Raw genomic sequence first — 65870 nt, 5'->3', positions numbered from 1 at the left:
GATCTTTTCCGGGTTTTAGTATCGGGATCACTTTTGCCAACTTCCAACTCGAGGGGAAGTAGCCAAGTGATAGACATCTGTTGAAGACAGAAGTCATAATTTCATATAAGTTGTTACTAAGATGTTTCAACTCAATGTTAAATATACTGTCGAAGCCGGGGGCCTTCATATTCTTCAACGAGCGTATAACCGAGATAACCTCTGCAGTCGAGATGATTTCACTCTCTTGAGGTACAGAATGGATATTGTCAATAGCCCTTACAGTATCATTCGCCGAAGCTTCAAATGGACTTGTAATGTTCTGGCCAAGATTGTGTGAACTAGCGAAATGGTTGCCAATTGCATTAGCCTTTTCGGCAGGTGTTATCGATCGTTCTGAATTGTCAGGTTGAAGAAGAGGAGGAATAGGATTAGACTTGGTCTTGAGAATTTTAGCGAGCCTCCAAAAAGGCTTGCAGTTATTCGGAAGTTTACTAATATCTTTTGCGAATTTTTTGTTACGGAGATCAATCATTCTGGCCTGGATAACCTTGGTTAACTGATTATACTGTCGTTTCCTCTCTCGAATACCCGTACGTTGGTACTGCCTTCGATAGAGGTTCCGAAGCCTAATCAAATGTTTAGTAATGGAATCAATTTGAACAGTCACTCACCTGAATCGTTTCTGGGATGTGGTTTTGGCGAGCCTGAATAACTGCAGTTTGAATAGAGCTGACTGTTGCTTCGATATCTTCGGGAGATTCAAGAGGCTGATTGAGATCAATGTTGTTGTCAATAAGCTGCTGGAATTCCACCCAATTCGCACGATGATGGTCCCGTCTACATTGTGGCCTCCTGACTACGACATTCACTCCCAATTCAACCATCACTGGTAAGTGATCCGAACTCAACTCGTTAAGGGCAATAGGATCACCGATGTGGCGATCCATGTTGGTAATGAAGAAATCAATTATGGAATGTACTCCAGAACGAGAAATGCGAGTGGGGGTCGCTGGACTAAGAATCCTGTAGCGCCCACACTGTAGATCATCATTTAGAGTCACTCCATATTGATTCCTCCTTTGGTTTCCCCAGGACTGATGTCGAGCATTAATGTCCCCGCCGATGACGTATTTCGACTGCCTTCGTGTTAGCTTGATGATATCGTTTTTAAGAAGCAACGCTGAGCCATCTCTGATTGACGTCTGTTTGGGATAGTAGACCGCAATCACGATAATAGACCCAATCGATGTTGTGATTTCCGCCCCAATAGCCCCAATAGCCCCAATAGACACGGCAAAAGTCGATATCTGATGTTATTTCTGATGGCTAAGGCAACACCTCCTCCACCAGAACCAGCACGATCCATTCTCAATAGACGATAATTCGGGACTCGAATATTAATATTCGGTTTAAGATGCGTCTCAGTAACGATAGCTACGTCGATGCTGTTTGTTACCAGGAAGTCAGTGAACTCGATAAGCTTACTCTTAATGTGAGCAGGCATGAGGCAGGCATGAGAGCAGGCATTCCAATTAATTAGCCTTAGAGATGACCGATCCATGGTTATAATAAAAATGTAGCATAACTTGTACTTGTTCCTGTTGGTTGCGACAACTTCTAGTCTGTCGATCTAGTTCAAGAACAGGGTTGCAAGTTCTTGCATGCTATAAAGCTCCTCAGTAGAAGAGGAATGAGGTGAAGGTTTTGGTGTAGGTGATAAACCAATAGCTGCAACCTTACTATAGCTCGGTTGCTCCTTTTTTGGCTTTTCGCTAGAAGAGGCCGTTTGGGGGCGACCTGTAGGAAGTGGAAGAGGAAGAAGAACAGGAATCGTGCGAGAAACCATTGGAGGGAACTCTTTGTCAGTAAATTCTGGAACCTTCTTCCTATTCTGTGTTTTATCAGTAGCTTGCTTCCAGATACGTTTAAAATCCGCACGTTTTGTGCAGCTACGGCTGGTGGCTTGGTGACTTTCGCCACAGTTAACGCATTTGCGAGGTTCTTTTTCTGGAAGGCTGCAAGTGTTTGTTAGGTGGTCAGCAGCACACTTGCCACAACGAGTTTTCATGTGACAGTTTCTTGTTCCGTGTCCGAAACCAAGGCAATTTGAACATTGCGTTACATCCCGATGTTGAGGTTTGTATCGGTCCCATTGTACCGAGATGTTGAAGATCTCACTGATTTCTCTTATGCGAGTTATGTTGGCTGATCCTTTCTTGAAGTGGATCAGGTACAAAACATTGGAATACCCATTGTCTGGCATTTTATGCCTAGTCATCCGATATACAGCTAACGGCTGAATATTGTATGATTGTTCCAGATCTTTTTTAATATCCTCCAACTCAATAGCAGGAAGACCTCGCAACACCACCTTAAATGGTTTTTCAGACGGCGTATCGTGAGTGTAAAACTCATGATTTTTTGATTTCAGGTATGATCCAATTATTTTATATTGCTCCAGGTTGGGACTGGTGATTTTAATCCCGATGCTGCATATTTTAAAAACTGGCTGCAATTTCAGCGCCAGCAGTTCAGACCTCAAAGTTCCTATATCTCTCGATGTTGTAAAATAAGGTGGTACTTTCACCTTTTTCTCTACATTTACTTTCTCGGTAGTTGGTTCCTCCTCGGTATGGCCATCCAATAAAGCATAGCGGTTTCTTTCTAATATTGGCTCCTTGCCGGTGTCCGATCGATGTCGTTTGTTGGTGCCATGTGGTATGCCTGGGTCGGTTGGCCGGGTTTTCCCCATTGTTGTAGTCCTCAAGGGCAGACAGGTAGTTGATGAATCGCAGGTAGGTAATCTGAAAAGAGAAATAAATAGCTTTTTAAAAATCAGGTAATGAATGGAGCTCCAAACACGTCCGTCTCTGTCGACGGTCGGAGTGGAATGATAAAAGTTTGCCTCAGCGAGATCCACTGTTTATACTCTAGGCAAGTGTTCCCCTTCAATCTTCTTCTTTTCCTCTGTTCGCGGAGACTTTAAATCCTACGATTTCCCCTTCAATGCTCGTTATTGACAGCTCTGTTCTGGAAAGCACGCAAATGGACAGAACAAATGTAAGGAAAAATGAAAACGCTTAAAGTTTTAATGAATTTTAACCATTTACAAACCAGGAGATTCCAATGTATAGCATATTAAACAAATCTTAGGGAATTTCCGATTCGTTTAGTATGTAAATCGCCAAAATCTGTTCGCGGCAAAAATAGTTATTAACATTAACTTTATTTCATAAAAACGTGACCTGTTTTCTGATTTGGCACCCTTAATGAAAGACGTAGTTCTACGTCAAAACGGCATGTAACGCTTTAGATAATTAATTTTTAAATGCTGATAAAAAATATCAGCCAAATCGGTCGAGTAGATCCTGATATATTGATACCACCAATTGAAAAACATGGTTTTGAGAAAAACGCGTTTGAAAATTCGTACAGCAATACTCTGTAACTCCTTCTATTCTCCTTCCTCCTTCTATAAGACCAGGTGATGACCTTGCAGCTTTATGTCATTGTAAACAAACAATGCTTCAATTTATATTCTACTGTGTAGATATTGGTGACTAGTGATCCCCGATACAGAAATCAATTATTAATCGAACGAATACGGTGCAACTATCGCAATAAACGAAGCCTGAGACGAGACATGACAATAGGGGGCCGATTCCGGACCACCACTTCTGTCAAACTCGGACCACTTGCAACTCGCCTTCTGATTGGCTAATGAGTAAAATAATTAACAAAGATAAATATGTTGCCAAATATATTCAAAATTGAATAATTGTTGCATTCACATTTCAATTTAGCGATAATTTCTATAATGGATTTTTTTTTGTATATTTTCGTTTCTATTACGTCCGGTGTTCCCGAAGAGAAGGAAACATTGCATCGGAATTTCCACCCTACATCTTTTCGGGATTATTTTGCCATCTAGCATAGCATAATAGCAGCGACCTAACAGAGAAGAGCATTCAATTATTTTCCAACCGTAAAGCAGTTAGCAATATAATTATAATCTAATAACAAATAACAACCAACGCAGCAGAAAAGTATTTAAAATCATATTGGAACTTGAATAAACCATACATACCTACAGAAAAAAAACCTGAATAAACGCTATGTTATTATTTGGGAATGTATGATTTTATCAATATTTCAGTACTGTTAGTATTTGAACGATATCAAAGTTAAATTATAAGGCCTTATTTCCGTATACACTCCACGGTAAAAACGAATTGAAGTTTATCCGCGATGACAGAGATACGGTATCGATATCTGGAAACGAAATAAGCTTTTAACAAGTCTTACTACTCGGCCCGAAGGCACTTTTAAATTGTTAAAACCTGAATGAAAATTTTTACTTGGCGTTATTTATTTACTTGAAGAACGTCTTTCTTACCCTAACTTGACCTGTTTTCTATACACTTTGCGATATTCTCACTAAAACTACTCATTATAATATAAAATTATCTTCAGATACAATTTTTGTACGAGATTATTTTACCAAATGAAGAAAGCAAAGTTTTCCATTCACAATCAACACTAATATGATACGGAGAAGTTAATTTTCATTCATAATTTCTATTTGAAGAGTGTTCATTCTACCTGAAAACCCATCATTTTCTCTAACTCGTAAAACGAAATTTCATGGCGTGTCGTCCATTCCGTTTTCATCTTGAAGTGTAAACGGTAAGGCCCGTAATCTCTTGATAAATAAAATGAACTTTGAATTTAATTCATATATGTCAACATATCATACACCTACTATCAAATCTACGTTTTCTAGTTTTCTTTATCTCTTCACATTTTATTTTTTGGATACCAAAATAACAGGAAAATACTTATTGTTTAAAATATGTGATATTCGGTCGGAAGATTGATACAAAAAAAATTATGCAACTCAGAAAATACATGATACGAAGAACACATGTTTTTCATGGGAAAATAATCTTCCGAAATTTTATAACATTTGGCAACCTTCACATCTCGCTTCCCTGTTATCTAGCACTTGGTCGAAGAAAATGCAGAAAGAAGAGTAAGAAGCCAGTTGTCACGTCTTGTCTTAGGTGATTACATCGTGTTGGCTCAACCGATCCCGCTTCCGTTGCTACCTTCAAAATTTTTGTGTGCAGTCAGCCGATTGCAAAATTCCAGCCGTAAATTGCACTCAACCGAGGGCTGTGTGTTTTTGAAGTTATCCTTTGGCTTGTGTAGAGAAAAAGACTATACCTAAAAGTGTGTTTTTGTTTCCCGAGAATTCGCGTGAAGAAAAAATTGTGTCCGATCGGAAGTTCCCGTGTGTCCTTAGATTGACGACGCAGTTTGTGTGAGCATAACTCTGCAACGTGTCCGAAAAAGTTGTAGAAGTAAAACAAAACGTGTATGATTCTGTACGAAACCGACGGTGTGTAAACTAAATGTATGAGTACAAACAAACTGAAGTGTTTTGTCCAATCAATTTGCATTGTAATAGGTTATTGATAACAACTGTGATTAAATTATCTTAACTTTTTTTAATTAAATGAAGTAATTTTCCGGCTATGACTTTCATTAAATACTTTTTTACCCTCATGTATATTTTCAGGTGATTGCATCCACAAATCTTTAGACGATATCGCACAAAATTCAGCCATTCGAAATGACGTTCCTTCACAACAAACAGGCTCAAAACAAAAGAATTCTGATACTGGAAATACGTTGTCTAGCAATGAAAGCATGTCTGTTGTCGATGAATGAAAGGTATGTACAATAGAACAATCAATTTTTTTATTCTTCTAATTTGTTGATTCGTATGTTGTAATTTAAAAACCAAAGATTGTTTAAAGCACTGGTTGGAAAACTTATGAAGCGATCGCCGTTGACGTATTCTATGACCAAAACCGCGTTCTCTCGACCTCTCCGTCATTGGTTCCGATCTAAAATTGATTGGATAACAACTCGACAAATATTTGGATTTTTGAAATATTTTGAGCGTATCAGTGGTGCAATGAGTTTGTTCTCTATGATCGGAAAAATTACCGACTGGACCATTTTTGGATCCAAATGCTATTGGATTACATCACGGGAACACCAAGCCAAACTGATGCTATTGGATTACATCACGGGAACACCAAGCCAAACTGATGCTATTGGATTACATCACGGGAACACCAAGCCGAATGCGTAAATGGGTGCGAATATTACTTCGCTCGGACGCATTCATACGAAAACAATTTTTCATGACTGTTCCATGCGAAAGCAGAACAGAAACCGATGCGAGTGAAAGTACTCACGCCTTGCGTATGTCTGCTTTTCGCGTTGACGGTGGAATGGTGTCATCTGGATACGACATTAGTTTGTATGAGACCAGCTATTCTCTATCAGTCGCCCTTAAAGCAGTTTTAAATTGCTAAAATTTGTATGAAATTTTTTTCTTGGTGTTATTTACCTATTAGACGAACGTCGTTATGACCCTAATTTTAACGATTTTCAGATTTTTCAGATATTCTCACCAGAACATAACATTATAATATAAAATTATCTAGAGACACAATTTTTGCATGATATTTTTTCACTACTTGCAAGCAAAAGTGATTTTCATTTACATAGAGTACTAATTTGGTTTGGGAAAATTAATTCTCATTCATAATTTTGATTTTAAAAGTGTGTTCATTTCTACTGCAACCCCATATTGTCATGCCTACTCCTCCATTCCGTAATACGAAGCTCAATGCCCAAACACTCATGCAAGCGAGCAAAACAAATCACGGTTTCTTCATTTGCCTATATTTTGTGACCGTGTTCGGGAACACATTGCGATCACCAATCATCATCAATGAGCAAGATTGTTATGATTTCAATAGCTTGCTTTCAAAGCAATTTTTAAGCTTTTGAACCGATAAGTGACAATCATATAATTCGTTGACATTTTATCTCTTGGATGAAGTGATTATTATACCACTCCATCCAGCCGGTAAAGAGGTATTAACGTTCAAAACCTTGCAGTCCAGCGTCACTCTCTCGTTTTAGAAACTTTGAACTAACACCCCGGTACAGAAATGAAAGACGTAGTCAAAACCAACATCTTCTATACAATTTTCGACTCTTTTGAGTTGTGTTGGAGAAGTTCTAGAAAGGATAGTAAATCGACGCCTAAAGACCTTTTTAGAGTCTAATAAGCTGCTCGATCCAAGACAGTTCGCTTTTCGTGCGGGAAAATGCACAGAAGATCACCTCGAAGATCTACAGGCTATTGTACATGACGTTATTGAGAAAGATCACCACGCAGATGTGGCATCACTTTATCTAAGTAAAGCATTTGATCAGCATGGAGATATCCAGTATTGAAGAGTCTCTTCGACTGGGTGATCCGTGGAAGACTAGGTTTCTATGTGAAAAGTTTCCTAGAAAATAGAACTCAGAGCCATAGTCAACAACACAAAATCTTCATTGAAAATCCAAGAAAGGGGAATTCCCCAAGGCTCGGTTGTATCGCCAACCCTCTTCATAATTATTATGCAGTCCCTTTTTGCAAAAAATCCGGAAAATGTAAAAATTCTTGTCTATGCGACATTGTGCTAGTACTAGCGACATTGTGCTAGTTTCAGTTAGCGTCACTGCATCAGCAACAAGAAAAACAGGAAGTGGGTTATATCTATGGTATAACCGCAAGGGTGACGTAGGACTATCGTTGATTTAGAGATCATTTGTTTGAATTTGAATCTGAATTCATTCTGAATGAATGAATATTTGGGGGACTTCGAAAACGAGAGTGTTACGTTGGATGCACAAGGTTTTATGCATCCAATATTGGATACGGAAATATTCTACTGATAGGGAAGAATAATCTTCAGAAGCTATTCTGTTAATTGCGATTGATTGAAAAATCACAAAACCAAATGTATTTGGTCACAGTGTTACATGGATAGAAAACATTAAAATAAACTCTTTCACTTGAATGTAATTTTAAATTCCCAGAGGAACTGGCAGATTATTTTCAGTAACGATTAGATATTACCACATTTTTTTTATAGAACAGAGAAGAGATAGTTTTTTTTTTGTTTCGGACTCTGTTGCTTCAAACTGGCTCTACATTAAAAAGTACGCTAAGGAAGACAATTTTGATGATTTCATTTGCAAGATGAGAAAAATTAGTACAGGATTAGTAGTGGAACAACTCAATTAGTGGATGTTAATAACATTTTGGAAGTGAAAAACTTCAAAGTTAATAATTTTTAATGTGTTATTATTAATTTTATCCTAAAATTTTAAATTGAACTACATTGTTTTGCAACAATTAAATTGAAGTTCTTTAACCACTCTACAATTCGTTCTTTTACGCCCAACTTCTATCTTTCATTATTTGGCTGCAATATCGATCTAAACAATTCCTGGTGAAAATTCAAGCAATATCTTAAAAAATCCCGATTTTTACCCCACTGCACATGTAATAGCCACTTAAACATCACCTTAACGCTGAAAGGCTCTCCTTTCCTTCTTGAAATAAGCTAGAAAATTTTTGTTTTTCCAAGCTGTATATAATCGAGTCCAAAATTGTATATAATCGAATCACATATAATCGAGTCCGACCTGTATATCTATACTCGTCTCCGGCAAGATGCTTAACGGTTGTTTTCGTAGGAGTGTTGCTCTATCTATATCAACTCGGCTGTTTCCGCAACAATAACACCGATCGGTTGGAAAAAGCTCGCAGAATTGTCGTTCAGCAGATCAACAATGCTTACGGAGTGAGACCAAATATCATTCCTCGGGCACGAATGGTTCCTCCCAGGCCGGTTGCTGCGGATGTGGCAGTTAATTATCTTTAAGCGGCACAAAACCCGGTTCCAGCACCTCCAGCTGAGTAACCTCCTGTGGCCGCTTACCTCTTTAAAAATCAATGAGAAAAATTATAAATTGAAATCTATATAATTTTACAAGGTTTTACCTTTAATTCGAATGTAGACGAATGCACAATAAATAATTTGCTGCAGAAACTATAACTTTTAAAACCATTTGCCGTTTTGACGTGGGACTACGTATAACCGGAATATATGGAGGGTAAAATGAAAACCTAAACACAGAACATGCAGGAAAAAATGAAAGATTTCGAATGCTTATAGCTCGAACATTTCTTACTGGATAGGAGAGATGTTTGCATCACTTGATAGGGAATATTTCTACGCATCTATCGCAACTAACAAAATGTTGTTTTTCATTAGATAAACAATTGAATAACTGTAAAATATTAGGCGTTATCTAAACGCCCTAACTGCATCGTTCTGATTGGCCCGATTTACGGTTTCCCTAACACAGCCATCAAAACCAAGCAGCTTTGGGGAAATCGGCATTGCAAATACATGAAAGTAGGGGGACTTTTGTTCTCATCGAAAAATGTTCCCTAACACAGACTTTAAAACCAAGCATGAAGTGTAGATATTGAAAAGAATTGGTCCCAAGATGGATCCTTGAGGAACACCTGCATTCACAATGAATTTCTCTGATGAAATATTGTTTATAGAAACATTGAACGCTCTATCAGAAAGATAATTTTTTATAATTTTTATCAAGTATGTAGGAAAACCAAAGTTCTGAAGCTTGTAAATGAGACCATTATGCCAAACATTATCAAATGCTTCTTCAACATCAAGAAGTGCCATGGCAGATGATTTTGAAACTGACTTGTTTCGTCTGATTATATTGTATACTCTACGAAGCTGGTGAATTGTAGAGTGACCTTTTCGGAATCCAAACTGCTCATCCAAAAATATATTGTGCTCATCTGCAAAAGCAAGAATGCGCGTTAATATAATTTTTTCGAATACTTTCGAAAATGCTGGGAGAAGGCTAATTGGTCGATAGCTCTTTGAAGAAGAAGGATCTTTTCCGGGTTTTAGTATCGGGATCACTTTTGCCAACTTCCAACTCGAGGGGAAGTAGCCAAGTGATAGACATCTGTTGAAGACAGAAGTCATAATTTCATATAAGTTGTTACTAAGATGTTTCAACTCAATGTTAAATATACTGTCGAAGCCGGGGGCCTTCATATTCTTCAACGAGCGTATAACCGAGATAACCTCTGCAGTCGAGATGATTTCACTCTCTTGAGGTACAGAATGGATATTGTCAATAGCCCTTACAGTATCATTCGCCGAAGCTTCAAATGGACTTGTAATGTTCTGGCCAAGATTGTGTGAACTAGCGAAATGGTTGCCAATTGCATTAGCCTTTTCGGCAGGTGTTATCGATCGTTCTGAATTGTCAGGTTGAAGAAGAGGAGGAATAGGATTAGACTTGGTCTTGAGAATTTTAGCGAGCCTCCAAAAAGGCTTGGAGTTATTCGGAAGTTTACTAATATCTTTTGCGAATTTTTTGTTACGGAGATCAATCATTCTGGCCTGGATAACCTTGGTTAACTGATTATACTGTCGTTTCCTCTCTCGAATACCAGTACGTTGGTACTGCCTTCGATAGAGGTTCCGAAGCCTAATCAAATGTTTAGTAATGGAATCAATTTGAACAGTCACTCACCTGAATCGTTTCTGGGATGTGGTTTTGGCGAGCCTGAATAACTGCAGTTTGAATAGAGCTGACTGTTGCTTCGATATCTTCGGGAGATTCAAGAGGCTGATTGAGATCAATGTTGTTGTCAATAAGCTGCTGGAATTCCACCCAATTCGCACGATGATGGTCCCGTCTACATTGTGGCCTCCTGACTACGACATTCACTCCCAATTCAACCATCACTGGTAAGTGATCCGAACTCAACTCGTTAAGGGCAATAGGATCACCGATGTGGCGATCCATGTTGGCAACGAAGAAATCAATTATGGAATGTACTCCAGAACGAGAAATGCGAGTGGGGGTCGCTGGACTAAGAATCCTGTAGCGCCCACACTGTAGATCATCATTTAGAGTCACTCCATATTGATTCCTCCTTTGGTTTCCCCAGGACTGATGTCGAGCATTAATGTCCCCGCCGATGACGTATTTCGACTGCCTTCGTGTTAGCTTGATGATATCGTTTTTAAGAAGCAACGCTGAGCCATCTCTGATTGACGTCTGTTTGGGATAGTAGACCGCAATCACGATAATAGACCCAATCGATGTTGTGATTTCCGCCCCAATAGCTTCTATGATGTTGAGTTTCAGACACGGCAAAAGTCGATATCTGATGTTATTTCTGATGGCTAAGGCAACACCTCCTCCACCAGAACCAGCACGATCCATTCTCAATAGACGATAATTCGGGACTCGAATATTAATATTCGGTTTAAGATGCGTCTCAGTAACGATAGCTACGTCGATGCTGTTTGTCACCAGGAAGTCAGTGAACTCGATAAGCTTACTCTTAAGAGAGCAGGCATTCCAATTAATTAGCCTTAGAGATGACCGATCCATGGTTATAATAAAAATGTAGCATAACTTGTACTTGTTCCTGTTGGTTGCGACAACTTCTAGTCTGTCGATCTAGTTCAAGAACAGGGTTGCAAGTTCTTGCATGCTATAAAGCTCCTCAGTAGAAGAGGAATGAGGTGAAGGTTTTGGTGTAGGTGATAAACCAATAGCTGCAACCTTACTATAGCTCGGTTGCTCCTTTTTTGGCTTTTCGCTAGAAGAGGCCGTTTGGGGGCGACCTGTAGGAAGTGGAAGAGGAGGAAGAACAGGAATCGTGCGAGAAACCATTGGAGGGAACTCTTTGTCAGTAAATTCTGGAACCTTCTTCCTATTCTGTGTTTTATCAGTAGCTTGCTTCCAGATACGTTTAAAATCCGCACGTTTTGTGCAGCTACGGCTGGTGGCTTGGTGACTTTCGCCACAGTTAACGCATTTGCGAGGTTCTTTTTCTGGAAGGCTGCAAGTGCTTGTTAGGTGGTCAGCAGCACACTTGCCACAACGAGTTTTCATGTGACAGTTTCTTGTTCCGTGTCCGAAACCAAGGCAATTTGAACATTGCGTTACATCCCGATGTTGAGGTTTGTATCGGTCCCATTGTACCGAGATGTTGAAGATCTCACTGATTTCTCTTATGCGAGTTATGTTGGCTGATCCTTTCTTGAAGTGGATCAGGTACAAAACATTGGAATACCCATTGTCTGGCGTTTTATGCCTAGTCATCCGATATACAGCTAACGGCTGAATATTGTATGATTGTTCCAGATCTTTTTTAATATCCTCCAACTCAATAGCAGGAAGACCTCGCAACACCACCTTAAATGGTTTTTCAGACGGCGTATCGTGAGTGTAAAACTCATGATTTTTTGATTTCAGGTATGATCCAATTATTTTATATTGCTCCAGGTTGGGACTAGTGATTTTAATCCCGATGCTGCATATTTTAAAAACTGGCTGCAATTTCAGCGCCAGCAGTTCAGACCTCAAAGTTCCTATATCTCTCGATGTTGTAAAATAAGGTGGTACTTTCACCTTTTTCTCTACATTTACTTTCTCGGTAGTTGGTTCCTCCTCGGTATGGCCATCCAATAAAGCATAGCGGTTTCTTTCTAATATTGGCTCCTTGCCGGTGTCCGATCGATGTCGTTTGTTGGTGCCATGTGGTATGCCTGGGTCGGTTGACCGGGTTTTCCCCATTGTTGTAGTCCTCAAGGGCAGACAGGTAGTTGATGAATCGCAGGTAGACAATCTGAAAAGAGAAATAAATAGCTTTTTAAAAATCAGGTAATGAATGGAGCTCCAAACACGTCCGTCTCTGTCGACGGTCGGAGTGGAATGATAAAAGTTTGCCTCAGCGAGATCCACTGTTTATACTCTAGGCAAGTGTTCCCCTTCAATCTTTTTCTTTTCCTCTGTTCGCGGAGACTTTAAATCCTACGATTTCCCCTTCAATGCTCGTTATTGACAGCTCTGTTCTGGAAAGCACGCAAATGGACAGAACAAATGTAAGGAAAAATGAAAACGCTTAAAGTTTTCATGAATTTTAACCATTTACAAACCAGGAGATTCCAATGTATAGCATATTAAACAAATCTTAGGGAATTTCCGATTCGTTTAGTATGTAAATCGCCAAAATCTGTTCGCGGCAAAAATAGTTATTAACATTAACTTTATTTCATAAAAACGTGACCTGTTTTCTGATTTGGCACCCTTAATGAAAGACGTAGTTCTACGTCAAAACGGCATGTAACGCTTTAGATAATTAATTTTTAAATGCTGATAAAAAATATCAGCCAAATCGGTCGAGTAGATCCTGATATATTGATACCACCAATTGAAAAACATGGTTTTGAGAAAAACGCGTTTGAAAATTCGTACAGCAATACTCTGTAACTCCTTCTATTCTCCTTCCTCCTTCTATAAGACCAGGTGATGACCTTGCAGCTTTATGTCATTGTAAACAAACAATGCTTCAATTTATATTCTACTGTGTAGATATTGGTGACTAGTGATCCCCGATACAGAAATCAATTATTAATCGAACGAATACGGTGCAACTATCGCAATAAACGAAGCCTGAGACGAGACATGACAATAGGGGGCCGATTCCGGACCACCACTTCTGTCAAACTCGGACCACTTGCAACTCGCCTTCTGATTGGCTAATGAGTAAAATAATTAACAAAGATAAATATGTTGCCAAATATATTCAAAATTGAATAATTGTTGCATTCACATTTCAATTTAGCGATAATTTCTATAATGGATTTTTTTTTTGTATATTTTCGTTTCTATTACGTCCGGTGTTCCCGAAGAGAAGGAAACATTGCATCGGAATTTCCACCCTACATCTTTTCGGGATTATTTTGCCATCTAGCATAGCATAATAGCAGCGACCTAACAGAGAAGAGCATTCAATTATTTTCCAACCGTAAAGCAGTTAGCAATATAATTATAATCTAATAACAAATAACAACCAACGCAGCAGAAAAGTATTTAAAATCATATTGGAACTTGAATAAACCATACATACCTACAGAAAAAAAACCTGAATAAACGCTATGTTATTATTTGGGAATGTATGATTTTATCAATATTTCAGTACTGTTAGTATTTGAACGATATCAAAGTTAAATTATAAGGCCTTATTTCCGTATACACTCCACGGTAAAAACGAATTGAAGTTTATCCGCGATGACAGAGATACGGTATCGATATCTGGAAACGAAATAAGCTTTTAACAAGTCTTACTACTCGGCCCGAAGGCACTTTTAAATTGTTAAAACCTGAATGAAAATTTTTACTTGGCGTTATTTATTTACTTGAAGAACGTCTTTCTTACCCTAACTTGACCTGTTTTCTATACACTTTGCGATATTCTCACTAAAACTACTCATTATAATATAAAATTATCTTCAGATACAATTTTTGTACGAGATTATTTTACCAAATGAAGAAAGCAAAGTTTTCCATTAACAATCAACACTAATATGATACGGAGAAGTTAATTTTCTTTCATAATTTCTATTTGAAGAGTGTTCATTCTACCTGAAAACCCATCATTTTCTCTAACTCGTAAAACGAAATTTCATGGCGTGTCGTCCATTCCGTTTTCATCTTGAAGTGTAAACGGTAAGGCCCGTAATATCTTGATAAATAAAATGAACTTTGAATTTAATTCATATATGTCAACATATCATACACCTACTATCAAATCTACGTTTTCTAGTTTTCTTTATCTCTTCACATTTTATTTTTTGGATACCAAAATAACAGGAAAATACTTATTGTTTAAAATATGTGATATTCGGTCGGAAGATTAATACAAAAAAAACTCAGAAAATACATGATACGAAGAACACATGATTTTCATGGGAAAATAATCTTCCGAAATTTTATAATATTTGGCAACCTTCACATCTCGCTTCCCTGTTATCTAGCACTTGGTCGAAGAAAATGCAGAAAGAAGAGTAAGAAGCCAGTTGTCACGTCTTGTCTTAGGTGATTACATCGTGTTGGCTCAACCGATCCGCTTCCGTTGCTACCTTCAAAATTTTTGTGTGCAGTCAGCCGATTGCAAAATTCCAGCCGTAAATTGCACTCAACCGAGGGCTGTGTGTTTTTGAAGTTATCCTTTGGCTTGTGTAGAGAAAAAGACTATACCTAAAAGTGTGTTTTTGTTTCCCGAGAATTCGCGTGAAGAAAAAATTGTGTCCGATCGGAAGTTCCCGTGTGTCCTTAGATTGACGACGCAGTTTGTGTGAGCATAACTCTGCAACGTGTCCGAAAAAGTTGTAGAAGTAAAACAAAACGTGTATGATTCTGTACGAAACCGACGGTGTGTAAACTAAATGTATGAGTACAAACAAACTGAAGTGTTTTGTCCAATCAATTTGCATTGTAATAGGTTATTGATAACAACTGTGATTAAATTATCTTAACTTTTTTTAAGTAATTTTCCGGCTATGACTTTCATTAAATACTTTTTTACCCTCATGTATATTTTCAGAAATCTTTAGACGATATCGCACAAAATTCAGCCATTCGAAATGACGTTCCTTCACAACAAACAGGCTCAAAACAAAAGAATTCTGATACTGGAAATACGTTGTCTAGCAATGAAAGCATGTCTGTTGTCGATGAATTGAAAGGTATGTACAATAGAACAATCATTTTTTTTATTCTTCTAATTTGTTGATTCGTATGTTGTAATTTAAAAACCAAAGATTGTTTAAAGCACTGGTTGGAAAACTTATGAAGCGATCGCCGTTGACGTATTCTATGACCAAAACCGCATTCTCTCTCGACCTCTCCGTCATTGGTTCCGATCTAAAATTGATTGGATAACAACTCGACAAATATTTGGATTTTTGAAATATTTTGAGCGTATCAGTGGTGCAATGAGTGTGTTCTCTATGATCGGAAAAATTACCGACTGGACCATTTTTGGATCCAAATGCTATTGGATTACATCACGGGAACACCAAGCCAAACTGATGCTATTGGATTACATCACGGGAACACCAAGCCAAACTGATGCTATTGGATTACATCACGGGAACACCAAGCCGAATGCGTAGATGGGTGCGAATATTACTTCGCTCGGACGCATTCATACGCAAATAATTTTTCATGACTGTTCCATGCGAAAGCAGAACAGAAACCGATGCGAGTGAAAGTACTCACGCCTTGCGTATGTCTGCTTTTCGCGTTGACGGTGGAATGGTGTCATCTGGATACGACATTAGTTTGTATGAGACCAGCTATTCTCTATCAGTCGCCCTTAAAGCAGTTTTAAATTGCTAAAATTTGTATGAAATTTTTTTCTTGGTGTTATTTACCTATTAGACGTACGTCGTTATGACCCTAATTTAAACGATTTTCAGATTTTTCAGATATTCTCACCAGAACATAACATTATAATATAAAATTATCTAGAGACACAATTTTTGCATGATATTTTTTCACTACTTGCAAGCAAAAGTGATTTTCATTTACATAGAGTACTAATTTTTTTTTGGGAAAATTAATTCTCATTCATAATTTTGATTTTAAAAGTGTGTTCATTTCTCCTGCAACCCCATATTGTCATGCCTACTCCTCCATTCCGTAATACGAAGCTCAATGCCCAAACACTCATGCAAGCGAGCAAAACAAATCACGGTTTCTTCATGTGCCTATATTTTGTGACCGTGTTCGGGAACACATTGCGATCACCAATCATCATCAATGAGCAAGATTGTTATGATTTCAATAGCTTGCTTTCAAAGCAATTTTTAAGCTTTTGAACCGATAAGTGACAATCATATAATTCGTTGACATTTTATCTCTTGGATGAAGTGATTATTATACCACTCCATCCAGCCGGTAAAGAGGTATTAACATTCAAAACCTTGCAGTCCAGCGTCACTCTCTCGTTTTAGAAACTTTGAACTAACACCCCGGTACAGAAATGAAAGACGTAGTCAAAACCAACATCTTCTATACAATTTTCGACTCTTTTGAGTTGTGTTGGAAAAGTTCTAGAAAGGGTAGTAAATCGACGCCTAAAAACCTTTTTAGAGTCTAATAAGCTGCTCGATCCAAGACAGTTCGCTTTTCGTGCGGGAAAATGCACAGAAGATCACCTCGAAGATCTACAGGCTATTGTACATGACGTTATTGAGAAAGATCACCACGCAGATGTGGCATCACTTTATCTAAGTAAAGCATTTGATCAGCATGGAGATATCCAGTATTGAAGAGTCTCTTCGACTGGGTGATCCGTGGAAGACTAGGTTTCTATGTGAAAAGTTTCCTAGAAAATAGAACTCAGAGTCATAGTCAACAACACAAAATCTTCATTGAAAATCCAAGAAAGGGGAATTCCCCAAGGCTCGGTTGTATCGCCAACCCTCTTCATAATTATTATGCAGTCCCTTTTTGCAAAAAATCCGGAAAATGTAAAAATTCTTGTCTATGCGACATTGTGCTACTACTAGCGACATTGTGCTAGCTCAGTTAGCGTCACTGCATCAGCAACAAGAAAAACAGGAAGTGGGTTATATCTATGGTATAACCGCAAGGGTGACGTAGGACTATCGTTGATTTAGAGATCATTTGTTTGAATTTGAATCTGAATTCATTCTGAATGAATGAATATTTGGGGGACTTCGAAAACGAGAGTGTTACGTTGGATGCACAAGGTTTTATGCATCCAATATTGGATACGGAAATATTCTACTGATAGGGAAGAATAATCTTCAGAAGCTATTCTGTTAATTGCGATTGATTGAAAAATCACCAAACCAAATGTATTTGGTCACAGTGTTACATGGATAGAAAACATTAAAATAAACTCTTTCACTTGAATGTAATTTTAAATTCCCAGAGGAACTGGCAGATTATTTTCAGTAACGATTAGATATTACCACATTTTCCTCGATACTGGAAGCCCACCAGTGGTTTATGCTAACTCGATAACCATCTGTTAATAGCACTTGATTGAAACATATTTGGTCACAGTGTTACATAGATAGAAAACATTCAAATAAATTCTTTCACATGAATGTATTTTTAAATTCCCAGAGGAACTGGCAGATTATTTTCCGGATCTTTCTCGATGCTGAATGGCATCCAAACGGTAAGAATTCCGTGCGTGTATATGTGTGTGTAGCGGCTGCTTCGATGGTCACCTTCTCTTCTCCTGAAGGATCGGCTTCTCTGTGCTCCCTCACAGGTTCAAACAAACTGCCTGCGTTTCAGGGCAGATCTCGATCCTTCGCCGTCCAGCACCCTCAGCAACGATGTTGTCTTGTCGATGTCCTCACGAAAAATGAATGCGTCTCACCACCAGAATATCGCTTAAGTATGCTTTTTGTGCGTGATTGAATCGAGAGAAGGCATGGTTTACGATGGCAATTTGGAAGGCAAACTAGAGGGGAATGAACTCTCTGAGCTCGGAACTTTCGGCGACTGAGCAATAATCGATTGCGGGCGCATACAATATTGGATACGGAAATATTCTACTGATGGGGAAGAATAATCTTCAGAAGCTATTCTGTTAATTGCGATTGATTGAAAAATCACAAAACCAAATGTATTTGGTCACAGTGTTACATGGATAGAAAACATTCAAATAAACTCTTTCACATGAATGTATTTTTAAATTCCCAGAGGAATTGGCAGATTATTTTCAGTAACGATTAGATATTTCCACATTTTCCTCGATACTGGAAGCCCACCAGTGGTTAATGCTAACTCGATAACCATTTGTTAATAGCACTTGATTGAAACATACTTGGTCACAGTGTTACATGGATAGAAAACATTCAAATAAACTCTTTCACATGAATGTATTTTTAAATTCCCAGAGGAACTGGCAGATTATTTTCCGGATCTTTCTCGATGCTGAATGGCATCCAAACGGAAAGAATTCCGTGCGTGTATGTGTGTGTGTTTGTAGCGGCTGCTTCGAGATCTTCCCGGGGAACAGTTTGTGGCATCACTCTCCTCCTGATGGATTCCCTTCTGGCCTAAGGTGCACAAACAGGCTCTTAGAGACACCGTTCATTCGCGCTTTCATGATAAACGAAGAGCTTCACCACAACAGCGACAACATGCTCCAATCGCTGTTCAATTAGAACTAAGTGGATTTCCGAGCGGCGCTCGCTTATATACCGATTGGTGATTTCAATAGCCTGTTTTGAAAGCAATTTTAAGACTATTGAAACAAGTTTTTGGATCAGAAAGTAACAAGTATAGAACGCGTAGACATTTTATCTATCGAATGAAGTGTTTATCATACCATTTCGTTCAGTTGTTTAGGAGCTATTAACGCTCAAAATCTCGGTCTCCGGCGTAACGCTTTCGTTTTCGAAACTTTGATTTTACACCCCGGTATAGAAATGTAAGACGTAGTCCTACGTCAAAAGACTTCAGAAAGGGATTGATTCTGTTCAAAACGGGGCTGGTTTCGATATATCCCCGAAAAATCAAAACTTCTGCATATATGTTATCCCAAAGCTCACTTCAAAGTTTCCAACCCTAAAATTTTCGAAACCCAAATTCCCTCAGTCAAAACTCTCAAAATACTTGGAGTAACTTTTGATAAGAGACTGATTTTTAAACCACATGCTCAGATGGTCAAAAAAGATGCCCGCAATAGATTGAATCTATTGAAGGCGATTTCTGGCAATCTAGCTTTGGGACATAGGAAATCTCTTTTACGGATAATAAATGCTTGGTTAATACCAAAAATTCTCTATGGAGTAAGCATCTTCAGCCGAGGTGGTGAAAAACCACTAAAAGCGATCGAACCGGTATATAACAAGGCAATAAAGATAGCCATTGGTGCCTTCGTTACAAGTCCTACCCTCGCTGTTATGGCAGAGAGTGGGCAACTACCATTTGATCGACTCGTTACGAAGATTGTAACAAATAGAGCTATTCGTTACCTTTCAATTCCTGACCGTGACCATGATGTTACATTAATATCTCGGGCAAAGGACCAATTCAAAGAACACACGAATTAGAATCTTCCCGATATATGTGTACATTTGACGGTCATGGAAAGGAATTGGAATGTAAAACCGCCGAATGTTAACCTTGATTTACTCAAGGAAGTTCGTGCAGAAGATCTCCCATCAAAAGTGAAGGCCTGTTTTAATCACCTCGTAGTAACAAAATTCCAGTTTGAACATCAAGTACACTAAGCACTGATGGTGTCGGTTGCGGTATTTTTGAAAACCGATATACTGGTAGTTTCTCGCTTCCTCCACAATGCACTATTTTTAGCGCAGAAGCATTTTCGCTTCTAATCGCTACCCAAGAGTGCACACATGATTCTCTTCCTATTGTTCTGTTTTATGATCCCGCGAGCTGTCTCCGGGCTCTTCGAAAAGGTAAAAACCTTCACCCATGGATCATTGCAATAGAAGAAGCTGCCTCAGATAAAAATATTACCTTCTGTTGGATTCCCGGTGATACCGGAATTCCTGGAAATATTGTCGCCGACAAATTAGCCGGTAGGGGCAGAATTCAAGAACCCCCTAATGTACCCATTCCTCGCTCCGATGCGAAACTTTGGGTAAAACAGCAGATCCACCAAAGTTGGAACATAGCCTGGAGAAACAACAGACCAACTTTTCCTCAAAAAATTAAAAATACCACTCTTCCATGGCATGACAGAAACAACAGTAAGGAAAGACGGCTTCTCACCCGTCTTCGAATCGGCCATACAAAGGTCACTCATACATATCTTTTTCAAAGAAATAAAGAAAAACCTCAATGCTCTTGCAACGAGGCTCCCATCTCTGTAAGTCACTTACTACTGGATTGTCAACATACGAAGGATGCTAGAATTAGGATTAATATTGGAAAAAACCTAAGGGACATATTGAGTAATGATGACATTCAGGAGAATAACTTAATTGAATTTTTGAAAGAAACAGGACTTTACAGGAAAATATAGAACATTTGAAACTAGAATAATAAAAATAGTAGAAAAGAAAATCGGAGACGATTGAATCGTTAGATTTAAAGTCTCCGTAAACAAAGGAAAATAAGAAGAAACATTGCAAATACATAGGGGGCGCTTTTGCTCCCACCGAAATGTTGCTTCGTGTAATTTCATATCAATGGCCGATCGTGTATTGTGAAAAAATGATCACAAGTGTAAGTGTAAATTTTGTGTTGTGGTGAAAATTACTTGATATGTGAAACGATTTATTTCAATTTTCATAAATAAAAAATCAAGCTGTTTTTCCGCTCGAGAACGGGTCGTTTGGTTAAGCGGCGAGAAAAATTGTAGAAGTGAAGAAATATTAGAAAAAGTGATTTCCCATATGCTCTACATATGGTATAGTGTAGGTGTTGTTAGTCCAATTAAAATTCGCATTGGGTTGAATTAAACACAAACTAAAAATTATAAAAGAAAATTACTTTTTCCGTTTCCAATATGTTTTCTCTATATTAAGGTTAAAGTGGAAGCTAGCCACAATGGCGCTCATTTCTTTCATGTCCCCGCCTCATCACTCGCCCGAAAATCTATAATTTTGCGAAACAGTGTGAAGAAAATGATCGTTTTCGCACACTTCCCATCAAAACTCGAGCAAGTGCTCTGAAAGTTAAATTTTCATTTTCCAATCTTCGACCATGGTTTTGTTTGTTTGGTGAAATTCGTTATTTTTTCGACACTGATGCCAGACAACATCATCAAAACAGCTATAAAAACTACTCAATAAAATGTTATTCCTTAGTCATAGCGTTTCATGTCATGAAAATCAATAGAATAAAATTTTATTGATATCAATACAATTATTATTTTTACGTTTAATGGGTGTATAATGTAAGTTTAAGCAACTTTAACATTGGGTAAGAAAATTGTATTGCAGAGCTCGGAACACTGCCACGGCTGCCTATGCTTTCAAAAATAGTAAAGTATTACATTACATCAAAATGCCTCGGCCAACGAATATGTTCGAATATGCTCTCCAACGTGAATAGGTTCACAACAATACGATCAACGAAGGAAAATATTAAGGAATTCACCTCTATTCCGGATCCCGAACGGGTTGAAATTGGCAAAATAATGCATTTTGTAACCCGTTCGACTTCGATTAAGCACATTTATCAATCCGTTCGTCTTCGAATTATTTCGAAATTTGTTTATCATCATTGCAAGGATGCCAAATTTGCAGACAAGTTCGCAATTTTACTGATATTAAATTTTTATCGGAGACTCTATTCTGTTGCAGTCTACAGGGCTATCGTATTTCTTTTCTATATGTCTTGACTCAATTCCCTGCAGTTTTTCAAACATCACTTTACTATTCTCACGATTACAAAGGTAGCTGGCAGGTATTTATACACATCAACATTTCATATTTTCGACGAAGACCTTCTGCTGGCATCTCTGGAGGTAATGATATTTACTAAATTCCTAAAGGGCACTGTTTAGATTTGGTGCGCTCTATCGCATTTGTGTACAAAAAGATCAATTCAAAAAAATTTGCAAATGAGAGTCCATCTGAGGAGGATATTCTAAAAAAAATGTAAGATTGTCATTTGTTTCTTTCTTAAATGTAACAGCACTATTCGCATTTCCGCACATCGGGAAGAAAAGATAGCATTATATTAGATCCGCCATTATGAAGGTCAGCAAACTCAAATCAATGTGATATCTAATGGACAGACCAATCCACCAACATTGATTCCAAGTGCCCCAGCAAACTTGCAATGACAGCTTCACCAATGTAGAGCCCTCCGCCAAATCTATCAGCAGCTAACATCCCTCCAAATCCAATATTCGCACATACTTTGTCGAACCTAGCATACTACCCATACCTCTCGCCAATGCCATCAGCCGGTAGCATTCCAGCTTTCCAGATTGTCTTAGATCATCCTTATATCCTCCTATTATATTTGACGATTATATTTGATGAAAAAAATACTCCTACGCATATTTTCGAATTTCAACAATGACAGAGTTATAAAACAGAGAAGAGATAGTTTTTTTTTTGTTTCGGACTCTGTTGCTTCAAACTGGCTCTACATTAAAAAGTACGCTAAGGAAGACAATTTTGATGATTTCATTTGCAAGATGAGAAAAATTAGTACAGGATTAGTAGTGGAACAACTCAATTAGTGGATGTTAATAACATTTTGGAAGTGAAAAACTTCAAAGTTAATAATTTTTAATGTGTTATTATTAATTTTATCCTAAAATTTTAAATTGAACTACATTGTTTTGCAACAATTAAATTGAAGTTCTTTAACCGCTCTACAATTCGTTCTTTGACGCCCAACTTCTATCTTTCATTATTTGGCTGCAATATCGTTCTAAACAATTCCTGGTGAAAATTCAAGCAATATCTTAAAAAATCCCGATTTTTACCCCACTGCACATGTAATAGCCACTTAAACTTCACCTTAACGCTGAAAGGCTCTCCTTTCCTTCTTGAAATAAGCTAGAAAATTTTTGTTTTTCCAAGCTGTATATAATCGAGTCCAAAATTGTATATAATCGAATCACATATAATCGAGTCCGACCTGTATATCTATACTCGTCTCCGGCAAGATGCTTAACGGTAGTTTTCGTAGGAGTGTTGCTCTATCTATATCAACTCGGCTGTTTCCGCAACAATAACACCGATCGGTTGGAAAAAGCTCGCAGAATTGTCGTTCAGCAGATCAACAATGCTTACGGAGTGAGACCAAATATCATTCCTCGGGCACGAATGGTTCCTCCCAGGCCGGTTGCTGCGGATGTGGCAGTTAATTATCTTTAAGCGGCACAAAACCCGGTTCCAGCACCTCCAGCTGAGTAACCTCCTGTGGCCGCTTACCTCTTTAAAAATCAATGAGAAAAATTATAAATTGAAATCTATATAATTTTACAAGGTTTTACCTTTAATTCGAATGTAGACGAATGCACAATAAATAATTTGCTGCAGAAACTATAACTTTTAAAACCATTTGCCGTTTTGACGTGGGACTACGTATAACCGGAATATATGGAGGGTAAAATGAAAACCTAAACACAGAACATGCAGGAAAAAATGAAAGATTTCGAATGCTTATAGCTCGAACATTTCTTACTGGATAGGAGAGATGTTTGCATCACTTGATAGGGAATATTTCTACGCATCTATCGCAACTAACAAAATGTTGTTTTTCATTAGATAAACAATTGAATAACTGTAAAATATTAGGCGTTATCTAAACGCCCTAACTGCATCGTTCTGATTGGCCCGATTTACGGTTTCCCTAACACAGCCATCAAAACCAAGCAGCTTTGGGGAAATCGGCATTGCAAATACATGAAAGTAGGGGGACTTTTGTTCTCATCGAAAAATGTTCCCTAACACAGACTTTAAAACCAAGCATGAAGTGTAGATATTGAAAAGAATTGGTCCCAAGATGGATCCTTGAGGAACACCTGCATTCACAATGAATTTCTCTGATGAAATATTGTTTATAGAAACATTGAACGCTCTATCAGAAAGATAATTTTTTATAATTTTTATCAAGTATGTAGGAAAACCAAAGTTCTGAAGCTTGTAAATGAGACCATTATGCCAAACATTATCAAATGCTTCTTCAACATCAAGAAGTGCCATGGCAGATGATTTTGAAACTGACTTGTTTCGTCTGATTATATTGTATACTCTACGAAGCTGGTGAATTGTAGAGTGACCTTTTCGGAATCCAAACTGCTCATCCAAAAATATATTGTGCTCATCTGCAAAAGCAAGAATGCGCGTTAATATAATTTTTTCGAATACTTTCGAAAATGCTGGGAGAAGGCTAATTGGTCGATAGCTCTTTGAAGAAGAAGGATCTTTTCCGGGTTTTAGTATCGGGATCACTTTTGCCAACTTCCAACTCGAGGGGAAGTAGCCAAGTGATAGACATCTGTTGAAGACAGAAGTCATAATTTCATATAAGTTGTTACTAAGATGTTTCAACTCAATGTTAAATATACTGTCGAAGCCGGGGGCCTTCATATTCTTCAACGAGCGTATAACCGAGATAACCTCTGCAGTCGAGATGATTTCACTCTCTTGAGGTACAGAATGGATATTGTCAATAGCCCTTACAGTATCATTCGCCGAAGCTTCAAATGGACTTGTAATGTTCTGGCCAAGATTGTGTGAACTAGCGAAATGGTTGCCAATTGCATTAGCCTTTTCGGCAGGTGTTATCGATCGTTCTGAATTGTCAGGTTGAAGAAGAGGAGGAATAGGATTAGACTTGGTCTTGAGAATTTTAGCGAGCCTCCAAAAAGGCTTGGAGTTATTCGGAAGTTTACTAATATCTTTTGCGAATTTTTTGTTACGGAGATCAATCATTCTGGCCTGGATAACCTTGGTTAACTGATTATACTGTCGTTTCCTCTCTCGAATACCAGTACGTTGGTACTGCCTTCGATAGAGGTTCCGAAGCCTAATCAAATGTTTAGTAATGGAATCAATTTGAACAGTCACTCACCTGAATCGTTTCTGGGATGTGGTTTTGGCGAGCCTGAATAACTGCAGTTTGAATAGAGCTGACTGTTGCTTCGATATCTTCGGGAGATTCAAGAGGCTGATTGAGATCAATGTTGTTGTCAATAAGCTGCTGGAATTCCACCCAATTCGCACGATGATGGTCCCGTCTACATTGTGGCCTCCTGACTACGACATTCACTCCCAATTCAACCATCACTGGTAAGTGATCCGAACTCAACTCGTTAAGGGCAATAGGATCACCGATGTGGCGATCCATGTTGGTAACGAAGAAATCAATTATGGAATGTACTCCAGAACGAGAAATGCGAGTGGGGGTCGCTGGACTAAGAATCCTGTAGCGCCCACACTGTAGATCATCATTTAGAGTCACTCCATATTGATTCCTCCTTTGGTTTCCCCAGGACTGATGTCGAGCATTAATGTCCCCGCCGATGACGTATTTCGACTGCCTTCGTGTTAGCTTGATGATATCGTTTTTAAGAAGCAACGCTGAGCCATCTCTGATTGACGTCTGTTTGGGATAGTAGACCGCAATCACGATAATAGACCCAATCGATGTTGTGATTTCCGCCCCAATAGCTTCGATGATGTTGAGTTTCAGACACGGCAAAAGTCGATATCTGATGTTATTTCTGATGGCTAAGGCAACACCTCCTCCACCAGAACCAGCACGATCCATTCTCAATAGACGATAATTCGGGACTCGAATATTAATATTCGGTTTAAGATGCGTCTCAGTAACGATAGCTACGTCGATGCTGTTTGTCACCAGGAAGTCAGTGAACTCGATAAGCTTACTCTTAAGAGAGCAGGAATTCCAATTAATTAGCCTTAGAGATGACCGATCCATGGTTATAATAAAAATGTAGCATAACTTGTACTTGTTCCTGTTGGTTGCGACAACTTCTAGTCTGTCGATCTAGTTCAAGAACAGGGTTGCAAGTTCTTGCATGCTATAAAGCTCCTCAGTAGAAGAGGAATGAGGTGAAGGTTTTGACCTCGATCCAAAACTTTTGCTCTCCCATCGTCCTCGGTCGAGAACACCTGATTGGCAACACAACCGAAGCACCTCGAGACAAAATTTTGCTCTCCCATCGTCCTCGGTCTTAAACATGTGATTGACATCACACCCGAAGCACCTCGATCCAAAACTTTTGCTCTCCCATCGTCCTCGGTCGAAAACATGTGATTGACATCACACCCGAAGCACCTCGATCCAAAACTTATGCTCTCCCATCGTCCATCGTCTTACATGGGAGGTATTTCAATGTTCGACACACCGTACTGCACAGGGTTCGCATGGCACACGAGAGAGCGACAATCGCCTTATGCCCCTTCGACGCTCACAACGCACGACCCGACACCACACACTGGAGTACGCACATCTTACCACCACCAGGGGGGTGGTTCGACATGCGAAGCTCACCGGAATCGTATGACGCTCACCCGTCGGGGTTACCCCCTTCCGATGGATGGCCATCCGACTCACTGGATTCGATAGACGTTCGACCCTACCGACAGTAACTTGACCCCACCCGTACGGCATCGTACTACCGAACATCCATACAAGCTTCGTAAGTTATGCCTCAAACTTTTCACTCACCAACTTTCCCCACAATAGTGTAAAACATGGTCATACCAACGTTGCCTCGGCATGGGTATATACCGCACTGGGGGCATCGTTATAGGGGTGCCTTGGATAGACTTGTACCACTAGCCGAGACACCATGCTGGGTCGGGAAATGTTCACGCACCGCAATCGGTACCAGTGCCGGGTGTCGGTCATATTCCGATGGGGGGTAACCCTACTATTGAACTCGTACTTGTACTTGGGCCGTGCCTAAGGTGTTGGTTGTTTCAATAGTTGGTTACTTGTTTCAATAGTTGACATTTTTTCAATAGTTGAACTTTTTTCCAACAGTTTCAGTTTTCCCGTAGGTAAAGATGATGATGTGTGACCAATGTGTGAATGTGTTGTTTTTTTTTTCAATAGTCATGTACGCGTCGTTGTCGATGTTATACACACTGCGTACTGCGGGTGAGAAATAAAACAAACTGTTGTGCTGTGCTGTGCTTGATGTTGGCTTGGTGTTATTGTATTATCGAATTGGACTTAATACCAGTGCCGGGCCGATGCACACACTGCGTACTGCGAGTGCTGGCAAGCGCAGTGAGAAATTAAACAAACTGTTGCGCTGTTGTGTTGTGTGCGCTGTGTGGGGGAGACTTTTCATCACACTTGACACGCGCATTCTTACCCTCGATGTTGCCTTGGTGTTATTGTGTAATCGAATTGGACTTAATATCAGTGCCGGACTGTTGCGCTGTTGTGTTGTGTGCGCTGTGCGGGGGACCTTACCAACACTTGACACTTTGCATTCCGGGACGTGGACGCTTTCCGGGTCTTGGTGTTATTGCCGACGGGTCAGCGTTATACACATTTCGTACTGCGAGTGCTGGCTTGCGCAGTGAGAAATTCAACAAACCGTTGCGCTGTTGTGTTGTGTGCGCTGTGTGGGGGAGACTTTTCATCACACTTGACACGCGCATTCTTACCCTCGATGTTGCCTTGGTGTTATTGTGTTATCGAATTGGACTTAATACCAGTGCCGGACCGATGCACATACTGCGTACTGCGGGCGTTGGCTCGCGCAGTGACAAATTAAACAAACTGTTGCGCTGTTGTGTTGTGTGCGCTGTGCGGGGGACGTCCTCGGTCGAGAACACCTGATTGGCAACACAACCGAAGCACCTCGTGACAAAATTTTGCTCTCCCATCGTCCTCGGTCGAAAACATGTGATTGACATCACACCCGAAGCACCTCGATCCAACACTTTTGCTCTCCCATCGTCCTCGGTCGAGAACACCTGATTGGCAACACAACCAAAGCACCTCGTGACAAAATTTTGTTCTCCCATCGTCCTCGGTCGAAAACATGTGATTGACATCACACCCGAAGCACCTCGATCCAAAACTTTTGCTCTCCCATCGTCCTTGGTCGAAAACATGTGATTGGCATCACACCCGAAGCACCTCGATCCAAAACTTTTGCTCTCCCATCGTGTTCGGTCGAGAACATGTGATTGACATCACACCCGAAGCACCTCGATCCAAAACTTTAGCAATCCCATCGTCCTTGGTCGAAAACATGTGATTGACATCACACCCGAAGCCCTCGATCCAAAACTTTTGCTCTCTCATCGTCCTCGGTCGAAAACATGTGATTGACATCACACCCGAAGCACCTCGATCCAAAACTTTTGCTCTCCCATCGTCCTCGGTCGAGAACACCTGATTGGCAACACAACCGAAGCACCTCGAGACAAAATTTTGCTCTCCCATCGTCCTTGGTCGAAAACAGGTGATTCACATCACACCCGAAGCACCTCGGTCCAAAGCTTTTGCTCTCCCATCGTCCTCGGTCGAAAACATGTGATTGACATCACACCCGAAGCACCTCGATCCAAAACTTTTGCTCTCCCATCGTCCTCGGTCGAGAACACCTGATTGGCAACACAACCGAAGCACCTCGAGACAAAATTTTGTTCTCCCATCGTCCTCGGTCGAAAACATGTGATTGACATCACACCCGAAGCACCTCGATCCAAAACTTTTGCTCTCCCATCGTCCTTGGTCGAAAACATGTGATTGGCATCACACCCGAAGCTCCTCGATCCAAAACTTTTGCTCTCCCATCGTCCTCGGTCGAGAACACCTGATTGGCAACACACCCGAAGCACCTCGATCCAAAACTTTTGCTCTCCCATCGTCCTCGGTCGAGAACTCCTGATTGGCAACACACCCGAAGCACCTCGATCCAAAACTTTTGCTCTCCCATCGTCCTCGGTCGAGAACACCTGATTGGCAACACAACCGAAGCACCTCGAGACAAAATGTTGCTCTCCCATCGTCCTCGGTCGAAAACATGTGACATCACACCCGAAGCACCTCGATCCAAAACTTTTGCTCTCCCATCGTCCTCGGTCGAGAACACCTGATTGGCAACACAACCGAAGCACCTCGAGACAAAATTTTGCTCTCCCATCGTCCTCGGTCTTAAACATGTGATTGACATCACACCCGAAGCACCTCGATCCAAAACTTTTGCTCTCCCATCGTCCTCGGTCGAAAACATGTGATTGACATCACACCCGAAGCACCTCGATCCAAAACTTATGCTCTCCCATCGTCCATCGTCTTACATGGGAGGTATTTCAATGTTCGACACACCGTACTGCACAGGGTTCGCATGGCACACGAGAGAGCGACAATCGCCTTATGCCCCTTCGACGCTCACAACGCACGACCCGACACCACACACTGGAGTACGCACATCTTACCACCACCAGGGGGGTGGTTCGACATGCGAAGCTCACCGGAATCGTATGACGCTCACCCGTCGGGGTTACCCCCTTCCGATGGATGGCCATCCGACTCACTGGATTCGATAGACGTTCGACCCTACCGACAGTAACTTGACCCCACCCGTACGGCATCGTACTACCGAACATCCATACAAGCTTCGCAAGTTATGCCTCAAACTTTTCACTCACCAACTTTCCCCACAATAGTGTAAAACATGGTCATACCAACGTTGCCTCGGCATGGGTATATACCGCACTGGGGGCATCGTTATAGGGGTGCCTTGGATAGACTTGTACCACTAGCCGAGACACCATGCTGGGTCGGGAAATGTTCACGCACCGCAATCGGTACCAGTGCCGGGTGTCGGTCATATTCCGATGGGGGGTAACCCTACTATTGAACTCGTACTTGTACTTGGGCCGTGCCTAAGGTGTTGGTTGTTTCAATAGTTGGTTACTTGTTTCAATAGTTGACATTTTTTCAATAGTTGAACTTTTTTCCAACAGTTTCAGTTTTCCCGTAGGTAAAGATGATGATGTGTGACCAATGTGTGAATGTGTTGTTTTTTTTTTTTCAATAGTCATGTACGCGTCGTTGTCGATGTTATACACACTGCGTACTGCGGGTGAGAAATAAAACAAACTGTTGTGCTGTGCTGTGCTTGATGTTGGCTTGGTGTTATTGTATTATCGAATTGGACTTAATACCAGTGCCGGGCCGATGCACACACTGCGTACTGCGAGTGCTGGCAAGCGCAGTGAGAAATTAAACAAACTGTTGCGCTGTTGTGTTGTGTGCGCTGTGTGGGGGAGATTTTTCATCACACTTGACACGCGCATTCTTACCCTCGATGTTGCCTTGGTGTTATTGTGTTATCGAATTGGACTTAATATCAGTGCCGGACTGTTGCGCTGTTGTGTTGTGTGCGCTGTGCGGGGGACTTTTCCAACACTTGACACTTTGCATTCCGGGACGTGGACGCTTTCCGGGTCTTGGTGTTATTGCCGACGGGTCAGCGTTATACACATTTCGTACTGCGAGTGCTGGCTTGCGCAGTGAGAAATTCAACAAACCGTTGCGCTGTTGTGTTGTGTGCGCTGTGTGGGGGAGACTTTTCATCACACTTGACACGCGCATTCTTACCCTCGATGTTGCCTTGGTGTTATTGTGTTATCGAATTGGACTTAATACCAGTGCCGGACCGATCCACATACTGCGTACTGCGGGCGTTGGCTCGCGCAGTGACAAATTAAACAAACTGTTGCGCTGTTGTGTTGTGTGCGCTGTGCGGGGGACGTCCTCGGTCGAGAACACCTGATTGGCAACACAACCGAAGCACCTCGTGACCAAATTTTGCTCTCCCATCGTCCTCGGTCGAAAACATGTGATTGACATCACACCCGAAGCACCTCGATCCAACACTTTTGCTCTCCCATCGTCCTCGGTCGAGAACACCTGATTGGCAACACAACCAAAGCACCTCGTGACAAAATTTTGTTCTCCCATCGTCCTCGGTCGAAAACATGTGATTGACATCACACCCGAAGCACCTCGATCCAAAACTTTTGCTCTCCCATCGTCCTTGGTCGAAAACATGTGATTGGCATCACACCCGAAGCACCTCGATCCAAAACTTTTGCTCTCCCAACGTGTTCGGTCGAGAACATGTGATTGACATCACACCCGAAGCACCTCGATCCAAAACTTTAGCAATCCCATCGTCCTTGGTCGAAAACATGTGATTGACATCACACCCGAAGCACCTCGATCCAAAACTTTTGCTCTCTCATCGTCCTCGGTCGAAAACATGTGATTGACATCACACCCGAAGCACCTCGATCCAAAACTTTTGCTCTCCCATCGTCCTCGGTCGAGAACACCTGATTGGCAACACAACCGAAGCACCTCGAGACAAAATTTTGCTCTCCCATCGTCCTTGGTCGAAAACAGGTGATTGACATCACACCCGAAGCACCTCGGTCCAAAGCTTTTGCTCTCCCATCGTCCTCGGTCGAAAACATGTGATTGACATCACACCCGAAGCACCTCGATCCAAAACTTTTGCTCTCCCATCGTCCTCGGTCGAGAACACCTGATTGGCAACACAACCGAAGCACCTCGAGACAAAATTTTGTTCTCCCATCGTCCTCGGTCGAAAACATGTGATTGACATCACACCCGAAGCACCTCGATCCAAAACTTTTGCTCTCCCATCGTCCTTGGTCGAAAACATGTGATTGGCATCACACCCGAAGCTCCTCGATCCAAAACTTTTGCTCTCCCATCGTCCTCGGTCGAGAACACCTGATTGGCAACACACCCGAAGCACCTCGATCCAAAACTTTTGCTCTCCCATCGTCCTCGGTCGAGAACTCCTGATTGGCAACACACCCGAAGCACCTCGATCCAAAACTTTTGCTCTCCCATCGTCCTCGGTCGAGAACACCTGATTGGCAACACAACCGAAGCACCTCGAGACAAAATGTTGCTCTCCCATCGTCCTCGGTCGAAAACATGTGACATCACACCCGAAGCACCTCGATCCAAAACTTTTGCTCTCCCATCGTCCTCGGTCGAGAACACCTGATTGGCAACACAACCGAAGCACCTCGAGACAAAATTTTGCTCTCCCATCGTCCTCGGTCTTAAACATGTGATTGACATCACACCCGAAGCACCTCGATCCAAAACTTTTGCTCTCCCATCGTCCTCGGTCGAAAACATGTGATTGACATCACACCCGAAGCACCTCGATCCAAAACTTATGCTCTCCCATCGTCCATCGTCTTACATGGGAGGTATTTCAATGTTCGACACACCGTACTGCACAGGGTTCGCATGGCACACGAGAGAGCGACAATCGCCTTATGCCCCTTCGACGCTCACAACGCACGACCCGACACCACACACTGGAGTACGCACATCTTACCACCACCAGGGGGGTGGTTCGACATGCGAAGCTCACCGGAATCGTATGACGCTCACCCGTCGGGGTTACCCCCTTCCGATGGATGGCCATCCGACTCACTGGATTCGATAGACGTTCGACCCTACCGACAGTAACTTGACCCCACCCGTACGGCATCGTACTACCGAACATCCATACAAGCTTCGCAAGTTATGCCTCAAACTTTTCACTCACCAACTTTCCCCACAATAGTGTAAAACATGGTCATACCAACGTTGCCTCGGCATGGGTATATACCGCACTGGGGGCATCGTTATAGGGGTGCCTTGGATAGACTTGTACCACTAGCCGAGACACCATGCTGGGTCGGGAAATGTTCACGCACCGCAATCGGTACCAGTGCCGGGTGTCGGTCATATTCCGATGGGGGGTAACCCTACTATTGAACTCGTACTTGTACTTGGGCCGTGCCTAAGGTGTTGGTTGTTTCAATAGTTGGTTACTTGTTTCAATAGTTGACATTTTTTCAATAGTTGAACTTTTTTCCAACAGTTTCAGTTTTCCCGTAGGTAAAGATGATGATGTGTGACCAATGTGTGAATGTGTTGTTTTTTTTTTCAATAGTCATGTACGCGTCGTTGTCGATGTTATACACACTGCGTACTGCGGGTGAGAAATAAAACAAACTGTTGTGCTGTGCTGTGCTTGATGTTGGCTTGGTGTTATTGTATTATCGAATTGGACTTAATACCAGTGCCGGGCCGATGCACACACTGCGTACTGCGAGTGCTGGCAAGCGCAGTGAGAAATTAAACAAACTGTTGCGCTGTTGTGTTGTGTGCGCTGTGTGGGGGAGACTTTTCATCACACTTGACACGCGCATTCTTACCCTCGATGTTGCCTTGGTGTTATTGTGTTATCGAATTGGACTTAATATCAGTGCCGGACTGTTGCGCTGTTGTGTTGTGTGCGCTGTGCGGGGGACTTTTCCAACACTTGACACTTTGCATTCCGGGACGTGGACGCTTTCCGGGTCTTGGTGTTATTGCCGACGGGTCAGCGTTATACACATTTCGTACTGCGAGTGCTGGCTTGCGCAGTGAGAAATTCAACAAACCGTTGCGCTGTTGTGTTGTGTGCGCTGTGTGGGGGAGACTTTTCATCACACTTGACACGCGCATTCTTACCCTCGATGTTGCCTTGGTGTTATTGTGTTATCGAATTGGACTTAATACCAGTGCCGGACCGATGCACATACTGCGTACTGCGGGCGTTGGCTCGCGCAGTGACAAATTAAACAAACTGTTGCGCTGTTGTGTTGTGTGCGCTGTGCGGGGGACGTCCTCGGTCGAGAACACCTGATTGGCAATACAACCGAAGCACCTCGTGACAAAATTTTGCTCTCCCATCGTCCTCGGTCGAAAACATGTGATTGACATCACACCCGAAGCACCTCGATCCAAAACTTTTGCTCTCCCATCGTCCTTGGTCGAAAACATGTGATTGGCATCACACCCGAAGCTCCTCGATCCAAAACTTTTGCTCTCCCATCGTCCTCGGTCGAGAACACCTGATTGGCAACACACCCGAAGCACCTCGATCCAAAACTTTTGCTCTCCCATCGTCCTCGGTCGAGAACTCCTGATTGGCAACACACCCGAAGCACCTCGATCCAAAACTTTTGCTCTCCCATCGTCCTCGGTCGAGAACACCTGATTGGCAACACAACCGAAGCACCTCGAGACAAAATGTTGCTCTCCCATCGTCCTCGGTCGAAAACATGTGACATCACACCCGAAGCACCTCGATCCAAAACTTTTGCTCTCCCATCGTCCTCGGTCGAGAACACCTGATTGGCAACACAACCGAAGCACCTCGAGACAAAATTTTGCTCTCCCATCGTCCTCGGTCTTAAACATGTGATTGACATCACACCCGAAGCACCTCGATCCAAAACTTTTGCTCTCCCATCGTCCTCGGTCGAAAACATGTGATTGACATCACACCCGAAGCACCTCGATCCAAAACTTATGCTCTCCCATCGTCCATCGTCTTACATGGGAGGTATTTCAATGTTCGACACACCGTACTGCACAGGGTTCGCATGGCACACGAGAGAGCGACAATCGCCTTATGCCCCTTCGACGCTCACAACGCACGACCCGACACCACACACTGGAGTACGCACATCTTACCACCACCAGGGGGGTGGTTCGACATGCGAAGCTCACCGGAATCGTATGACGCTCACCCGTCGGGGTTACCCCCTTCCGATGGATGGCCATCCGACTCACTGGATTCGATAGACGTTCGACCCTACCGACAGTAACTTGACCCCACCCGTACGGCATCGTACTACCGAACATCCATACAAGCTTCGCAAGTTATGCCTCAAACTTTTCACTCACCAACTTTCCCCACAATAGTGTAAAACATGGTCATACCAACGTTGCCTCGGCATGGGTATATACCGCACTGGGGGCATCGTTATAGGGGTGCCTTGGATAGACTTGTACCACTAGCCGAGACACCATGCTGGGTCGGGAAATGTTCACGCACCGCAATCGGTACCAGTGCCGGGTGTCGGTCATATTCCGATGGGGGGTAACCCTACTATTGAACTCGTACTTGTACTTGGGCCGTGCCTAAGGTGTTGGTTGTTTCAATAGTTGGTTACTTGTTTCAATAGTTGACATTTTTTCAATAGTTGAACTTTTTTCCAACAGTTTCAGTTTTCCCGTAGGTAAAGATGATGATGTGTGACCAATGTGTGAATGTGTTGTTTTTTTTTTTCAATAGTCATGTACGCGTCGTTGTCGATGTTATACACACTGCGTACTGCGGGTGAGAAATAAAGCTTGGTGTTATTGTATTATCGAATTGTTAATACCAGTGCCGGGCCGATGCACACACTGCGTACTGCGAGTGCTGGCAAGCGCAGTGAGAAATTAAACAAACTGTTGCGCTGTTGTGTTGTGTGCGCTGTGTGGGGGAGACTTTTCATCACACTTGACACGCGCATTCTTACCCTCGATGTTGCCTTGGTGTTATTGTGTTATCGAATTGGACTTAATATCAGTGCCGGACTGTTGCGCTGTTGTGTTGTGTGCGCTGTGCGGGGGACCTTTCCAACACTTGACACTTTGCATTCCGGGACGTGGACGCTTTCCGGGTCTTGGTGTTATTGCCGACGGGTCAGCGTTATACACATTTCGTACTGCGAGTGCTGGCTTGCGCAGTGAGAAATTCAACAAACCGTTGCGCTGTTGTGTTGTGTGCGCTGTGTGGGGGAGACTTTTCATCACACTTGACACGCGCATTCTTACCCTCGATGTTGCCTTGGTGTTATTGTGTTATCGAATTGGACTTAATACCAGTGCCGGACCGATGCACATACTGCGTACTGCGGGCGTTGGCTCGCGCAGTGACAAATTAAACAAACTGTTGCGCTGTTGTGTTGTGTGCGCTGTGCGGGGGACGTCCTCGGTCGAGAACACCTGATTGGCAACACAACCGAAGCACCTCGTGACAAAATTTTGCTCTCCCATCGTCCTCGGTCGAAAACATGTGATTGACATCACACCCGAAGCACCTCGATCCAACACTTTTGCTCTCCCATCGTCCTCGGTCGAGAACACCTGATTGGCAACACAACCAAAGCACCTCGTGACAAAATTTTGTTCTCCCATCGTCCTCGGTCGAAAACATGTGATTGACATCACACCCGAAGCACCTCGATCCAAAACTTTTGCTCTCCCATCGTCCTTGGTCGAAAACATGTGATTGGCATCACACCCGAAGCACCTCGATCCAAAACTTTTGCTCTCCCATCGTGTTCGGTCGAGAACATGTGATTGACATCACACCCGAAGCACCTCGATCCAAAACTTTAGCAATCCCATCGTCCTTGGTCGAAAACATGTGATTGACATCACACCCGAAGCACCTCGATCCAAAACTTTTGCTCTCTCATCGTCCTCGGTCGAAAACATGTGATTGACATCACACCCGAAGCACCTCGATCCAAAACTTTTGCTCTCCCATCGTCCTCGGTCGAGAACACCTGATTGGCAACACAACCGAAGCACCTCGAGACAAAATTTTGCTCTCCCATCGTCCTTGGTCGAAAACAGGTGATTGACATCACACCCGAAGCACCTCGGTCCAAAGCTTTTGCTCTCCCATCGTCCTCGGTCGAAAACATGTGATTGACATCACACCCGAAGCACCTCGATCCAAAACTTTTGCTCTCCCATCGTCCTCGGTCGAGAACACCTGATTGGCAACACAACCGAAGCACCTCGAGACAAAATGTTGCTCTCCCATCGTCCTCGGTCGAAAACATGTGACATCACACCCGAAGCACCTCGATCCAAAACTTTTGCTCTCCCATCGTCCTCGGTCGAGAACACCTGATTGGCAACACAACCGAAGCACCTCGAGACAAAATTTTGCTCTCCCATCGTCCTCGGTCTTAAACATGTGATTGACATCACACCCGAAGCACCTCGATCCAAAACTTTTGCTCTCCCATCGTCCTCGGTCGAAAACATGTGATTGACATCACACCCGAAGCACCTCGATCCAAAACTTATGCTCTCCCATCGTCCATCGTCTTACATGGGAGGTATTTCAATGTTCGACACACCGTACTGCACAGGGTTCGCATGGCACACGAGAGAGCGACAATCGCCTTATGCCCCTTCGACGCTCACAACGCACGACCCGACACCACACACTGGAGTACGCACATCTTACCACCACCAGGGGGGTGGTTCGACATGCGAAGCTCACCGGAATCGTATGACGCTCACCCGTCGGGGTTACCCCCTTCCGATGGATGGCCATCCGACTCACTGGATTCGATAGACGTTCGACCCTACCGACAGTAACTTGACCCCACCCGTACGGCATCGTACTACCGAACATCCATACAAGCTTCGCAAGTTATGCCTCAAACTTTTCACTCACCAACTTTCCCCACAATAGTGTAAAACATGGTCATACCAACGTTGCCTCGGCATGGGTATATACCGCACTGGGGGCATCGTTATAGGGGTGCCTTGGATAGACTTGTACCACTAGCCGAGACACCATGCTGGGTCGGGAAATGTTCACGCACCGCAATCGGTACCAGTGCCGGGTGTCGGTCATATTCCGATGGGGGGTAACCCTACTATTGAACTCGTACTTGTACTTGGGCCGTGCCTAAGGTGTTGGTTGTTTCAATAGTTGGTTACTTGTTTCAATAGTTGACATTTTTTCAATAGTTGAACTTTTTTCCAACAGTTTCAGTTTTCCCGTAGGTAAAGATGATGATGTGTGACCAATGTGTGAATGTGTTGTTTTTTTTTTTCAATAGTCATGTACGCGTCGTTGTCGATGTTATACACACTGCGTACTGCGGGTGAGAAATAAAACAAACTGTTGTGCTGTGCTGTGCTTGATGTTGGCTTGGTGTTATTGTATTATCGAATTGGACTTAATACCAGTGCCGGGCCGATGCACACACTGCGTACTGCGAGTGCTGGCAAGCGCAGTGAGAAATTAAACAAACTGTTGCGCTGTTGTGTTGTGTGCGCTGTGTGGGGGAGACTTTTCATCACACTTGACACGCGCATTCTTACCCTCGATGTTGCCTTGGTGTTATTGTGTAATCGAATTGGACTTAATATCAGTGCCGGACTGTTGCGCTGTTGTGTTGTGTGCGCTGTGCGGGGGACCTTTCCAACACTTGACACTTTGCATTCCGGGACGTGGACGCTTTCCGGGTCTTGGTGTTATTGCCGACGGGTCAGCGTTATACACATTTCGTACTGCGAGTGCTGGCTTGCGCAGTGAGAAATTCAACAAACCGTTGCGCTGTTGTGTTGTGTGCGCTGTGTGGGGGAGACTTTTCATCACACTTGACACGCGCATTCTTACCCTCGATGTTGCCTTGGTGTTATTGTGTTATCGAATTGGACTTAATACCAGTGCCGGACCGATGCACATACTGCGTACTGCGGGCGTTGGCTCGCGCAGTGACAAATTAAACAAACTGTTGCGCTGTTGTGTTGTGTGCGCTGTGCGGGGGACGTCCTCGGTCGAGAACACCTGATTGGCAACACAACCGAAGCACCTCGTGACAAAATTTTGCTCTCCCATCGTCCTCGGTCGAAAACATGTGATTGACATCACACCCGAAGCACCTCGATCCAACACTTTTGCTCTCCCATCGTCCTCGGTCGAGAACATGTGATTGGCATCACACCCGAAGCACCTCGATCCAAAACTTTTGCTCTCCCATCGTGTTCGGTCGAGAACATGTGATTGACATCACACCCGAAGCACCTCGATCCAAAACTTTAGCAATCCCATCGTCCTTGGTCGAAAACATGTGATTGACATCACACCCGAAGCACCTCGATCCAAAACTTTTGCTCTCCCATCGTGTTCGGTCGAGAACATGTGATTGACATCACACCCGAAGCACCTCGATCCAAAACTTTAGCAATCCCATCGTCCTTGGTCGAAAACATGTGATTGACATCACACCCGAAGCACCTCGATCCAAAACTTTAGCAATCCCATCGTCCTTGGTCGAAAACATGTGATTGACATCACACCCGAAGCACCTCGATCCAAAACTTTTGCTGTCTCATCGTCCTTGGTCGAAAACATGTGATTGGCATCACACCCGAAGCACCTCGATCCAAAACTTTTGCTCTCCCATCGTGTTCGGTCGAGAACATGTGATTGACATCACACCCGAAGCACCTCGATCCAAAACTTTAGCAATCCCATCGTCCTTGGTCGAAAACATGTGATTGACATCACACCCGAAGCACCTCGGTCCAAAGCTTTTGCTCTCCCATCGTCCTCGGTCGAAAACATGTGATTGACATCACACCCGAAGCACCTCGATCCAAAACTTTTGCTCTCTCATCGTCCTCGGTCGAAAACATGTGATTGACATCACACCCGAAGCACCTCGATCCAAAACTTTTGCTCTCCCATCGTCCTCGGTCGAGAACACCTGATTGGCAACACAACCGAAGCACCTCGAGACAAAATTTTGCTCTCCCATCGTCCTTGGTCGAAAACAGGTGATTGACATCACACCCGAAGCACCTCGGTCCAAAGCTTTTGCTCTCCCATCGTCCTCGGTCGAAAACATGTGATTGACATCACACCCGAAGCACCTCGATCCAAAACTTTTGCTCTCCCATCGTCCTCGGTCGAGAACACCTGATTGGCAACACAACCGAAGCACCTCGAGACAAAATTTTGTTCTCCCATCGTCCTCGGTCGAAAACATGTGATTGACATCACACCCGAAGCACCTCGATCCAAAACTTTTGCTCTCCCATCGTCCTTGGTCGAAAACATGTGATTGGCATCACACCCGAAGCTCCTCGATCCAAAACTTTTGCTCTCCCATCGTCCTCGGTCGAAAACATGTGATTGAAATCACACCCGAAGCACCTCGATCTAAAAATTTTGCTCTCCCATCGTCCTCGGTCGAGAACACCTGATTGGCAACACAACCGAAGCACCTCGAGACAAAATTTTGTTCTCCCATCGTCCTCGGTCGAAAACATGTGATTGACATCACACCCGAAGCACCTCGATCCAAAACTTTTGCTCTCCCATCGTCCTTGGTCGAAAACATGTGATTGGCATCACACCCGAAGCTCCTCGATCCAAAACTTTTGCTCTCCCATCGTCCTCGGTCGAGAACACCTGATTGGCAACACACCCGAAGCACCTCGATCCAAAACTTTTGCTCTCCCATCGTCCTCGGTCGAGAACACCTGATTGGCAACACAACCGAAGCACCTCGAGACAAAATGTTGCTCTCCCATCGTCCTCGGTCGAAAACATGTGACATCACACCCGAAGCACCTCGATCCAAAACTTTTGCTCTCCCATCGTCCTCGGTCGAGAACACCTGATTGGCAACACAACCGAAGCACCTCGAGACAAAATTTTGCTCTCCCATCGTCCTCGGTCTTAAACATGTGATTGACATCACACCCGAAGCACCTCGATCCAAAACTTTTGCTCTCCCATCGTCCTCGGTCGAAAACATGTGATTGACATCACACCCGAAGCACCTCGATCCAAAACTTATGCTCTCCCATCGTCCATCGTCTTACATGGGAGGTATTTCAATGTTCGACACATCGTACTGCACAGGGTTCGCATGGCACACGAGAGAGCGACAATCGCCTTATGCCCCTTCGACGCTCACAACGCACGACCCGACACCACACACTGGAGTACGCACATCTTACCACCACCAGGGGGGTGGTTCGACATGCGAAGCTCACCGGAATCGTATGACGCTCACCCGTCGGGGTTACCCCCTTCCGATGGATGGCCATCCGACTCACTGGATTCGATAGACGTTCGACCCTACCGACAGTAACTTGACCCCACCCGTACGGCATCGTACTACCGAACATCCATACAAGCTTCGCAAGTTATGCCTCAAACTTTTCACTCACCAACTTTCCCCACAATAGTGTAAAACATGGTCATACCAACGTTGCCTCGGCATGGGTATATACCGCACTGGGGGCATCGTTATAGGGGTGCCTTGGATAGACTTGTACCACTAGCCGAGACACCATGCTGGGTCGGGAAATGTTCACGCACCGCAATCGGTACCAGTGCCGGGTGTCGGTCATATTCCGATGGGGGGTAACCCTACTATTGAACTCGTACTTGTACTTGGGCCGTGCCTAAGGTGTTGGTTGTTTCAATAGTTGGTTACTTGTTTCAATAGTTGACATTTTTTCAATAGTTGAACTTTTTTCCAACAGTTTCAGTTTTCCCGTAGGTAAAGATGTGTGACCAATGTGTGAATGTGTTGTTTTTTTTTTTCAATAGTCATGTACGCGTCGTTGTCGATGTTATACGCACTGCGTACTGCGGGTGAGAAATAAAACAAACTGTTGTGCTGTGCTGTGCTTGATGTTGGCTTGGTGTTATTGTATTATCGAATTGGACTTAATACCAGTGCCGGGCCGATGCACACACTGCGTACTGCGAGTGCTGGCAAGCGCAGTGAGAAATTAAACAAACTGTTGCGCTGTTGTGTTGTGTGCGCTGTGTGGGGGAGACTTTTCATCACACTTGACACGCGCATTCTTACCCTCGATGTTGCCTTGGTGTTATTGTGTTATCGAATTGGACTTAATATCAGTGCCGGACTGTTGCGCTGTTGTGTTGTGTGCGCTGTGCGGGGGACCTTTCCAACACTTGACACTTTGCATTCCGGGACGTGGACGCTTTCCGGGTCTTGGTGTTATTGCCGACGGGTCAGCGTTATACACATTTCGTACTGCGAGTGCTGGCTTGCGCAGTGAGAAATTCAACAAACCGTTGCGCTGTTGTGTTGTGTGCGCTGTGTGGGGGAGACTTTTCATCACACTTGACACGCGCATTCTTACCCTCGATGTTGCCTTGGTGTTATTGTGTTATCGAATTGGACTTAATACCAGTGCCGGACCGATGCACATACTGCGTACTGCGGGCGTTGGCTCGCGCAGTGACAAATTAAACAAACTGTTGCGCTGTTGTGTTGTGTGCGCTGTGCGGGGGACGTCCTCGGTCGAGAACACCTGATTGGCAACACAACCGAAGCACCTCGTGACAAAATTTTGCTCTCCCATCGTCCTCGGTCGAAAACATGTGATTGACATCACACCCGAAGCACCTCGATCCAACACTTTTGCTCTCCCATCGTCCTCGGTCGAGAACACCTGATTGGCAACACAACCAAAGCACCTCGTGACAAAATTTTGTTCTCCCATCGTCCTCGGTCGAAAACATGTGATTGACATCACACCCGAAGCACCTCGATCCAAAACTTTTGCTCTCCCATCGTCCTTGGTCGAAAACATGTGATTGGCATCACACCCGAAGCACCTCGATCCAAAACTTTTGCTCTCCCATCGTGTTCGGTCGAGAACATGTGATTGACATCACACCCGAAGCACCTCGATCCAAAACTTTAGCAATCCCATCGTCCTTGGTCGAAAACATGTGATTGACATCACACCCGAAGCACCTCGATCCAAAACTTTTGCTCTCTCATCGTCCTCGGTCGAAAACATGTGATTGACATCACACCCGAAGCACCTCGATCCAAAACTTTTGCTCTCCCATCGTCCTCGGTCGAGAACACCTGATTGGCAACACAACCGAAGCACCTCGAGACAAAATTTTGCTCTCCCATCGTCCTTGGTCGAAAACAGGTGATTGACATCACACCCGAAACACCTCGGTCCAAAGCTTTTGCTCTCCCATCGTCCTCGGTCGAAAACATGTGATTGACATCACACCCGAAGCACCTCGATCCAAAACTTTTGCTCTCCCATCGTCCTCGGTCGAGAACACCTGATTGGCAACACAACCGAAGCACCTCGAGACAAAATTTTGTTCTCCCATCGTCCTCGGTCGAAAACATGTGATTGACATCACACCCGAAGCACCTCGATCCAAAACTTTTGCTCTCCCATCGTCCTTGGTCGAAAACATGTGATTGGCATCACACCCGAAGCTCCTCGATCCAAAACTTTTGCTCTCCCATCGTCCTCGGTCGAGAACACCTGATTGGCAACACACCCGAAGCACCTCGATCCAAAACTTTTGCTCTCCCATCGTCCTCGGTCGAGAACTCCTGATTGGCAACACACCCGAAGCACCTCGATCCAAAACTTTTGCTCTCCCATCGTCCTCGGTCGAGAACACCTGATTGGCAACACAACCGAAGCACCTCGAGACAAAATGTTGCTCTCCCATCGTCCTCGGTCGAAAACATGTGACATCACACCCGAAGCACCTCGATCCAAAACTTTTGCTCTCCCATCGTCCTCGGTCGAGAACACCTGATTGGCAACACAACCGAAGCACCTCGAGACAAAATTTTGCTCTCCCATCGTCCTCGGTCTTAAACATGTGATTGACATCACACCCGAAGCACCTCGATCCAAAACTTTTGCTCTCCCATCGTCCTCGGTCGAAAACATGTGATTGACATCACACCCGAAGCACCTCGATCCAAAACTTATGCTCTCCCATCGTCCATCGTCTTACATGGGAGGTATTTCAATGTTCGACACACCGTACTGCACAGGGTTCGCATGGCACACGAGAGAGCGACAATCGCCTTATGCCCCTTCGACGCTCACAACGCACGACCCGACACCACACACTGGAGTACGCACATCTTACCACCACCAGGGGGGTGGTTCGACATGCGAAGCTCACCGGAATCGTATGACGCTCACCCGTCGGGGTTACCCCCTTCCGATGGATGGCCATCCGACTCACTGGATTCGATAGACGTTCGACCCTACCGACAGTAACTTGACCCCACCCGTACGGCATCGTACTACCGAACATCCATACAAGCTTCGCAAGTTATGCCTCAAACTTTTCACTCACCAACTTTCCCCACAATAGTGTAAAACATGGTCATACCAACGTTGCCTCGGCATGGGTATATACCGCACTGGGGGCATCGTTATAGGGGTGCCTTGGATAGACTTGTACCACTAGCCGAGACACCATGCTGGGTCGGGAAATGTTCACGCACCGCAATCGGTACCAGTGCCGGGTGTCGGTCATATTCCGATGGGGGGTAACCCTACTATTGAACTCGTACTTGTACTTGGGCCGTGCCTAAGGTGTTGGTTGTTTCAATAGTTGGTTACTTGTTTCAATAGTTGACATTTTTTCAATAGTTGAACTTTTTTCCAACAGTTTCAGTTTTCCCGTAGGTAAAGATGATGATGTGTGACCAATGTGTGAATGTGTTGTTTTTTTTTTTCAATAGTCATGTACGCGTCGTTGTCGATGTTATACACACTGCGTACTGCGGGTGAGAAATAAAACAAACTGTTGTGCTGTGCTGTGCTTGATGTTGGCTTGGTGTTATTGTATTATCGAATTGGACTTAATACCAGTGCCGGGCCGATGCACACACTGCGTACTGCGAGTGCTGGCAAGCGCAGTGAGAAATTAAACAAACTGTTGCGCTGTTGTGTTGTGTGCGCTGTGTGGGGGAGACTTTTCATCACACTTGACACGCGCATTCTTACCCTCGATGTTGCCTTGGTGTTATTGTGTTATCGAATTGGACTTAATATCAGTGCCGGACTGTTGCGCTGTTGTGTTGTGTGCGCTGTGCGGGGGACTTTTCCAACACTTGACACTTTGCATTCCGGGACGTGGACGCTTTCCGGGTCTTGGTGTTATTGCCGACGGGTCAGCGTTATACACATTTCGTACTGCGAGTGCTGGCTTGCGCAGTGAGAAATTCAACAAACCGTTGCGCTGTTGTGTTGTGTGCGCTGTGTGGGGGAGACTTTTCATCACACTTGACACGCGCATTCTTACCCTCGATGTTGCCTTGGTGTTATTGTGTTATCGAATTGGACTTAATACCAGTGCCGGACCGATCCACATACTGCGTACTGCGGGCGTTGGCTCGCGCAGTGACAAATTAAACAAACTGTTGCGCTGTTGTGTTGTGTGCGCTGTGCGGGGGACGTCCTCGGTCGAGAACACCTGATTGGCAACACAACCGAAGCACCTCGTGACCAAATTTTGCTCTCCCATCGTCCTCGGTCGAAAACATGTGATTGACATCACACCCGAAGCACCTCGATCCAACACTTTTGCTCTCCCATCGTCCTCGGTCGAGAACACCTGATTGGCAACACAACCAAAGCACCTCGTGACAAAATTTTGTTCTCCCATCGTCCTCGGTCGAAAACATGTGATTGACATCACACCCGAAGCACCTCGATCCAAAACTTTTGCTCTCCCATCGTCCTTGGTCGAAAACATGTGATTGGCATCACACCCGAAGCACCTCGATCCAAAACTTTTGCTCTCCCAACGTGTTCGGTCGAGAACATGTGATTGACATCACACCCGAAGCACCTCGATCCAAAACTTTAGCAATCCCATCGTCCTTGGTCGAAAACATGTGATTGACATCACACCCGAAGCACCTCGATCCAAAACTTTTGCTCTCTCATCGTCCTCGGTCGAAAACATGTGATTGACATCACACCCGAAGCACCTCGATCCAAAACTTTTGCTCTCCCATCGTCCTCGGTCGAGAACACCTGATTGGCAACACAACCGAAGCACCTCGAGACAAAATTTTGCTCTCCCATCGTCCTTGGTCGAAAACAGGTGATTGACATCACACCCGAAGCACCTCGGTCCAAAGCTTTTGCTCTCCCATCGTCCTCGGTCGAAAACATGTGATTGACATCACACCCGAAGCACCTCGATCCAAAACTTTTGCTCTCCCATCGTCCTCGGTCGAGAACACCTGATTGGCAACACAACCGAAGCACCTCGAGACAAAATTTTGTTCTCCCATCGTCCTCGGTCGAAAACATGTGATTGACATCACACCCGAAGCACCTCGATCCAAAACTTTTGCTCTCCCATCGTCCTTGGTCGAAAACATGTGATTGGCATCACACCCGAAGCTCCTCGATCCAAAACTTTTGCTCTCCCATCGTCCTCGGTCGAGAACACCTGATTGGCAACACACCCGAAGCACCTCGATCCAAAACTTTTGCTCTCCCATCGTCCTCGGTCGAGAACTCCTGATTGGCAACACACCCGAAGCACCTCGATCCAAAACTTTTGCTCTCCCATCGTCCTCGGTCGAGAACACCTGATTGGCAACACAACCGAAGCACCTCGAGACAAAATGTTGCTCTCCCATCGTCCTCGGTCGAAAACATGTGACATCACACCCGAAGCACCTCGATCCAAAACTTTTGCTCTCCCATCGTCCTCGGTCGAGAACACCTGATTGGCAACACAACCGAAGCACCTCGAGACAAAATTTTGCTCTCCCATCGTCCTCGGTCTTAAACATGTGATTGACATCACACCCGAAGCACCTCGATCCAAAACTTTTGCTCTCCCATCGTCCTCGGTCGAAAACATGTGATTGACATCACACCCGAAGCACCTCGATCCAAAACTTATGCTCTCCCATCGTCCATCGTCTTACATGGGAGGTATTTCAATGTTCGACACACCGTACTGCACAGGGTTCGCATGGCACACGAGAGAGCGACAATCGCCTTATGCCCCTTCGACGCTCACAACGCACGACCCGACACCACACACTGGAGTACGCACATCTTACCACCACCAGGGGGGTGGTTCGACATGCGAAGCTCACCGGAATCGTATGACGCTCACCCGTCGGGGTTACCCCCTTCCGATGGATGGCCATCCGACTCACTGGATTCGATAGACGTTCGACCCTACCGACAGTAACTTGACCCCACCCGTACGGCATCGTACTACCGAACATCCATACAAGCTTCGCAAGTTATGCCTCAAACTTTTCACTCACCAACTTTCCCCACAATAGTGTAAAACATGGTCATACCAACGTTGCCTCGGCATGGGTATATACCGCACTGGGGGCATCGTTATAGGGGTGCCTTGGATAGACTTGTACCACTAGCCGAGACACCATGCTGGGTCGGGAAATGTTCACGCACCGCAATCGGTACCAGTGCCGGGTGTCGGTCATATTCCGATGGGGGGTAACCCTACTATTGAACTCGTACTTGTACTTGGGCCGTGCCTAAGGTGTTGGTTGTTTCAATAGTTGGTTACTTGTTTCAATAGTTGACATTTTTTCAATAGTTGAACTTTTTTCCAACAGTTTCAGTTTTCCCGTAGGTAAAGATGATGATGTGTGACCAATGTGTGAATGTGTTGTTTTTTTTTTTCAATAGTCATGTACGCGTCGTTGTCGATGTTATACACACTGCGTACTGCGGGTGAGAAATAAAACAAACTGTTGTGCTGTGCTGTGCTTGATGTTGGCTTGGTGTTATTGTATTATCGAATTGGACTTAATACCAGTGCCGGGCCGATGCACACACTGCGTACTGCGAGTGCTGGCAAGCGCAGTGAGAAATTAAACAAACTGTTGCGCTGTTGTGTTGTGTGCGCTGTGTGGGGGAGACTTTTCATCACACTTGACACGCGCATTCTTACCCTCGATGTTGCCTTGGTGTTATTGTGTTATCGAATTGGACTTAATATCAGTGCCGGACTGTTGCGCTGTTGTGTTGTGTGCGCTGTGCGGGGGACTTTTCCAACACTTGACACTTTGCATTCCGGGACGTGGACGCTTTCCGGGTCTTGGTGTTATTGCCGACGGGTCAGCGTTATACACATTTCGTACTGCGAGTGCTGGCTTGCGCAGTGAGAAATTCAACAAACCGTTGCGCTGTTGTGTTGTGTGCGCTGTGTGGGGGAGACTTTTCATCACACTTGACACGCGCATTCTTACCCTCGATGTTGCCTTGGTGTTATTGTGTTATCGAATTGGACTTAATACCAGTGCCGGACCGATGAACATACTGCGTACTGCGGGCGTTGGCTCGCGCAGTGACAAATTAAACAAACTGTTGCGCTGTTGTGTTGTGTGCGCTGTGCGGGGGACGTCCTCGGTCGAGAACACCTGATTGGCAATACAACCGAAGCACCTCGTGACAAAATTTTGCTCTCCCATCGTCCTCGGTCGAAAACATGTGATTGACATCACACCCGAAGCACCTCGATCCAAAACTTTTGCTCTCCCATCGTCCTTGGTCGAAAACATGTGATTGGCATCACACCCGAAGCTCCTCGATCCAAAACTTTTGCTCTCCCATCGTCCTCGGTCGAGAACACCTGATTGGCAACACACCCGAAGCACCTCGATCCAAAACTTTTGCTCTCCCATCGTCCTCGGTCGAGAACTCCTGATTGGCAACACACCCGAAGCACCTCGATCCAAAACTTTTGCTCTCCCATCGTCCTCGGTCGAGAACACCTGATTGGCAACACAACCGAAGCACCTCGAGACAAAATGTTGCTCTCCCATCGTCCTCGGTCGAAAACATGTGACATCACACCCGAAGCACCTCGATCCAAAACTTTTGCTCTCCCATCGTCCTCGGTCGAGAACACCTGATTGGCAACACAACCGAAGCACCTCGAGACAAAATTTTGCTCTCCCATCGTCCTCGGTCTTAAACATGTGATTGACATCACACCCGAAGCACCTCGATCCAAAACTTTTGCTCTCCCATCGTCCTCGGTCGAAAACATGTGATTGACATCACACCCGAAGCACCTCGATCCAAAACTTATGCTCTCCCATCGTCCATCGTCTTACATGGGAGGTATTTCAATGTTCGACACACCGTACTGCACAGGGTTCGCATGGCACACGAGAGAGCGACAATCGCCTTATGCCCCTTCGACGCTCACAACGCACGACCCGACACCACACACTGGAGTACGCACATCTTACCACCACCAGGGGGGTGGTTCGACATGCGAAGCTCACCGGAATCGTATGACGCTCACCCGTCGGGGTTACCCCCTTCCGATGGATGGCCATCCGACTCACTGGATTCGATAGACGTTCGACCCTACCGACAGTAACTTGACCCCACCCGTACGGCATCGTACTACCGAACATCCATACAAGCTTCGCAAGTTATGCCTCAAACTTTTCACTCACCAACTTTCCCCACAATAGTGTAAAACATGGTCATACCAACGTTGCCTCGGCATGGGTATATACCGCACTGGGGGCATCGTTATAGGGGTGCCTTGGATAGACTTGTACCACTAGCCGAGACACCATGCTGGGTCGGGAAATATTCACGCACCGCAATCGGTACCAGTGCCGGGTGTCGGTCATATTCCGATGGGGGGTAACCCTACTATTGAACTCGTACTTGTACTTGGGCCGTGCCTAAGGTGTTGGTTGTTTCAATAGTTGGTTACTTGTTTCAATAGTTGACATTTTTTCAATAGTTGAACTTTTTTCCAACAGTTTCAGTTTTCCCGTAGGTAAAGATGATGATGTGTGACCAATGTGTGAATGTGTTGTTTTTTTTTTTCAATAGTCATGTACGCGTCGTTGTCGATGTTATACACACTGCGTACTGCGGGTGAGAAATAAAGCTTGGTGTTATTGTATTATCGAATTGTTAATACCAGTGCCGGGCCGATGCACACACTGCGTACTGCGAGTGCTGGCAAGCGCAGTGAGAAATTAAACAAACTGTTGCGCTGTTGTGTTGTGTGCGCTGTGTGGGGGAGACTTTTCATCACACTTGACACGCGCATTCTTACCCTCGATGTTGCCTTGGTGTTATTGTGTTATCGAATTGGACTTAATATCAGTGCCGGACTGTTGCGCTGTTGTGTTGTGTGCGCTGTGCGGGGGACCTTTCCAACACTTGACACTTTGCATTCCGGGACGTGGACGCTTTCCGGGTCTTGGTGTTATTGCCGACGGGTCAGCGTTATACACATTTCGTACTGCGAGTGCTGGCTTGCGCAGTGAGAAATTCAACAAACCGTTGCGCTGTTGTGTTGTGTGCGCTGTGTGGGGGAGACTTTTCATCACACTTGACACGCGCATTCTTACCCTCGATGTTGCCTTGGTGTTATTGTGTTATCGAATTGGACTTAATACCAGTGCCGGACCGATGCACATACTGCGTACTGCGGGCGTTGGCTCGCGCAGTGACAAATTAAACAAACTGTTGCGCTGTTGTGTTGTGTGCGCTGTGCGGGGGACGTCCTCGGTCGAGAACACCTGATTGGCAACACAACCGAAGCACCTCGTGACAAAATTTTGCTCTCCCATCGTCCTCGGTCGAAAACATGTGATTGACATCACACCCGAAGCACCTCGATCCAACACTTTTGCTCTCCCATCGTCCTCGGTCGAGAACACCTGATTGGCAACACAACCAAAGCACCTCGTGACAAAATTTTGTTCTCCCATCGTCCTCGGTCGAAAACATGTGATTGACATCACACCCGAAGCACCTCGATCCAAAACTTTTGCTCTCCCATCGTCCTTGGTCGAAAACATGTGATTGGCATCACACCCGAAGCACCTCGATCCAAAACTTTTGCTCTCCCATCGTGTTCGGTCGAGAACATGTGATTGACATCACACCCGAAGCACCTCGATCCAAAACTTTAGCAATCCCATCGTCCTTGGTCGAAAACATGTGATTGACATCACACCCGAAGCACCTCGATCCAAAACTTTTGCTCTCTCATCGTCCTCGGTCGAAAACATGTGATTGACATCACACCCGAAGCACCTCGATCCAAAACTTTTGCTCTCCCATCGTCCTCGGTCGAGAACACCTGATTGGCAACACAACCGAAGCACCTCGAGACAAAATTTTGCTCTCCCATCGTCCTTGGTCGAAAACAGGTGATTGACATCACACCCGAAGCACCTCGGTCCAAAGCTTTTGCTCTCCCATCGTCCTCGGTCGAAAACATGTGATTGACATCACACCCGAAGCACCTCGATCCAAAACTTTTGCTCTCCCATCGTCCTCGGTCGAGAACACCTGATTGGCAACACAACCGAAGCACCTCGAGACAAAATGTTGCTCTCCCATCGTCCTCGGTCGAAAACATGTGACATCACACCCGAAGCACCTCGATCCAAAACTTTTGCTCTCCCATCGTCCTCGGTCGAGAACACCTGATTGGCAACACAACCGAAGCACCTCGAGACAAAATTTTGCTCTCCCATCGTCCTCGGTCTTAAACATGTGATTGACATCACACCCGAAGCACCTCGATCCAAAACTTTTGCTCTCCCATCGTCCTCGGTCGAAAACATGTGATTGACATCACACCCGAAGCACCTCGATCCAAAACTTATGCTCTCCCATCGTCCATCGTCTTACATGGGAGGTATTTCAATGTTCGACACACCGTACTGCACAGGGTTCGCATGGCACACGAGAGAGCGACAATCGCCTTATGCCCCTTCGACGCTCACAACGCACGACCCGACACCACACACTGGAGTACGCACATCTTACCACCACCAGGGGGGTGGTTCGACATGCGAAGCTCACCGGAATCGTATGACGCTCACCCGTCGGGGTTACCCCCTTCCGATGGATGGCCATCCGACTCACTGGATTCGATAGACGTTCGACCCTACCGACAGTAACTTGACCCCACCCGTACGGCATCGTACTACCGAACATCCATACAAGCTTCGCAAGTTATGCCTCAAACTTTTCACTCACCAACTTTCCCCACAATAGTGTAAAACATGGTCATACCAACGTTGCCTCGGCATGGGTATATACCGCACTGGGGGCATCGTTATAGGGGTGCCTTGGATAGACTTGTACCACTAGCCGAGACACCATGCTGGGTCGGGAAATGTTCACGCACCGCAATCGGTACCAGTGCCGGGTGTCGGTCATATTCCGATGGGGGGTAACCCTACTATTGAACTCGTACTTGTACTTGGGCCGTGCCTAAGGTGTTGGTTGTTTCAATAGTTGGTTACTTGTTTCAATAGTTGACATTTTTTCAATAGTTGAACTTTTTTCCAACAGTTTCAGTTTTCCCGTAGGTAAAGATGATGATGTGTGACCAATGTGTGAATGTGTTGTTTTTTTTTTTCAATAGTCATGTACGCGTCGTTGTCGATGTTATACACACTGCGTACTGCGGGTGAGAAATAAAACAAACTGTTGTGCTGTGCTGTGCTTGATGTTGGCTTGGTGTTATTGTATTATCGAATTGGACTTAATACCAGTGCCGGGCCGATGCACACACTGCGTACTGCGAGTGCTGGCAAGCGCAGTGAGAAATTAAACAAACTGTTGCGCTGTTGTGTTGTGTGCGCTGTGTGGGGGAGACTTTTCATCACACTTGACACGCGCATTCTTACCCTCGATGTTGCCTTGGTGTTATTGTGTAATCGAATTGGACTTAATATCAGTGCCGGACTGTTGCGCTGTTGTGTTGTGTGCGCTGTGCGGGGGACCTTTCCAACACTTGACACTTTGCATTCCGGGACGTGGACGCTTTCCGGGTCTTGGTGTTATTGCCGACGGGTCAGCGTTATACACATTTCGTACTACGAGTGCTGGCTTGCGCAGTGAGAAATTCAACAAACCGTTGCGCTGTTGTGTTGTGTGCGCTGTGTGGGGGAGACTTTTCATCACACTTGACACGCGCATTCTTACCCTCGATGTTGCCTTGGTGTTATTGTGTTATCGAATTGGACTTAATACCAGTGCCGGACCGATGCACATACTGCGTACTGCGGGCGTTGGCTCGCGCAGTGACAAATTAAACAAACTGTTGCGCTGTTGTGTTGTGTGCGCTGTGCGGGGGACGTCCTCGGTCGAGAACACCTGATTGGCAACACAACCGAAGCACCTCGTGACAAAATTTTGCTCTCCCATCGTCCTCGGTCGAAAACATGTGATTGACATCACACCCGAAGCACCTCGATCCAACACTTTTGCTCTCCCATCGTCCTCGGTCGAGAACACCTGATTGGCAACACAACCAAAGCACCTCGTGACAAAATTTTGTTCTCCCATCGTCCTCGGTCGAAAACATGTGATTGACATCACACCCGAAGCACCTCGATCCAAAACTTTTGCTCTCCCATCGTCCTTGGTCGAAAACATGTGATTGGCATCACACCCGAAGCACCTCGATCCAAAACTTTTGCTCTCCCATCGTGTTCGGTCGAGAACATGTGATTGACATCACACCCGAAGCACCTCGATCCAAAACTTTAGCAATCCCATCGTCCTTGGTCGAAAACATGTGATTGACATCACACCCGAAGCACCTCGATCCAAAACTTTTGCTCTCTCATCGTCCTCGGTCGAAAACATGTGATTGACATCACACCCGAAGCACCTCGATCCAAAACTTTTGCTCTCCCATCGTCCTCGGTCGAGAACACCTGATTGGCAACACAACCGAAGCACCTCGAGACAAAATTTTGCTCTCCCATCGTCCTTGGTCGAAAACAGGTGATTGACATCACACCCGAAGCACCTCGGTCCAAAGCTTTTGCTCTCCCATCGTCCTCGGTCGAAAACATGTGATTGACATCACACCCGAAGCACCTCGATCCAAAACTTTTGCTCTCCCATCGTCCTCGGTCGAGAACACCTGATTGGCAACACAACCGAAGCACCTCGAGACAAAATTTTGTTCTCCCATCGTCCTCGGTCGAAAACATGTGATTGACATCACACCCGAAGCACCTCGATCCAAAACTTTTGCTCTCCCATCGTCCTTGGTCGAAAACATGTGATTGGCATCACACCCGAAGCTCCTCGATCCAAAACTTTTGCTCTCCCATCGTCCTCGGTCGAGAACACCTGATTGGCAACACACCCGAAGCACCTCGATCCAAAACTTTTGCTCTCCCATCGTCCTCGGTCGAGAACTCCTGATTGGCAACACACCCGAAGCACCTCGATCCAAAACTTTTGCTCTCCCATCGTCCTCGGTCGAGAACACTTGATTGGCAACACAACCGAAGCACCTCGAGACAAAATGTTGCTCTCCCATCGTCCTCGGTCGAAAACATGTGACATCACACCCGAAGCACCTCGATCCAAAACTTTTGCTCTCCCATCGTCCTCGGTCGAGAACACCTGATTGGCAACACAACCGAAGCACCTCGAGACAAAATTTTGCTCTCCCATCGTCCTCGGTCTTAAACATGTGATTGACATCACACCCGAAGCACCTCGATCCAAAACTTTTGCTCTCCCATCGTCCTCGGTCGAAAACATGTGATTGACATCACACCCGAAGCACCTCGATCCAAAACTTATGCTCTCCCATCGTCCATCGTCTTACATGGGAGGTATTTCAATGTTCGACACACCGTACTGCACAGGGTTCGCATGGCACACGAGAGAGCGACAATCGCCTTATGCCCCTTCGACGCTCACAACGCACGACCCGACACCACACACTGGAGTACGCACATCTTACCACCACCAGGGGGGTGGTTCGACATGCGAAGCTCACCGGAATCGTATGACGCTCACCCGTCGGGGTTACCCCCTTCCGATGGATGGCCATCCGACTCACTGGATTCGATAGACGTTCGACCCTACCGACAGTAACTTGACCCCACCCGTACGGCATCGTACTACCGAACATCCATACAAGCTTCGCAAGTTATGCCTCAAACTTTTCACTCACCAACTTTCCCCACAATAGTGTAAAACATGGTCATACCAACGTTGCCTCGGCATGGGTATATACCGCACTGGGGGCATCGTTATAGGGGTGCCTTGGATAGACTTGTACCACTAGCCGAGACACCATGCTGGGTCGGGAAATGTTCACGCACCGCAATCGGTACCAGTGCCGGGTGTCGGTCATATTCCGATGGGGGGTAACCCTACTATTGAACTCGTACTTGTACTTGGGCCGTGCCTAAGGTGTTGGTTGTTTCAATAGTTGGTTACTTGTTTCAATAGTTGACATTTTTTCAATAGTTGAACTTTTTTCCAACAGTTTCAGTTTTCCCGTAGGTAAAGATGATGATGTGTGACCAATGTGTGAATGTGTTGTTTTTTTTTTTCAATAGTCATGTACGCGTCGTTGTCGATGTTATACACACTGCGTACTGCGGGTGAGAAATAAAACAAACTGTTGTGCTGTGCTGTGCTTGATGTTGGCTTGGTGTTATTGTATTATCGAATTGGACTTAATACCAGTGCCGGGCCGATGCACACACTGCGTACTGCGAGTGCTGGCAAGCGCAGTGAGAAATTAAACAAACTGTTGCGCTGTTGTGTTGTGTGCGCTGTGTGGGGGAGACTTTTCATCACACTTGACACGCGCATTCTTACCCTCGATGTTGCCTTGGTGTTATTGTGTTATCGAATTGGACTTAATATCAGTGCCGGACTGTTGCGCTGTTGTGTTGTGTGCGCTGTGCGGGGGACTTTTCCAACACTTGACACTTTGCATTCCGGGACGTGGACGCTTTCCGGGTCTTGGTGTTATTGCCGACGGGTCAGCGTTATACACATTTCGTACTGCGAGTGCTGGCTTGCGCAGTGAGAAATTCAACAAACCGTTGCGCTGTTGTGTTGTGTGCGCTGTGTGGGGGAGACTTTTCATCACACTTGACACGCGCATTCTTACCCTCGATGTTGCCTTGGTGTTATTGTGTTATCGAATTGGACTTAATACCAGTGCCGGACCGATGCACATACTGCGTACTGCGGGCGTTGGCTCGCGCAGTGACAAATTAAACAAACTGTTGCGCTGTTGTGTTGTGTGCGCTGTGCGGGGGACGTCCTCGGTCGAGAACACCTGATTGGCAACACAACCGAAGCACCTCGTGACAAAATTTTGCTCTCCCATCGTCCTCGGTCGAAAACATGTGATTGACATCACACCCGAAGCACCTCGATCCAACACTTTTGCTCTCCCATCGTCCTCGGTCGAGAACACCTGATTGGCAACACAACCAAAGCACCTCGTGACAAAATTTTGTTCTCCCATCGTCCTCGGTCGAAAACATGTGATTGACATCACACCCGAAGCACCTCGATCCAAAACTTTTGCTCTCCCATCGTCCTTGGTCGAAAACATGTGATTGGCATCACACCCGAAGCACCTCGATCCAAAACTTTTGCTCTCCCATCGTGTTCGGTCGAGAACATGTGATTGACATCACACCCGAAGCACCTCGATCCAAAACTTTAGCAATCCCATCGTCCTTGGTCGAAAACATGTGATTGACATCACACCCGAAGCACCTCGATCCAAAACTTTTGCTCTCTCATCGTCCTCGGTCGAAAACATGTGATTGACATCACACCCGAAGCACCTCGATCCAAAACTTTTGCTCTCCCATCGTCCTCGGTCGAGAACACCTGATTGGCAACACAACCGAAGCACCTCGAGACAAAATTTTGCTCTCCCATCGTCCTTGGTCGAAAACAGGTGATTGACATCACACCCGAAGCACCTCGGTCCAAAGCTTTTGCTCTCCCATCGTCCTCGGTCGAAAACATGTGATTGACATCACACCCGAAGCACCTCGATCCAAAACTTTTGCTCTCCCATCGTCCTCGGTCGAGAACACCTGATTGGCAACACAACCGAAGCACCTCGAGACAAAATTTTGTTCTCCCATCGTCCTCGGTCGAAAACATGTGATTGACATCACACCCGAAGCACCTCGATCCAAAACTTTTGCTCTCCCATCGTCCTTGGTCGAAAACATGTGATTGGCATCACACCCGAAGCTCCTCGATCCAAAACTTTTGCTCTCCCATCGTCCTCGGTCGAAAACATGTGATTGAAATCACACCCGAAGCACCTCGATCTAAAAATTTTGCTCTCCCATCGTCCTCGGTCGAGAACACCTGATTGGCAACACAACCGAAGCACCTCGAGACAAAATTTTGTTCTCCCATCGTCCTCGGTCGAAAACATGTGATTGACATCACACCCGAAGCACCTCGATCCAAAACTTTTGCTCTCCCATCGTCCTTGGTCGAAAACATGTGATTGGCATCACACCCGAAGCTCCTCGATCCAAAACTTTTGCTCTCCCATCGTCCTCGGTCGAGAACACCTGATTGGCAACACACCCGAAGCACCTCGATCCAAAACTTTTGCTCTCCCATCGTCCTCGGTCGAGAACACCTGATTGGCAACACAACCGAAGCACCTCGAGACAAAATGTTGCTCTCCCATCGTCCTCGGTCGAAAACATGTGACATCACACCCGAAGCACCTCGATCCAAAACTTTTGCTCTCCCATCGTCCTCGGTCGAGAACACCTGATTGGCAACACAACCGAAGCACCTCGAGACAAAATTTTGCTCTCCCATCGTCCTCGGTCTTAAACATGTGATTGACATCACACCCGAAGCACCTCGATCCAAAACTTTTGCTCTCCCATCGTCCTCGGTCGAAAACATGTGATTGACATCACACCCGAAGCACCTCGATCCAAAACTTATGCTCTCCCATCGTCCATCGTCTTACATGGGAGGTATTTCAATGTTCGACACACCGTACTGCACAGGGTTCGCATGGCACACGAGAGAGCGACAATCGCCTTATGCCCCTTCGACGCTCACAACGCACGACCCGACACCACACACTGGAGTACGCACATCTTACCACCACCAGGGGGGTGGTTCGACATGCGAAGCTCACCGGAATCGTATGACGCTCACCCGTCGGGGTTACCCCCTTCCGATGGATGGCCATCCGACTCACTGGATTCGATAGACGTTCGACCCTACCGACAGTAACTTGACCCCACCCGTACGGCATCGTACTACCGAACATCCATACAAGCTTCGCAAGTTATGCCTCAAACTTTTCACTCACCAACTTTCCCCACAATAGTGTAAAACATGGTCATACCAACGTTGCCTCGGCATGGGTATATACCGCACTGGGGGCATCGTTATAGGGGTGCCTTGGATAGACTTGTACCACTAGCCGAGACACCATGCTGGGTCGGGAAATGTTCACGCACCGCAATCGGTACCAGTGCCGGGTGTCGGTCATATTCCGATGGGGGGTAACCCTACTATTGAACTCGTACTTGTACTTGGGCCGTGCCTAAGGTGTTGGTTGTTTCAATAGTTGGTTACTTGTTTCAATAGTTGACATTTTTTCAATAGTTGAACTTTTTTCCAACAGTTTCAGTTTTCCCGTAGGTAAAGATGATGATGTGTGACCAATGTGTGAATGTGTTGTTTTTTTTTTTCAATAGTCATGTACGCGTCGTTGTCGATGTTATACGCACTGCGTACTGCGGGTGAGAAATAAAACAAACTGTTGTGCTGTGCTGTGCTTGATGTTGGCTTGGTGTTATTGTATTATCGAATTGGACTTAATACCAGTGCCGGGCCGATGCACACACTGCGTACTGCGAGTGCTGGCAAGCGCAGTGAGAAATTAAACAAACTGTTGCGCTGTTGTGTTGTGTGCGCTGTGTGGGGGAGACTTTTCATCACACTTGACACGCGCATTCTTACCCTCGATGTTGCCTTGGTGTTATTGTGTTATCGAATTGGACTTAATATCAGTGCCGGACTGTTGCGCTGTTGTGTTGTGTGCGCTGTGCGGGGGACCTTTCCAACACTTGACACTTTGCATTCCGGGACGTGGACGCTTTCCGGGTCTTGGTGTTATTGCCGACGGGTCAGCGTTATACACATTTCGTACAGCGAGTGCTGGCTTGCGCAGTGAGAAATTCAACAAACCGTTGCGCTGTTGTGTTGTGTGCGCTGTGTGGGGGAGACTTTTCATCACACTTGACACGCGCATTCTTACCCTCGATGTTGCCTTGGTGTTATTGTGTTATCGAATTGGACTTAATACCAGTGCCGGACCGATGCACATACTGCGTACTGCGGGCGTTGGCTCGCGCAGTGACAAATTAAACAAACTGTTGCGCTGTTGTGTTGTGTGCGCTGTGCGGGGGACGTCCTCGGTCGAGAACACCTGATTGGCAACACAACCGAAGCACCTCGTGACAAAATTTTGCTCTCCCATCGTCCTCGGTCGAAAACATGTGATTGACATCACACCCGAAGCACCTCGATCCAACACTTTTGCTCTCCCATCGTCCTCGGTCGAGAACACCTGATTGGCAACACAACCAAAGCACCTCGTGACAAAATTTTGTTCTCCCATCGTCCTCGGTCGAAAACATGTGATTGACATCACACCCGAAGCACCTCGATCCAAAACTTTTGCTCTCCCATCGTCCTTGGTCGAAAACATGTGATTGGCATCACACCCGAAGCACCTCGATCCAAAACTTTTGCTCTCCCATCGTGTTCGGTCGAGAACATGTGATTGACATCACACCCGAAGCACCTCGATCCAAAACTTTAGCAATCCCATCGTCCTTGGTCGAAAACATGTGATTGACATCACACCCGAAGCACCTCGATCCAAAACTTTTGCTCTCTCATCGTCCTCGGTCGAAAACATGTGATTGACATCACACCCGAAGCACCTCGATCCAAAACTTTTGCTCTCCCATCGTCCTCGGTCGAGAACACCTGATTGGCAACACAACCGAAGCACCTCGAGACAAAATTTTGCTCTCCCATCGTCCTTGGTCGAAAACAGGTGATTGACATCACACCCGAAACACCTCGGTCCAAAGCTTTTGCTCTCCCATCGTCCTCGGTCGAAAACATGTGATTGACATCACACCCGAAGCACCTCGATCCAAAACTTTTGCTCTCCCATCGTCCTCGGTCGAGAACACCTGATTGGCAACACAACCGAAGCACCTCGAGACAAAATTTTGTTCTCCCATCGTCCTCGGTCGAAAACATGTGATTGACATCACACCCGAAGCACCTCGATCCAAAACTTTTGCTCTCCCATCGTCCTTGGTCGAAAACATGTGATTGGCATCACACCCGAAGCTCCTCGATCCAAAACTTTTGCTCTCCCATCGTCCTCGGTCGAGAACACCTGATTGGCAACACACCCGAAGCACCTCGATCCAAAACTTTTGCTCTCCCATCGTCCTCGGTCGAGAACTCCTGATTGGCAACACACCCGAAGCACCTCGATCCAAAACTTTTGCTCTCCCATCGTCCTCGGTCGAGAACACCTGATTGGCAACACAACCGAAGCACCTCGAGACAAAATGTTGCTCTCCCATCGTCCTCGGTCGAAAACATGTGACATCACACCCGAAGCACCTCGATCCAAAACTTTTGCTCTCCCATCGTCCTCGGTCGAGAACACCTGATTGGCAACACAACCGAAGCACCTCGAGACAAAATTTTGCTCTCCCATCGTCCTCGGTCTTAAACATGTGATTGACATCACACCCGAAGCACCTCGATCCAAAACTTTTGCTCTCCCATCGTCCTCGGTCGAAAACATGTGATTGACATCACACCCGAAGCACCTCGATCCAAAACTTATGCTCTCCCATCGTCCATCGTCTTACATGGGAGGTATTTCAATGTTCGACACACCGTACTGCACAGGGTTCGCATGGCACACGAGAGAGCGACAATCGCCTTATGCCCCTTCGACGCTCACAACGCACGACCCGACACCACACACTGGAGTACGCACATCTTACCACCACCAGGGGGGTGGTTCGACATGCGAAGCTCACCGGAATCGTATGACGCTCACCCGTCGGGGTTACCCCCTTCCGATGGATGGCCATCCGACTCACTGGATTCGATAGACGTTCGACCCTACCGACAGTAACTTGACCCCACCCGTACGGCATCGTACTACCGAACATCCATACAAGCTTCGCAAGTTATGCCTCAAACTTTTCACTCACCAACTTTCCCCACAATAGTGTAAAACATGGTCATACCAACGTTGCCTCGGCATGGGTATATACCGCACTGGGGGCATCGTTATAGGGGTGCCTTGGATAGACTTGTACCACTAGCCGAGACACCATGCTGGGTCGGGAAATGTTCACGCACCGCAATCGGTACCAGTGCCGGGTGTCGGTCATATTCCGATGGGGGGTAACCCTACTATTGAACTCGTACTTGTACTTGGGCCGTGCCTAAGGTGTTGGTTGTTTCAATAGTTGGTTACTTGTTTCAATAGTTGACATTTTTTCAATAGTTGAACTTTTTTCCAACAGTTTCAGTTTTCCCGTAGGTAAAGATGATGATGTGTGACCAATGTGTGAATGTGTTGTTTTTTTTTTCAATAGTCATGTACGCGTCGTTGTCGATGTTATACACACTGCGTACTGCGGGTGAGAAATAAAACAAACTGTTGTGCTGTGCTGTGCTTGATGTTGGCTTGGTGTTATTGTATTATCGAATTGGACTTAATACCAGTGCCGGGCCGATGCACACACTGCGTACTGCGAGTGCTGGCAAGCGCAGTGAGAAATTAAACAAACTGTTGCGCTGTTGTGTTGTGTGCGCTGTGTGGGGGAGACTTTTCATCACACTTGACACGCGCATTCTTACCCTCGATGTTGCCTTGGTGTTATTGTGTTATCGAATTGGACTTAATATCAGTGCCGGACTGTTGCGCTGTTGTGTTGTGTGCGCTGTGCGGGGGACTTTTCCAACACTTGACACTTTGCATTCCGGGACGTGGACGCTTTCCGGGTCTTGGTGTTATTGCCGACGGGTCAGCGTTATACACATTTCGTACTGCGAGTGCTGGCTTGCGCAGTGAGAAATTCAACAAACCGTTGCGCTGTTGTGTTGTGTGCGCTGTGTGGGGGAGACTTTTCATCACACTTGACACGCGCATTCTTACCCTCGATGTTGCCTTGGTGTTATTGTGTTATCGAATTGGACTTAATACCAGTGCCGGACCGATGCACATACTGCGTACTGCGGGCGTTGGCTCGCGCAGTGACAAATTAAACAAACTGTTGCGCTGTTGTGTTGTGTGCGCTGTGCGGGGGACGTCCTCGGTCGAGAACACCTGATTGGCAACACAACCGAAGCACCTCGTGACAAAATTTTGCTCTCCCATCGTCCTCGGTCGAAAACATGTGATTGACATCACACCCGAAGCACCTCGATCCAACACTTTTGCTCTCCCATCGTCCTCGGTCGAGAACATGTGATTGGCATCACACCCGAAGCACCTCGATCCAAAACTTTTGCTCTCCCATCGTGTTCGGTCGAGAACATGTGATTGACATCACACCCGAAGCACCTCGATCCAAAACTTTAGCAATCCCATCGTCCTTGGTCGAAAACATGTGATTGACATCACACCCGAAGCACCTCGATCCAAAACTTTTGCTCTCCCATCGTGTTCGGTCGAGAACATGTGATTGACATCACACCCGAAGCACCTCGATCCAAAACTTTAGCAATCCCATCGTCCTTGGTCGAAAACATGTGATTGACATCACACCCGAAGCACCTCGATCCAAAACTTTAGCAATCCCATCGTCCTTGGTCGAAAACATGTGATTGACATCACACCCGAAGCACCTCGATCCAAAACTTTTGCTGTCTCATCGTCCTTGGTCGAAAACATGTGATTGGCATCACACCCGAAGCACCTCGATCCAAAACTTTTGCTCTCCCATCGTGTTCGGTCGAGAACATGTGATTGACATCACACCCGAAGCACCTCGATCCAAAACTTTAGCAATCCCATCGTCCTTGGTCGAAAACATGTGATTGACATCACACCCGAAGCACCTCGGTCCAAAGCTTTTGCTCTCCCATCGTCCTCGGTCGAAAACATGTGATTGACATCACACCCGAAGCACCTCGATCCAAAACTTTTGCTCTCTCATCGTCCTCGGTCGAAAACATGTGATTGACATCACACCCGAAGCACCTCGATCCAAAACTTTTGCTCTCCCATCGTCCTCGGTCGAGAACACCTGATTGGCAACACAACCGAAGCACCTCGAGACAAAATTTTGCTCTCCCATCGTCCTTGGTCGAAAACAGGTGATTGACATCACACCCGAAGCACCTCGGTCCAAAGCTTTTGCTCTCCCATCGTCCTCGGTCGAAAACATGTGATTGACATCACACCCGAAGCACCTCGATCCAAAACTTTTGCTCTCCCATCGTCCTCGGTCGAGAACACCTGATTGGCAACACAACCGAAGCACCTCGAGACAAAATTTTGTTCTCCCATCGTCCTCGGTCGAAAACATGTGATTGACATCACACCCGAAGCACCTCGATCCAAAACTTTTGCTCTCCCATCGTCCTTGGTCGAAAACATGTGATTGGCATCACACCCGAAGCTCCTCGATCCAAAACTTTTGCTCTCCCATCGTCCTCGGTCGAAAACATGTGATTGAAATCACACCCGAAGCACCTCGATCTAAAAATTTTGCTCTCCCATCGTCCTCGGTCGAGAACACCTGATTGGCAACACAACCGAAGCACCTCGAGACAAAATTTTGTTCTCCCATCGTCCTCGGTCGAAAACATGTGATTGACATCACACCCGAAGCACCTCGATCCAAAACTTTTGCTCTCCCATCGTCCTTGGTCGAAAACATGTGATTGGCATCACACCCGAAGCTCCTCGATCCAAAACTTTTGCTCTCCCATCGTCCTCGGTCGAGAACACCTGATTGGCAACACACCCGAAGCACCTCGATCCAAAACTTTTGCTCTCCCATCGTCCTCGGTCGAGAACACCTGATTGGCAACACAACCGAAGCACCTCGAGACAAAATGTTGCTCTCCCATCGTCCTCGGTCGAAAACATGTGACATCACACCCGAAGCACCTCGATCCAAAACTTTTGCTCTCCCATCGTCCTCGGTCGAGAACACCTGATTGGCAACACAACCGAAGCACCTCGAGACAAAATTTTGCTCTCCCATCGTCCTCGGTCTTAAACATGTGATTGACATCACACCCGAAGCACCTCGATCCAAAACTTTTGCTCTCCCATCGTCCTCGGTCGAAAACATGTGATTGACATCACACCCGAAGCACCTCGATCCAAAACTTATGCTCTCCCATCGTCCATCGTCTTACATGGGAGGTATTTCAATGTTCGACACATCGTACTGCACAGGGTTCGCATGGCACACGAGAGAGCGACAATCGCCTTATGCCCCTTCGACGCTCACAACGCACGACCCGACACCACACACTGGAGTACGCACATCTTACCACCACCAGGGGGGTGGTTCGACATGCGAAGCTCACCGGAATCGTATGACGCTCACCCGTCGGGGTTACCCCCTTCCGATGGATGGCCATCCGACTCACTGGATTCGATAGACGTTCGACCCTACCGACAGTAACTTGACCCCACCCGTACGGCATCGTACTACCGAACATCCATACAAGCTTCGCAAGTTATGCCTCAAACTTTTCACTCACCAACTTTCCCCACAATAGTGTAAAACATGGTCATACCAACGTTGCCTCGGCATGGGTATATACCGCACTGGGGGCATCGTTATAGGGGTGCCTTGGATAGACTTGTACCACTAGCCGAGACACCATGCTGGGTCGGGAAATGTTCACGCACCGCAATCGGTACCAGTGCCGGGTGTCGGTCATATTCCGATGGGGGGTAACCCTACTATTGAACTCGTACTTGTACTTGGGCCGTGCCTAAGGTGTTGGTTGTTTCAATAGTTGGTTACTTGTTTCAATAGTTGACATTTTTTCAATAGTTGAACTTTTTTCCAACAGTTTCAGTTTTCCCGTAGGTAAAGATGTGTGACCAATGTGTGAATGTGTTGTTTTTTTTTTTCAATAGTCATGTACGCGTCGTTGTCGATGTTATACGCACTGCGTACTGCGGGTGAGAAATAAAACAAACTGTTGTGCTGTGCTGTGCTTGATGTTGGCTTGGTGTTATTGTATTATCGAATTGGACTTAATACCAGTGCCGGGCCGATGCACACACTGCGTACTGCGAGTGCTGGCAAGCGCAGTGAGAAATTAAACAAACTGTTGCGCTGTTGTGTTGTGTGCGCTGTGTGGGGGAGACTTTTCATCACACTTGACACGCGCATTCTTACCCTCGATGTTGCCTTGGTGTTATTGTGTTATCGAATTGGACTTAATATCAGTGCCGGACTGTTGCGCTGTTGTGTTGTGTGCGCTGTGCGGGGGACCTTTCCAACACTTGACACTTTGCATTCCGGGACGTGGACGCTTTCCGGGTCTTGGTGTTATTGCCGACGGGTCAGCGTTATACACATTTCGTACTGCGAGTGCTGGCTTGCGCAGTGAGAAATTCAACAAACCGTTGCGCTGTTGTGTTGTGTGCGCTGTGTGGGGGAGACTTTTCATCACACTTGACACGCGCATTCTTACCCTCGATGTTGCCTTGGTGTTATTGTGTTATCGAATTGGACTTAATACCAGTGCCGGACCGATGCACATACTGCGTACTGCGGGCGTTGGCTCGCGCAGTGACAAATTAAACAAACTGTTGCGCTGTTGTGTTGTGTGCGCTGTGCGGGGGACGTCCTCGGTCGAGAACACCTGATTGGCAACACAACCGAAGCACCTCGTGACAAAATTTTGCTCTCCCATCGTCCTCGGTCGAAAACATGTGATTGACATCACACCCGAAGCACCTCGATCCAACACTTTTGCTCTCCCATCGTCCTCGGTCGAGAACACCTGATTGGCAACACAACCAAAGCACCTCGTGACAAAATTTTGTTCTCCCATCGTCCTCGGTCGAAAACATGTGATTGACATCACACCCGAAGCACCTCGATCCAAAACTTTTGCTCTCCCATCGTCCTTGGTCGAAAACATGTGATTGGCATCACACCCGAAGCACCTCGATCCAAAACTTTTGCTCTCCCATCGTGTTCGGTCGAGAACATGTGATTGACATCACACCCGAAGCACCTCGATCCAAAACTTTAGCAATCCCATCGTCCTTG

At 45.3% G+C, this 65870-nt stretch overlaps 1 long non-coding RNA gene across 1 annotated transcript; it reads left to right on the top strand.

Annotated features, from left to right (window-relative positions):
• The first annotated feature begins 5269 nt into the window (after positions 1-5269).
• LOC129781962 (uncharacterized) lies at positions 5270-15499 on the top strand. Its single transcript, XR_008744297.1, has 3 exons — positions 5270-5383; positions 5564-5718; positions 15362-15499. It is a non-coding gene; the product is annotated as an uncharacterized LOC129781962 (long non-coding RNA).
• The last annotated feature ends 50371 nt before the right edge of the window (positions 15500-65870 follow it).

The sequence above is a fragment of the Toxorhynchites rutilus genome, unplaced genomic scaffold (genome assembly GCF_029784135.1).
Source record: "Toxorhynchites rutilus septentrionalis strain SRP unplaced genomic scaffold, ASM2978413v1 HiC_scaffold_30, whole genome shotgun sequence".
Taxonomy (NCBI): domain Eukaryota; kingdom Metazoa; phylum Arthropoda; class Insecta; order Diptera; family Culicidae; genus Toxorhynchites; species Toxorhynchites rutilus.
This window is presented reverse-complemented; position numbering and strand designations above follow the sequence as displayed.